Raw genomic sequence first — 72089 nt, 5'->3', positions numbered from 1 at the left:
CAGGGCCAGGTCAGTCTCTGACAATGCAGCCTCCATCATAGTCACAGGGCCAGGTCAGTCTCTGACAATGCAGCCTCCATCACTGTCATAAGGCCAGGTCAGTCTCTGACAATGCAGCCTCCATCATGGTCACAGGGCCAGGTGAGTCTCTGACAATGCAGCCTCTATCACTGTAACAGGGCCAGGTCAGTCTCTGACAATGCAGCCTCCATCATAGTCACAGGGCCAGGTCAGTCTCTGACAATGCAGCCTCCATCATAGTCACAGGGCCAGGTCAGTCTCTGACAATGCAGCCTCCATCATGGTCACAGGGCCAGGTGAGTCTCTGACAATGCAGCCTCCATCACTGTGACAGGGCCAGGTCAGTCTCTGACAATGCAGCCTCCATCATGGTCACAGGGCCAGGTCAGTCTCTGACAATGCAGCCTCCATCATGGTCACAGGGCTAGCTCAGCCTCTGACAGTGCAGCCTCCATCACTGTGACAGGGCCAGGTCAGTCTCTGACAATGCAGCCTCCATCATGGTCACAGGGCCAGGTCAGTCTCTGACAATGCAGCCTCCATCATGGTCACAGGGCCAGGTCAGTCTCTGACAATGCAGCCTCCATCATGGTCACAGGGCTAGCTCAGCCTCTGACAGTGCAGCCTCCATCACTGTGACAGGGCCAGGTCAGTCTCTGACAATGCAGCCTCCATCACTGTGACAGAGTCAGGTCAGTCTCTGACAATGCAGCCTCCATCATGGTCACAGGGCCAGGTGAGTCTCTGACAATGCAGCCTCCATCATGGTCACAGGGCCAGGTCAGTCTCTGACAATGCAGCCTCCATCATGGTCACAGGGCCAGGTCAGTCTCTGACAATGCAGCCTCCATCATGGTCACAGGGCCAGGTCAGTCTCTGACAATGCAGCCTCCATCATGGTCACAGGGCCAGGTCAGTCTCTGACAATGCAGCCTCCATCACTGTCATAAGGCCAGGGTCAGTCTCTGACAATGCAGCCTCCATCCTCTACATAGCACAGGACCAGTTCACCCTTCATCCTTTACGCGTGACAGGGCAAAGCCCCGTCAACAATGGCGCCTCCATCCCTCACAAAGGACACGCCATCCCTTCTCTCATGACAATGCAGTCTCTCCTGTAATAATATGGCCTCCCTCTCTTTCAGGCTACCTGACCCATGACAGTACAGCCATGCAGCATGGAGCCCACGAGCTGCCCCAGCCCCCACTACAGATAGGAATGGTGCAGAGGCTGTCACATTAGAAATCACTGCATCCTCCCAGTAACCCCTTGTCACTACACTACCCCCTGCCGGCCGTCCTGTGTATACATCGTCACACTCCGCAGCTCCCATACCGTTCAGCAGTCAGTGTCAGCACTCTTCAATGGTGACAGCTGAGATATCCGGGGGTTCACCGGGGCAGCCTTGTCTTCGTATGTCAGGCCCGGGCCCAGGCCTCTCCTAGCTGACAGCCGAGGTGCCGGAGCGCATCCTCCTCCTGCAGCTGCTTAGCCGGTATCCGCCTCTGTCTGCTCCCCAATGAAAATGGCGTTCTCTCCTCCCCACCCACAATGCACCGCGGCCAGCCATGATGTAATGTGTCAGTTCTTAAAGTGACAGTGCAGGGGGAGGGCGAGGGCTGTCACTGTGCAGGGGATTAGGACGGCCTGCTGCCTGCAACTGAATGATAACATGTGTGTACCTCCTCACATCATGGTGGCCAGAACAGTCCTACACGTCCCTCAATAGTGGCACCTCACTAAGAACTCCAGGTGGAGATTTATCATAACTGGTCCGCATGAAATATGGCGCTGTTACCCATAGCAACCAACCAGCTTCCTTCTTCATTGGGGTAATTATGCATAGCAACTACCCAGATTCCTTATTAAGTGGGGTAATTACCCATAGCAACCAGCCAGATTCCTTATGTAGAATAGATAGTTACCCATAGTAGCCAATCACATTCCTTCTTTTGTGGAATAGTTGCTGATAGCAACCAACCAGATTCTTTCTTAAAGAGAAACTCTCACCACCTTTTTGTGTCTTACAATAGTCTTAGCACCACTGATCCTGGTACAGTTGGGATTTTTCCTCTAGCCCCCGCCGCTCCTGAAAAATGAGTGCTGTTAGTTTCAGCACAACTATGCTGTTTTTTGACACAAGAGCAGCAGGACCACTCTAACCATAGTGCGAACAGTGCATCTGCACCAGGCACCATCTGCACCATCTTAACCAGTCTAGATCTACTGGAATAGACCTCACATGGGTGTATTTCATTTTTTATTTGTGTAATGGCCCCATAAGAATTGCACAGTTTTGCACTGTTGTATTTTATGTCATTTGTGTGCGTTTCCATAAGCATCATGTGATCATGTGTATCTGTTTGAATTTCAGTGAAAAACCTGCGATTGGTTGTTATGGATACCTGGAGTAAAGCTGTGTGTATGTGACCTTGTGTAACAGTGTGATCAACAGCACCCTGCCCCTTTTAAAGTTGACCTACAGCAGTGAAGAAAAATGGCTGGGTTGTTCTGGACACCTGGAGTAAAGCTCTGATGTGTGATGGTGTGTTTTGAGCTGTGTACCTAATCCTCCTATGTGTGATACTGTGTGCTGAGCTGTGTATCTAATTCCCCGATGTGTGACGGTGTATGCTGACCTGTGTATCTAATCCTCTGATTTGTGATACTGTGTGCTGAGCTGTGTATCTAATCCTGTAATGCGTGATACTGACTGTTGAGCTGTGTATCTAATCCCCTAATGAGTGATGGTGTATGCTGAGCTGTGTATCTAATCATCTGATGTGTGATACTGTGTGCTGAACTGTGTATCTAATCATCTGATGTGTGATACTGTGTGTTGAGCTGTGTATCTAATCATCTGATGTGTGATACTGTGTGTTGAGCTGTGTATCTAATCATCTGATGTGTGATACTGTGTGTTGAGCTGTGTATCTAATCATCTGATGTGTGATACTGTGTGCTGAGCTGTGTATCTAATCATCTGATGTGTGATACTGTGTGCTGAGCTGTGTATCTAACCCTCTGATGCGTGTATGCCAGTTTGGATATCAGTGTTGGATTGTGCATGTGGAGTGACTGTGTGTATGGCAGTTGGAATATGAGTGAAAGACTTGCAGGTTTGTATTGGCTAATGCAGGTCATTGTTTTGGGAATATCAATAAATAACAAGGAAAAAGGGAAAAGGAATACTCAGTCCACTTTGCCGATAATGTCCTTGGTCAAACGTTCCACTCCAAAATTACATTGGCTCTGCTCGGATGTTAGACTCTTTCGGCTCAGAGTAGAGTGATGAATCCATGTATAAAAGGTAATCCAGTATGGCCGATGTTGAAAAATTTAGCCCCTATGATGAAGGAAGATTTTACGAAATGTGTCAGCCTGACGCAGTAATCTGGTATGATGTGTGTATATACCAGTTTTATGTACATCTACCAATAAAGGTGAAGTTTTAAATTTTTCAACATCAGCCGTGCTGGATTACTTTTTATACATGGATTAATTGTTTTGGGAATACTGTATCTCAGGAATGGTACGTCTGAGAGACTTGAGGCCCGGTCTAAAACCTTACCAGACACCTAATGTATCTGTGTGCCTATATTTGGTAAAGATCAGGCCAGTCGTTTGGTCGCACATAGAGGACAGACAGACAAACACACAGATAGAAACTCATTTTTATACATCTAAGAGACTAGTGACAGAGGGAACACATGGCTTGATGGTGGGGAAGGTTATATTACAAAGTTTATTAATGATACAAATACTGCCAGAAATAAAAAGTTCTCTGAAAGTTTAGTTACACTTTAAACTTTAATTTTCCCTTATTTCAAACTTTTCTCCTTTCTTTTTATTCTTACATTTTATTGGGCAGTGTACACCACAGTACCTTTAAAATTTGGAGGAATATATATTGGAGGCACAGTGGAGTAGTCATACACCCTTTTCTCCACATTATGTGCGAGTCACGTTACAAAAAGGGGACATGGTCAGCACATTGTATGCCCATGTCTGAAAAAGGGGGAGGGGGTGAACCATCCCCAAAGAAGATGTGGTCTCACCAAAACCATGCCAGAAAACTGTTGCAAGTGATAATAAATATGTCGGGCCGAGGTGCCACCATCCTGCCCTGCTCCGCTCACCTTAAAGGGATTCTATTATTAGAATCCTTTTTTTAATTAAGTACACGTCGAAATATCCTCAAGAAAGGCTATTATTCTCTTACCTTTCTTTTTCTGATCCGCGCCGCCGTTCCAGAGGAATTTCTTGTTTCTTCCATATGTAAATGAGCTTTTAGACAGCACAGAGGGTGTCCCTGTGCTGTCCGAAAATTCTCCATCGACGCCTCTATCTTCTTCTCTGGACCACCTCTTTGCCAGGTGATCAGCTGCATCTTCAGCCAAATGTGCCTCCTGCGCATGTCTGTCGGCCATTTTCCTGTGGCTGAACGGGCGCTCATGTAAAAGGCCGATGACCCAGCGAAGAGGCGGTCCAGAGAAGAAGATAGAGGCGTCACTGGAGAGTTTTCAGACAGCACAGGGGGCGTGCCCTGTGCTGTCTGAAAGCTCATTTACATATGAAAGAAACAAGAAATTCCTCAGGAACAGCGGCGCAGATCAGAAAAAGAAAGGTAAGAGAAGAATAGCCTTTCTTAAGGCTGTTCCAACATGTACGTAGTTAAAAAATGAAATTAAATGTGATTGGTTGCTACGCCGGCTCAGCTTCTCTTATTTGAAATGTGTCCCCCACCCCGAAGCATAGATTCCAATCTGCTTCCCTGTAAACCTAAAATATCAAAAATATTTCAGTGATAGGAATGGGTATGTTTAGTCGGCTGCATCTGCGATCACCATAGACCTAGTGTAAAATTCCACAACCATATGACCATTATGAAATCACTCATCAATGTATCAGCTGCTGTCTTGCACAGTTTAGCTAACCGCAAGGGAAAGTGCAGCTGGCGCCATTAGTTTATATCTGAGAAAAATGGGAATCTTCATACTTAGTGTATAAAGTGTATATACAAAAAGAGAAGGTTGGGACTGGGAGAAAATAATGGGAAATACTTACACTGGGTCACCGTCACCAGTGGGGTGCCACAGGGGTCAGTATTGGGTCCTCTCTTTTTCAATGTTTCTAAATGACCTTGTGGACGGTTTACAGAGCAGGGTATCCATATTTTCAGATGACACTAAACTCTGAAAAATAATCAAAACTGAAGAGGAGGATAGAAGAATATTACAAGGGGATCTAGGCAAGCTGGAAACATGGGCCGAGACTCGGCAAATGATTTTAAATGTAGACCAATGTATATCTATAGGAAAGCTGCCGGCGGCTTTCCTATATATATAATTGACATGCTGCAATTTTCAAAACTGCAATGGTTTTGGAAATCGCAGCGTGTTCGCACTGCAATTTTTCCGCAAAGTGGGCATGGGATTCACATGAATCACATCCACTTTGCAAGTACTGTAAAACGCCGCGATTTTTCTGGCTAGTGGAGCCCCAGCCTTAAATGGAAAAATATTACAGGTTACAGGTTTTAGATTTTTGATGAAGACAAGTTGATCCAGGGTTCTCTATTGGTTTGAAGTCTAGAAGTAATTTTACCCAATATTGGGCAATTGGCATCAGCCTCATGGTTTTTTTTGCCTTCCTCTGGATCAAAACTTTAGAGTTATAGGTTGAATTTGATGGATCTGTGTCTTTATCCGACCTCACCTACTCTGGTTCTATGTTATCACTTCTAGGACTTCTCCTCCATAGGGTGGCCATGCCAAGTATTGATGTGATTTGATAGATGAAATTTCTCTTTTGTACATTCACTTTACTTTGTTAATTGACCAAAATAAACTATTTAAGAAGACCTTTCACCTCCTGGGGCACGTGCGGTTTTATAGAAAGCTGACAGTGCGCTCAGTAGCGTAACTAGGAATGGCGGGGCTCTGTGGCGAACTTTCGACATGTGGCCCCACCCTTCCTGACCGACACAAAGACCTCGACCGACCGACTCCCCCCCCCCTTCCCGCCGCATTCTTGCGCGCTCTATTATGCTCCATAGTGGCCCCAGTACACAGTATTATACCCATAGTGGTCCATGTACACAGTATTATGCCCCATAGTGGCGCCTGCACACAGTATTATACCCAATAATGAACACCCATGAACAATTATTATACTCTGGGGGGTTTTCAGGCCTCAGAGTATAATAATCAGAGACCTGGGGGGACACCAACATAAAAAAACACTATTACTTACCTATCCCCAGCTCTGCTGCTGTCTTCGTTGGTTCGGGCCATCTTTAATGAGGTACTCACATCACATGACCTGGTATGCAGGCCCCGGTCAAGTGACATCAGGAACGTCACACAACTAGGCCCGAAGCCTGCCAGGAGCGTGGAAAGGTAAGTAACACGTTTATTATGTTCCTTTACCTTTCCAATCATTATACTCGGGGGTCTGAAAATACTAATATAATAGTATAATAATAGTGTTTGTGGGGTCCGTGGCGTCACTTACCGATCTCGGGCCTGCCAGGATCAGTAAGTAAATAGGGCCCGTTAACAGCCTATTAAGAAAAGAAAAAAAACGCAGGGGTAGCGGCTGTCATCGGGCCCTTAATGTCCCGGGCCCTGTGGCAGCCGCTACCCCTGCTACCCCGGTAGTTACGCCACCGAGTGCACTGAATTCAGCACACTATCAGCTTTCACGATCTGTGCCCCCGGTGAAGAGCTATCGGTGCCAGTACCATAGCTCTTCACCATCAGAAGAGCGTTTCTGACAGTCAGCCAGGAACGCCCTTCCTCACAGTAGCGTCTATTGCGCTGTACTATGAGAGCAGTGAGGAACGCCTCCCTCCCCTCCTGATAGTACTCATTCATAGACGAGTACTGGGGGGGGGGCATTCCTCACCGCTCAGCATCATCGCTGAGCGGTAAGCAACGCCCCCTCTCACAGTACAGCGTAATAGACGCTACTGTGAGGAAGGGCGTTCCTGACTGTCAGAAATGCCCTTCTGACAGTGAAGAGCTATGGTACCGGAACCGATAGCTCTTCACTGGGAGCACAGGACGTGAAAGCTGATGCAATTAATTCAGCGCACTGTTGGAGCACAACAATTATAGAGCACAATTTACGATTTTTCTTTCAGGGTGCTTCAACACTGAAGAGGGTAGTAAATAAATGAAAATAAAAAAAATTGCTGATGCCTATTATACCCTAATTACTTTATTGAATATTTTTTCAAATTAACAGAGAAGTACATGGGCTTGCAAATCACAATAACACAAGAAGAGAAATACTGTGGATAGAAATATAGACTATGTACAGGCTGTCAGGTGCATGGAAGAACTGTAGGAAAAATGACTCAGCTAGGCCGCAAGGTGCAGAGCCTACACGGGCAGGAATATGAACAATGCCAGTACCGGCAACAAGAAAGGGAGAACAGTAAAACAATGAACTACAGAAAAGGGAGACAATGGGACACAACAATCAAACAATTAAAGAGGAAAGAACAGGTAAGGGAGATGTCATGGTGTCTTCCAGGTAAAGACAATAGACAGGGTTGGAGAACTAGGCAGACTCCTGACACAGTACTGAGGGAGTTCTCCACAATCAGGTCTCCATTCTCTGGATATGGAGACGCTCCTACAGAAACTTCACAAGGGTAGGAGTAGCAGTACTGCACCATTGTCTGGGGATAACTGTTCTGGCAACCCATGCGGAAGTGCTCCTGGAGGCCTTTCTTCATGACAAAATCTTGCTGGGAATACCTGAAAGGTGAGCCAGCAGAGGGGAAGGGGTGAGGGAGTAGCCAGTGACTTTAGCATATAGCTCAAACACTAAGTCCCAAAAGGGAATGAGCGCCTCGTATTCTCACCAGATATACAGAGGGTGCCCCTTTCTGAACCACAGCACCAATACCGATCAGAAACAACAGGGTAGAACCTGTGGAGAAGTTCCGGACACCAGTGCCATTGAGTCAGAATCATTGGGTTGGAGCACTTTCACAGATTTACAAAATGTTACCCTATTTATACATTTGGTACATACAGCTTTTCTTGGAGCATATGCCTAATGTACACACAGAACACAGTGTATCTGTTTTCTTTTGGGAAAGCTTTGACATGAATTCAGCTCTGGTTGGAAAACAAATAGCCTAAGCATGTATAGAAACACATATAGAACATTCTCTTGAATTGTACCTAATATAGTTCGGTTCTAATAACCCATCGTGCTCAGAATAACCTTACACTACCAGTCATCCAAAAACACAAATATCCTGTGGAACAGTTTTAGTGTTTGGGTACAGACCTGCTATATCGCTGATGACTATGGGATATCATATTAATGTGTTTACTAAATGGAGTAAATGTACAGTGCATTAAGAAATGCTTCACTTTATCCATATCTTGTTACATTATAGCCTTATTCTAAAATGGCTTTTATGGTAGATTGGCTAGACAAAAGCTACTCACAAGAAGCCTTGGCCTTTACAAAAAAAGATACTTGGATACTCTGAACAGGAAAACAAGATTCTTTAGTTTCTTGAACTGAATGGAACTTATCAGTTATAGTTAATACCAAGCATTCCTCAACACCTGGCCAATACAATCTCTACAGTGACGCAGGGTGGACATGGTGGCATTGGCAAGATCAAGTTGTGTGCTTTAGGGATTATTAGCCACAGGACTCCTCCATACAAAGGCAACTGGGAGAATAGTCAGAATCAACGGAAAAATAAACTAAGTGCAAGTAATCCTTCACAAAAACCTGCGGACCTCAGATTGGGTTAAAGATTCCCCTTCTAACAGGACAATGACCTAAACACACAGGAAGACCTTGCAGGATTGGCTTCAGGACAAGTCTGTGAATATAAATCGAAGATGTCCAAATAAAAGTCAAATGTAAAAGCTCACCATATCCCGAAGCAAGGTGCACGATCTATTTCTCCCGGACTTGAGGAAGAAGAGGAAACATAGAAACTATTTTGAAGGTAAGATCCGCAGCTCTTGTTCGTTGATAAAAAATAGCTTTTATTACTTCATTTAAAAATTGTTAAAGACACCATAACGTACAAGTGAAAAAAGATTAGAAAAAACATGAAAGTGAATAAAAACCGCAATAGCTACATATTAGGCTAACTGACGCGTTTCGAGACACAAAAACGGTCTCTTATTCATAGTCTATGACAAGACTATGAATAAGAGACCGTTTTTGTGTCTCGAAACGCGTCAGTTAGCCTAATATGTAGCTATTGCGGTTTTTATTCACTTTCATGTTTTTTCTAATCTTTTTTCACTTGTACGTTATGGTGTCTTTACCAATTTTTAAATGAAGTAATAAAAGCTATTTTTTATCAACGAACAAGAGCTGCGGATCTTACCTTCAAAATAGTTTCTATAAATCGAAGATCTCTGGAGACACCTGAAAATAACTGTGCATCATCTCTCCACCACCTCCCTCTGCAGAACTATCAGTCACAGTTAATGGCTCACACTTTTCCCAGTCTCTCAAGTTCGCTGCCCCAGGATAACATTTGATTCTACCATGTGTTTCAAGCCACACATCTAAGCCCTTACACTTCCTGCAGCCTTCACCTCTAAAACATTTATCAAATCTGCTCTTTCCATAACCCCAAGGCAACAAAATTTCTACTCAATGTCCTCATCATCTCCTACCTAGACTACTTTGTCATCCTTCTCTGTGACTTCCTACCTAACACACTTGCTCTCCTCCATTTCACCCTCAACTCTGTTGCCAGGTTAACCCCCTATGCCAAACCCTTCACTAGCTGATTTCAGTTACAAATATTAAAACTGACATACAGGGTTGTCCATAGCCTGTCTTCTCCACAGCATGTGCACTGCTCAATTCAATTCAATAGGAGCAATGGAAATAGCTGAGCGCTGTACTTTGGCTATATCTGGTGCTACCACTAAAATGAATGGAGCAGTGAGCGTGCTGCCCTACCACTTCTCCATTCAGAACATAGGACAAAAGTCCTCAATTCTCCTGATCAGTTAAGGTATTGAGTGCAATCCGCTCTAAGTATCACCGTATTAAAATCCAAATGAATAAAGTTGTTGTTTTTTTTTTAAGCCAGGCTTACGCTGGGTTCACACTAGCGCCCGGACTCCGTTTTCAGGTTTCCATCTTCTGCATGCAGAAGGCGGAAAGCTGTCAGACCGGGTCCGGCCATGTGCAAAGAACTGCATGTCCGACTCTGTGTCCGGTTTAAAAAACACGGTTTTGCGGCAGAGCACATAAAACACTCACTGGCATTCACAGCTCTGTTTTGTGCAGGAAACGGAAACCTGTATGAACGGAGATCGGGCGCAGATGTGAACGAGCCCTTAGAAAGACACACAAACACTCAGCTATGGTGTATATAGTGGGTTCTGCTGGTCTTACACGGCCGTAATGTGAGTCCGCAAATGGTCTGCAATTGAGGGTTTTCAATTATGGACCATTTGCGGACACATTATATTCAATGCGGCCTCTTACACCACCGGATAGTTTATCTGTGGTGTGGCCGGGCCGTAACCGTGGTCCTCAATTTATAGAACATGTGCATAATGGCCGTGAATTGCGGCACTGCACAAACTCGCTCTTAGAACTCTATGGGCGAGTGCAGCAGGACACGGACATCTGCGGAGTCTATGTTGCCAATCAGCAACTAGTGTTGCTGATAAGCAACTTGCGGACCGTACATTCAATACGGTCATGTAAGACCAGCCTAATGGTGGGAAAAAGGTAGGTTAAATACGTTGTATAGACAAAGAACAGGTTGGACTAGTATAATTAGCATAATATTATTGGTGGCAAAGTTGTAAAATAGTTCTGGCGCATGCCTATTGGATAAGAAACTGGAAAGAAGTCACATCCCATTAAAGGCTGAAGGGGAATGTGTGCTCTCTAAACAAAGAGGAGTTGTAAAATGGCTGAAGGCATGGGAGCACATGATCCTGGAGTCCAAAACGAAGGTTACACAAGCTTACATCCTCCACAGTATGATAGGGAATAACTCGCCTATGTGGGAAAACCCCTTCAAGGGTATACAAAGGTAAAATCCCTTTAGGTCTGGGCCATATGTTGCAATCTACTTTTGACCCCAGGGTTTACTTCTGCATCTCAGCCAGAATCCAATCTTTGCATTGCAAAAGTTAAAAACTGCACCACACCCACAGCAAGAAACTGAGGCTATTTTCACATCTGCACCCGGTTACCACCCAGGAATTCCGTTCCCCATTCTGCTTTACAAAATACAGAGAAAAAATTCCTGCAAGCAGAACTTTTCTCTATGTGTTTTCCTGCCTTTTTTCAGGTGCAAACCTGGCAGGCCCCATTATAGTCTATGGGATCCACTAGTTTCTAAGGATAACCAATTTTTTAAGCAGATTAGGTTTCCGTTTGGGGGGTCCCCAAGCTAGGTGTGAACCTAAAGTCACCTGCAGCAGGTTCAATACCTGTAACACAAAACATATTTTCCAGATTGTGGCGATGGGATTTGTTTAAATCCCATCCACTTCACTGCTACTGGAATTCGCAGCAAGTTAGCTGCAACAGCTACATTGGCGGCTACCCACCTGCAAATTTACAATGCGTGGCTCCGATTTAAAACCCGAGCTCACTTGATGCAGATAATATGTTAGAAATGTGCAGGCCTCTCAATTATATAATAAATATAGTTTCTTTGCTGAAACTGAAATACTCCTTTAAGTTAAAATATTAGAATTACATGAACAAATCTACCGATTTTCTAATGCTGCCTGGTCTTATGAACAATAATCAACGTTAGGCACAGACATACAGTATTAAAAACTGAAATTTCATATCCCATATCCTGTTCCCATCTCCAGGAAGTGCTCAGTTGCTGGAAGGATATGCCAAGTGCATTAATTAACACATTCATCAAAGCTTCTGGAAAGTCCTGTTTAATTAAGATGATAGCAGTGGCAGCCTAGTGATAAGGATACCCGCTTCACACTCTACATTCAATCTTTGCCAGCACTGAATGAGAATTTGGGCTTTTTTTTTTTTTTACTTTTAGTGGTAGAAGGATACTGCACACAGTAGAGGTCATTCCCCAGAAAGCTTCATTTATAGGACGGGTTTTTAATTTTCATTGTTCTGCCCATCACAGGAACAAAACAATATAAAAACGACAGTGATGCCAGATCTGTGACACATGATAGCTATGAAGGGTGCCTGAGGAATGGATGTGTGCATAGATGTGAACACAATCTTACATGTATGTTTTCCTACATGTATTATATACCACTAGGAAGCTGACAGTGCTCTGAATTCAGCACTCTGTTAGCTTTCCCAATGCGCGCCCTGGTGTAGGAGATATTGGTGTTGTTAATATCAGCACCAACATCTTTCCACTGTCAGAAGGGCGGGACTTGCCACCTAACATCATCTCTAGGCGGTTAGGAAGGTGCCCCCAACAGTACTCTTCCATAGTATTACACTGCCCTTCTGACAGTGGAGAGATGGTGCTGAAGTTAACAGCACCAATATCTACAGCACTAGGATGCACATCGGGAAACCCTTCTGATAGTGAAGGGATATCCAATTGTATTAAAAAAAAAAAAAAAAAACAAGCGGTGCCACAGGACATTGAAATTTCCTCTTTAACCATTGAATATTTACATTTACACTTTCAGACCAATATTGAGAGACAAATGTTATTGTTTGTATAATAAAAAGTTGCACAAGTTTACAATATACTTTCTGTATCAATTTCAGTTTTCTGCTTGCTGTCATTCCTTCTGCTTACTTCCAATGAACACAAATCAATCCATTGTCATGTGATGTACACACAGGTGCACATCTCTTTATAGTCACAGCACAGTAATCAGACATCTGCGTAGTATCAAGTTGTGCACCTGAAACTGGACAACCCCTTTAACCCCTTCCCGACATGTGCCGTAATAGTACGGCGCATGTCGGGTCTGCAACTATGGCGACCGCCCAGGAGCCGGGCGGCCGCCATAGCCGCCGGGTGTCTACTGCTTTAAGCAGTAGACAACCGGCTCTAATGCCTCCGATCAGTCCCCGGACCGATCGGAGGCATTAACCCCTCCGGCGCCGCGGTCAAAGGCGCAGGAGGCGCCATTTTCCCGGCGGCGCATGGGCGCCGCCATTTTGCCCGGGATCGCCGGCTCCTGGAGCATGCTCCAGGGCCGACGTCATGTTGTCATGACAGCCAGGAGCCTGTACAAGGCTCCCAGGCTTGTCTGCAAATTCTCTCTTTTGCAGGCTGGTCTATGCAGCCTTCAAAAGAGAGGATGACTTTTTGCAATGCATTAGCATTGTAATGCATTGCATTAGTGATCAGACCCCCTGGGGTTCAACACCCCTAGGGGGTCTAATAAATGCAAAAAAAAAATTTAAAAAAAAAGTAAAAAAAAATATAAAAAAAATATAAAAAGTATTAAAAGTTCAAATGACCTCCCTTTCCCTAGAACACATATAAAAGTAGTTAAAAACTGTGAAACATGTACATGTTAGGTATCCCCGCGTCCGAAAACGCCCGCTCTACAAATCTATAAAAATATTTTTCCTGTTCGGTAAACGCCATAGCGGGAAAAATAGTCAAAAGTGCCAAACCGCCGTTTTTTCACTGTTTTGATTCTGATAAAAATTTTAATAAAAAGTGATCAAAGCAATAACATTTCCCGAAAATGGTAGCACTAAAAAGTACACCCGGCCCCGCAAAAAAAAGACGCCCTATGCATCCCCGTACACTTACGTATAAAAAAGTTACGGCCGTCGGAATATGGAGACACAGTTTTGGATTTTTTTTAAGGGGTCAAAATGTAAATAAAACCATATAAATTTGGTATCCCTGGAACCGTACCGAAACACAGAATATAGGGGACATGTCATTTTGGCTACACAGTGAATGCCGTAAAACCAAAGCCCGTAAGAAAGTCGCAGAAATGCATTTTTTCTTCAAATCCACCCCATTCTGAATTTTTTTCCTGCTTCCCAGTACATTATATAGAATAATTAATGGTTGAATCATGAAGAAAAATTTGTCCCGCAAAAATTAAGACCTCATATGGCTCTGGGAGCGGAGAAATAAAAAAGGTTTAGAAGGAGGGGATTCAAAAACGAAAAACGAAAATCAAAAAATGCCATCGGCGGGAAGGGGTTAAATAAAAAAAATTAAAAATACCAAGATAGTAGCCATAAATATGTCTGATACAATACAGTGGCCACTATAGTCACACTTTGAAGCCTGTTTATTAATTTTGGTAAATCTGTTCAGTAAAGAGGTACTCCCACCATTGGCATTTATGACATCTCATAGATTATAAGGGTTTGCAGGCAGCATTCTCCATCCCACTGTACCAGTTGGTCACTATTATTCTGAGTTCAGACAGGGTTTTTTGGTGAGGATTTTGAGGCGGAACCCGCCTCAAAATCCTGATCAAAAAAACGCCTCTCATTGAAATTAATGGGTTCCTTTTTTTGCAAGCGGTTTGTTGCCACTCCCGGAAAAAAGATGCAACAAACTCTTTCTTCAGGTGGATGCAGCAGCCGGACATCCGCCTGAAGACACTCCCTGAATAGGCCTATTCATTTGGGCCTAATCCGGAGCAGAGTCCCGCGACTGGATGCTGGTGGACTACCCGTTTTTTGTCTGGAATCTGAGGCGGCCTCTGTAGTGTTGTAGTGAGGATGGAGGTCTTCTGGAATAAGTCCACTATGAGATGGTTACTCTTGTAGATCAGAACACTTTATTCCATGCTCCATCATGGCTCCCTGTCTAACAACTCCTCCCCCTAAGCTCAGCTCCTCCTCCCTTACTACCTCACTGTTGCTAGGCAGACAAAGCAGAATAAGTAAGCAGAACAGAACATACAGAACTTACTTATAACAACATCACATCTCTCCCCTTCTTATAAAAAAAAATAAAATAAAATGCAAACATTATGAATGGACAATAAATAAAAGGTCCGAACTGAAAAGAAAATTTTACTGCAGAACATAGTCCCTGAGGTGCGTTGGTGGCCTTCGACTTATCCTTGTCGGGTAGCGTTGAGACATCTCGTTATTAGAAACAGTCTGTGAATTTTCGGAGGTGTCTCTTGTTGGTGTTGCTGAACCAGTTGTACCTGGTGAAACTTCCTCATCATCTGTCTCCTCTGCACTTGCTCCTGGATTGTAGTCACGAAGCTTTTTAAAATGGGAGATATTTCGTGTCACTTGATGACCCTGGCGTTGAGCAGTAACCATGGTACCTTTGACGTGTGTGACTTGAAAGGGTTCTGGATGATAAGGGGATGATAACTTGTCACTGGGTCTCAGCCTTTTAACAAGGACCCAGTCTCCCACATCCAGCTGTTTGAAGCGACAACTTCTCTTATCTGCATATCTTTTCATCCTGCCTTTGGCAAGGGAATCATTGAGGACCAATGGAGTCTGGACGTGAACTACTGGGATGTTTGGAAGCTTAATGCGCAAAGGCCTGCCGAAAAGTGCAGTCGCTGGCGGAGTTCCTGTAGTAGAGTGTGGGGTGGCTCTGTACTGTCTAAGGAACCTGTACAATTCTTGCTGCAAATCCTTGTGTTCCATGGTAGCAATCCGAAGAGTTTTGTTGATTGATTGCATGAAGCGCTCCACTTCACCATTGGCTTGAGGCCAGTAAGGAGTTATTTTTCTGTGGTTAAAACCAAGATAAGTTGCAAAAGACTGAAAATCTGCACTATTGAAAGGTGGCCCATTGTCAGTCTTCACTGTTTCAGGTATGCCATATGCAGAAAAGATTTTGTCCAGTTTTGGTATGACAGCTCTTGCAGAGGTGGTGGAAACGGGTTCAATGACTGGAAACCTAGAAAAATCATCTATGACAACCAGTAAATAGGAATGATCTGGCAAAGTGCAGAAATCAACACTCACAGCAGTCCATGGATTGTCTGGCAGAGGTGTCATTTGTACTGGTGCTCGGCTATGGTCCACCGTAGTTGCTTGGCAAGGTATACATGTGGCAATAAGTGCTTCCACTTGTTTATCTAGTCCAGGAAACCATACTTTCTCCCTAAGTAATTGCTTTGTTTTAACTATACCTTGATGAGCCTCATGGGCCAGATCGATCACTCTACTCTGAAGTTTCTGAGGAATGACCAGGCGGTTGTCACGTAGTAGTATGTTTGAGTCAGATACAGAAAGAGAGTGTCTTGCATTAAAGAAGGCCTGCAAATATGCTGTTTGGCCCTGCGGTTGAAGACGAGTCTCAGCTAGAAAAGAGTTCCAGTTCTTAGACCGAACAGTGTCAATTACCAACTGAAGTTGGGGATCAGAATCCACCGCATGTTTAATTTCTTCGAGGGTCATTGCTCTTGGCACAGAGTGTGTAACAATGAAATTTACATGCTCCTCAGCTAAGACAGTGGCAGGCAAGTCATCTTTGGTAGACTGTGGTGAAGGGTGTCTTGAAAAATAGTCTGCAGGGTTCCCAGCTCCTGCCTCATATCTCAAGTGAAAGCGATAGTTCTGCAGGCGGAGTAGCCAGCGTTCAAGTCGTGGGGGTGGCTTTGATGAATGTTTATTGAAGATTGGAATGAGTGGTTTATGATCACTGACCACTGTGAATGGACGACCAAAGAGGTAAAGATGAAAATGAAGGCATCCCCATACAACTGCGAGAGCTTCCCTCTCAGTTTGAGAATAGCGCTGTTCCGTTTCTGTTAAAGCCTTGCTTGCATAGGAGACTGTAGAGATACTGCCAGTTTTAGACACCTGAGTTAAAATTGCACCAAGGCCTACAGGACTGGCATCCACAGTGAGCTCAGTAGACTTTAGTGGGTCAAAATAGGCCATGACCGTGTCACTAGAAAGACTGGACTTAAGTGTATCAAAAGCTGATTGATGTTCAACTGTCCATGACCAAGGAGTATCCTTTTTAGTGAGTTGTCGTAGGGGTTCAGAAACAGTAGCCAGATCAGGTATGAATCGTCCACAGTATGTGACCAGACCAAGAAAACTTCGAACATCTGAGACATTTTGTGGCTGGCTAGCAGAGGTTATGGCAGCTACTTTCTCAGGGTCTGCAGAAACACCATTTTCAGAAAAAATGTAGCCAAAAAAATTCAATGACGTCTTGTTGAACTCGCATTTTGATGGATTAACAGTTAAATTGCAGGTTTGCAGTCTCTGAAAAACTTGTTCTAGGTGATTGTCATGTTCCTCTTGGGTTGTGCCAAAGATAAGGATGTCATCACTAACATTGAGGACTCCAGGTATTCCTGAAAGAACCTGCCTGATAACATTCTGAAAGATTTCTGCAGCCGATGAAATGCCAAAATTCAGCCTCTTGAACCTCCTTAGACCGACATGAGTGCTAAAAGTTGTGATATATCTGGAGTCTGGATGCAATTCAAGCTGATGATAACCAGATTTTAGATCAATTTTTGAGAATACTTTTGCACCATTTAGATCTGTGAGAATATCATCAATGGTAGGCGTAATGTGCCTTTCTCTTTGAATGGCTCGATTGGCATGTCGCATATCCACACATAACCTGATTTTACCAGGCTGCTTAGGTTTAGGCGCAACAACAATTGGTGAGACCCAGGGAGTTGGGCCCTCCACACGTTCAATAACATCATCTGTCTCAAGGTCTTGTAGCTCTTTCTCCACTAGCTTGCGGACATGGAATGGGATGCGCCTGTGAGGTTGAACTGACGGCTGGACTGACTGGTCAATGTGTAATTTCACTTGAAAGTCTTTCAGCTTTCCTAGGCCTTGAAAGAGTTGAGGATATTTCTGCATAACATTTTGGACAGAAGAGTGTGTTACGCTGTTTGCCAGTTTCACTAGGCCCAGAGATACCGCACTATTGCAGCTGAGAAGAGTGTCTGCAGAACACTCCACTACATAGAAAGTGTCCGTGATGGATTTCCCATCAGCCGTTAGTAATGCCTGAAATTTGCCACATAGGGGTAATGCAGTAGCTGAACCATAAGGATATATCTGCAGGTTAGTACATTGCAAAGCAGGTTTGTTCTTTAGCTGGCTATAAGTGGCATGACTAATAACATTGACAGACGCCCCTGTATCTACCAGTGTCTCCACCGGATTGCCATGTATTAAGATGACTTGTTTGGGATTAGACATTGCATGCACATTGTGAGACCCCTCAGTCACTGAGAATAAGTAGGTGCTGCAGGGCTCATCAGCAGGGGACACTGACTGCACTGCCTGGACTTTCTGTGGCATCACTTGTTTAGCAGAGAGAGAAGATTGTGATTTTGATCTGCAGACTTTTGCAAAGTGATTTTGTTTCCCACAGTTATGACAAGTTACTCCCTTTGCTGGGCATGGTTTCTGATGAGGATAAGGACCTCCACAGTTATAGCAGGCTGCAGCCTGTGTGTGAGGCACATGTGGCTTCTGAGTGAGCTTTGCTACAGAAGATGGCTGCTCTAGTATACAGTCTGTGTTCTCTATAAGTTTAGCTTGATTCTCTGCTGCATCATGAATACGTGCAACGTCCAGTAGCTTTGCTAAAGTCATGGTGGGATCTCTGAGTGCTTGTCTCCTTAACTTAGAGGACACACAACCTTGTATGATTTGCATCAGAATTTCCTTGTCTATATCTGCAAATTCACAGTAAGCTGCAAGTTGTCTTAAGCGGACATGATATTCATCAATGGTTTCTGTTGCTGACTGTTTTGACTGTCTAAACTTGAAAATTTCAAAAGCTGCATTTATGTATGGAGAGAAATGCTTAATTAGTGCTGCTTTGCATAACTCATAGTCACTGTCCTCCCCTGTATTGGGCAGAGTTGTGAAGATATCATAGACTTGCTCCCCTGCATAGTGCAATAACATGGCTTTCTTTCTTGCATTGTCAGTAATGTTCATTGCTTGCAGGAATATCTCAAAGCGTTTCAGCCATTTATTCCAGCATGCTGCTAAGTTTGCTTGGGGCTGGTGCACATCAAATACAGCAAAGGAGGGTAAGCAGGCCATGGCTGGTGCTAGGATTGCAGTCTTGTAAACAGTTTCCTGTAGCAGTGAAATACCTTTAGCTGATTATTTTTAATCCTCGTCGCCAATTGTAGTGTTGTAGTGAGGATGGAGGTCTTCTGGAATAAGTCCACTATGAGATGGTTACTCTTGTAGATCAGAACACTTTATTCCATGCTCCATCATGGCTCCCTGTCTAACAACTCCTCCCCCTAAGCTCAGCTCCTCCTCCCTTACTACCTCACTGTTGCTAGGCAGACAAAGCAGAATAAGTAAGCAGAACAGAACATACAGAACTTACTTATAACAACATCACAGCCTCCACGTCAAATTCCGGACCAAAAAACCCCGTCTGAACTCAGCCTTAGAGATAGGTGAATCAGTTCGTAACATAACTTTTTTTTTACAAAACTGAACAAATGGAGATTAGTTTGGACGAACTAAAATGGACACACCTCAAAATATAGCAAAGGCTATCCTTAGCATCCTACTAATATCCTATTAATATTATAAATGTGAAAGTTTGTGAGTTTGGATGTTTGTGGGTTTGTGTGTTTGGATGTTTGTTCCTCAATCACGCAAAACCCGCTCGACCGATTTTGGTGAAATTTTCCACAAACATAGTCACTACACTCGATTGCGCAATAGGCTACGTTTCGTCACAATAGCGCACATACGTTTGTGCCAGGACCCCCACAAAACCCAAACTCACACCACCATCTCTGCAATCTCACACACTTTGGACCATAGCAAGCCACAAAATTCCTATTGCCCTCTGCAGCCTCGCCCCTGACCCCACACAATCTCATATACATATACTTTACCACTTTGCCCCTCCCCTTAACGATACTCCAGGAGGCGCTCTTTAACGCTCCGGAGCAGCCATGTTTGGCAACCCCCACCGCTCTGACAATCCGCGACACCACCCACCCATGTCAATACCCCTAGGAAGTCTAATAAATGCAAAAAAAAAAGTTTAAAAAAAAAGTAAAAAAAATATAAAAACAAATAAAAAGGATTAAAAATTCAAATCACCCCCCTTTCCCTAGAACACATATAAAAGTAGTTAAAAACTGTGAAACACATACATGTTAGGTATCCCCGCGTCCGAAATCGCCCGCTCTACAAAGCTAGACAAATATTTTTCCTGTTCGGTAAACGCTGTAGCGGGAAAAATGGTCAAAAGTGCCAAACCGCCGTTTTTTCACTCTTTTGATTCTGATAAAAATTTGAATAAAAAGTGATCAAAGCAATAACATTTCCCGAAAATGGTAGAACTAAAAAGTACACCCGACCCCGCAAAAAAAGACGCCCTATACATCCCCGTACACGGACGTATAAAAAAGTTACGGCTGTCGGAATATGACGACTTTTCAAAAAAAAATGTTTTAACACAGTTTTGGATTTTTTAAAGGAGTCAAAATGTAAATAAAACCATATAAATTTGGTATCCCCGGAATCATAACGAAACACAGAATACAGGGGACATGTCATTTTGGTTGCACAGTGAACGCCGTAAAACCAAAGCCCCTAAGAAAGTCGCAGAAATGCATTTTTTTGTCAAATCCACCCCATTCAGAATTTTTTCCCTGCTTCCCAGTACATTATATAGAATAATTAATGGCGGCATCATGAAGTAAAATTTGTCCCAAGAAAAATTAAAGACCTCATATGGCTCTGGGAGCGGAGAAATAAAAAAGTTATGGAGTTTAGAAGGAGGGGAGTCAAAAATGAAAAACCAAAATCAACAAATGCCATCGACGGGAAGGGGTTAACTTCAAATACTTCTGTCCCAAAGTCACTATGTAAAGTTTCTCACAACACCGCAAAGCAGCTCAAATACAAAATAACTTCAACACAAAAGTCTCACGTATTCTCTGAATTACAGCAAAAACAAGATACAAACTTACATTTCATATCCCATACCTTATACACACTACGAAAACCTTACCCGCGCCTGTATATACCCACTGCTACAATCACCGCAGACGAAGTCGCAGGTACCAGCTAGTTATACTGTAAATGTGAAAGTTTGGATGTTTGTTACTCAATCACGCAAAAACAGCTGAACGGATTTGGATGAAATTCGTCACATAGATAGTTTGTAACCTCAATTAACACATCGGCTACTTTTTATCCCAGTAAATGTCATGGCTTCAGGACTTAATTTTATCTTCATATACTATATTAAACTGCCCTTGCCAGCAGCAGTGTCTCAGCTAATTACAATTTGCTGTTAAAGCCTGGTCTGTTATCTCTCTATGTAAACACCCCAAGTCCATTGTGAACAAGTATTTGCATATTATATGATCTGCTCCAGTGCCAACACACTGAGCTGGGAAAACCACTTTAATCCAAATTGTCAGTTTGCTACTTTTAAACATGCCAGGAAAAAGAAAATGTAATTTGCTGCAAAATTCTAAAACAACGAGAGCTACGAAGGTAGCCGGAAGTCAACAGAGTTTTCCTCAAGCGGAGCTGATGAGGATTGAGCAAGCTAGGTGTCAAGCGGCTCTTAGAGCAGCGGGATGATCATCACCAACAACATGCTCATTATATGGCATCCCAGCGACCTGCTGAGATGCCAGAACAATCCCGGGCGTGGTGCAAGGAAGAAGTTCTGCAGTAGGACAGCTTGAAAGCTGCCCAAACGCTGGAGCAGGTGAACCACTGACGGCAGCAATTTGCTGAATATAGGCGGATCAACACCAACAACACTCAGAAGTCGTGGACAGAGGCTAGTAGGTCATAAATATCTGATCAATGGAGAGCCAACAGATGGCCTCTGCACAGATCAGCTGCAGGGAGCAGGCTCCAATGCCCATTCTATACTCAGCACAGAGCCAGAAGCAGATAGTATAGTGGTCACATTCTAGTACTGTAGCACAGCTCCCATTGAAGGATCGGCCTAAGTCTAGACCATGAATGAAAAATTCCTGGGCAACTATCAATATTACATGGTGCCCAATCAAAATAACTGTCCAGTCAAGACCTCCAAAATTATATGTAAATCAGTATGTACAGAAAGTGGTTACATGTGATTTATTTTCATCAGACCTTGCACTTTGGCTGCTATTTCGGTTCTTCTCCATTATGGTGGTGAGCTGTGACTACAGCATAGTTACTGTGCATACAGAGTATGAAGTAGTCTGAGACATACCTCCTGTCTTGTCATTGGTTCAGGCTGCTGATTTCCTCTACCTCCTTTCTGCAGCTCTGCCTCCTCAGATTGGCTGCTGAGCATAAATACAAGTCTATGATAGCCTCAGCAGGAAGTCAGAGCTGATTTACAACACAGCAAGGTTAGATCAATCAATTACAGATTACCAATCCACCAGAGAGAAAAAAGATCATCTGGTGGGATGAGCCTGGGGGATTGCTCTAGCCCAAAGGGTTGCCATGGACTGATTTTTATCCACTAGAAGTAAACAATGTATTACAGCAATCAAAGATCCAGGAAACCATGGGAATTGATGCAGAAAATATATTGGAAAATTGTATAAATTGTAATTTTAGCATCCCCTTTAAATAAACTAACACTTGACCATGGTCAAAACCATAATGTGTTCAGCTTTTAGACTAGAAAAATTTAGATGAAATTCAGTTGTGTTTTAAAGCTTATCTCTGGTTGCAAAAATCACTTTAAATTTCTTGTACAAAACACAGTGGAGGGAATTGAGTGCCAGAGCTGGGTTAGCAGCCTCCCCGCTGTTCAGAATTATTCAGGAGGAGGAAATGACTAATTAGTTACAGCGGAGCAAACATGACAGGCAGCAAATGCAGAGTAAAAATAACAGATTAGGAACAGTTTAGTGACAGCAGTGGAAGACGCCGATAGACAGTGCAAGCTTTAAAGCAAGCAATGAGCAGCCATTATCATCGCTGCCCAGGAGTCCACTGAGACCACAGCTTTATCCAGTTGATGAGTGCTCAGGGACGCTTCCTTAGGTCCATACTATATCTCCATGTGCGTCTGACATTACATAGAGGCACACAGAAGTTCTCTAAAAATCCATACAAAAAACATGGCATGCTTTATTACATGCATTACTATGCAAATATTCCAGCCCAGAAGCATTATTTCTAGGGTGAATCAATGAGGTGCCATACAACAACATGTAATACAAGCCTACAGGGTGATTTACTGCCATACAGTGTGCATACAAGTGGTAATGTCATGTACATTGACCTTCAATCTAAATAAACTTGCTAAAGCAGTAGTTTGTCCTCCAGAGCTGCTCTTCTTTACAGCTGTAAAGTAGCTCAGTACTAGCAGTCATTTTCAATGGTACCAAACACCGTTAAAGGGGTTTTCTCATTACAAATTTCCCTTATCCATACAAGAAGGGTTCAATGTCAGATTACTGAGGGTCCGACCACAGGGATCCCTATTGTTCAGAACAGTGGACAGAAGGACCCTCTATATCCACTTCATGTATGAAGCAAGCGTGCACTTTCCCTACTGGGGCTCTATTCACATTTATGGGGCTTTTGGACATTTGCCATCCCAGAAGCTCTATAACAGTGAATGAAGCCCCAGTTGGGTAAGTGCATTGGTGCTTCATTCACATGGACTAAGCAAAGGAACTTTCAAACCCCCATTCTCTTAAATGCTGGGGGTCCTAGCAGTCAGACCACCAGAAATCTGACACTTACCCCCTATCCTACTCCAAGAAACCTAGTAAAAACTAGATAAGGCATATTTTTGGGGAAGGGCTTATTTATGGGAAAAAGTGGTATATATTTCACATTACTTTTGTAGCCATACTTGACTTTGGTTCAAAAAAACCTGCAGCAAAACTACAACAAAAAAAGCTGTGTTTCCGCAATGTGGGTCCTCAGCCTTAAGGGGCTAAAAGACAGAGGTTGGAATTATTCTCAATTCCAGCTGTTCCAGTGGGACTTCGGTTATCAGTTACAGGACGTTTCCCCCAACAATTGCATGGGTTAAGCTCCTGTGCCCATGTGTTCACCTTGATGTAAATGTACAGTATTTTGCAGGAGCTCCTTTCAACTTAAGATGTATATGTATGTTAATTGTAAGGAAGGGGCGAGAATGTCTCAGATAATAGTGTAGTAATCTGTACCAGCATTAAAAAATATTTTTCAAACAATAAGGTAACAACAACAGACATAGGTTCATGTATTTTTGTAATTTACTATATATTTTTTTTTATAAAAATATTTTTCCAATGTAGTCTATTTCCATCCAATCTTCTTCAACGTTCTCTGTAATGTAACTTGTCCCATAAGAAATGTGATCATAAAATTCCTCTTGTACCATTCTCTGAAATAAACAAGGAAAATAATAGAAGTTTTCATTTAGTTATATAATATACTGTTTTCTGACAATAAAGCACTGCAGGATATTAAATCAGCCTCAACATGCAGGTTTCATTTGTTCTATATAAATTATGTAATAGCTGCCGCACTGCCAAGCGCCTTCACAACGGTAATGTCTTCAATAAAATCCCTATAAATACATTGCCTTTTTATAGCAACCTAAATATATATTACCTATAGATGCATAACACAATGACAACCTGTTTTATTTGTAAATGCTGCTGGTAGTCACATACAAGAAGCAATCATAGTAAGGAAACGCAAACTAATAAAAAGAATAAAGTATATAGCTTGTGTATGTCTTGCACGTGGTTGGGAACCATTGAGAATGCTCTACATTTCTGCATGAATTTGACTTAAAAGTACATCAGATTTGCACACAAGTCCTATAAGTAGATAAAGAGAACCATATTAGACCATCACTTATTTACAGAGAAAATGATCCGATGTTACATATCTGTGAGTGACCAAAGTATGTGCACCTTTTTTTTCATCTGGCTAACTGCAGAGGGACGACAATGTTCCTTTTCGAGAGCAGCAGCTTTCTCTTTGCTATGCACACCATAATGGACTCGTAAACATAAACATGAGAAATGCTTTTAGTTGCTCAGATGAAATATTTGGACCCTTTGTGACATGACAGACTACTATAGGCCTAGGCCTTGATGTGATCTTTGTTGGCTGATGACTCCTGAGAAGGGAAATAACAGTATTGAATCTCTTCCATATCCTGAGGAGCATTACCAACTCTTCTTGTGAAGGCCTCATTAATCTCCTTTGTGCTGTGATACAAATGTGATACAACACAAAGGTGTTGTGAAGAACAGACTTTGATAAATTCCATCATTACCATATGGAGATAGGGCTTCCATTATATAGGTCCTATTATTTCCCTACTTGTTTATTAATCCTGTTCTTTTTTGCCAAACTGATAACCCTCAACAAATAGCAGGAATTGACTTTATAGATCTTCTGTTCAGTTTTTTACCCCTTTCTCTTTGTTCATATAAATCCTCTGTTCAGTTTTTTTTTTCTTTATTTATACAGATTCTACTTTCTTTTTCTCCCCCCTTAATTTCTCCTTACGCTGGGTTCATACTAGCACCCGGAGTCCGTTCTCAGCTTTCCATCTGCTGCATGCAGAAGACGGAAAGCTGTCAGACCGGGTTCGGCCATGAGCGCCGGTGAGCGTTTTATGCTCTCCGCCGCGAAACCGGTTTTTTAAAACCAGACACAGAATACTGCATGTCCGACTCTGTGTCCGATCTAAAAAAAACGGTTTCGTGGCGGAGAGCATAAAACGCTCACCGGCGCTCACGGCCGGACATCTTTCAAACCCATTCAACTGAATGGGTATGAAAGAGTCCTGCAGCTTTCCGTCTCCTGCTCAGTTTTGTGCAGGAAACGGAAACCTGCAGAACGGAGACCGGGCGCAGATGTGAACGAGCCCTTAGTTCCGACCCCCTGTGACTTCAGGGGGCAGGTTACCACCCGTTCTTTGCCTATAAGTATCTGCATAGCTTGTACGTGTGCTATACATCAATTTTATACACTGTTTTGCCCAAAACGCATAGTAGGTTATGCTTCCATAAAGACATTCATACTGGGCCAGCGCTGGTTCCTCCGTTTTTTTTGGGGGGGGGATTTATCCTATCATTGGATTTGAGAGATCCCTGTCCTTTACATAAAACAGGTTGACCACTCGCACGTGATTTCACTTAATGGGATGATAAACACTTGACCTAAATTAACCTTCCAGTTATCTGCTAATTCTAAATGTTCACATACTTTTGAAACTCACAAATATGGGTACTGTAGGGGCAACAAGGTGACTCAGTGGTTAGCCCTGTAGCCTTGCAGCGCTGGAGTTCTGGGTTTGAATCCTGCCAAGGACAAAACATCTGCAAGGAGTTTGAATGTTCTCTCCGTGTTTGTGTGGATTTCCTCCATACTACAAAGACATACTGATAAAGAAAAAAAATGTAAATTATGAGCTGTATATGAGGCTCACAATCTACATAAAAAATATGGGGTACTATGTTCTCCTCTATAAAAAATATTGTTACTCAATTGTTTGTTTTGGTTCTTTTTATTTAGTTTTAAGACGTGTGAAAATCTGATGTAATTTTAGGTCAATTTTTTGAAGAAATATAGAAAGTTCTGAGGGGTTCATATACTTTCAAGCACCACTTTATACAGTCTGTCTCCTAACTCTCAGTGCAGAGTCTCAGCTCTTACAAGCAGATGGCTGAGGGGAGGGGACAGTCTGAAGATGCATTTCACAGAAATACACTGGAGATTTAGCACACAGCAGTTACACACATTGCAGTGTGAGTGCATGTGGCTTTGAGCGCTATAACAATTTTGGGTAAAAAATAATAAATTAAAAAGCAATAAATTAATGAAACACTTTGGGGATAAAAATGTTCACTGTACCCCTGGATAAATTCCTTCAGTGGTGCAGTGGTTTCCAAAATGGTGTCACGTGTCAGGGGATTCCTCTTTACTGGTATTTCAGGGGGTCTGCAAAAATTGCATGTTTGTTCCAAAAACAAAATAGCGTTCCTTGTCTTCTGTGCCTGTGTAGCCAAATGGCAGTTTATACCCACATATGACACATGGTCTTACTTCCTGTTTGTATGAACAGGATCCACCTAGGCACGTGGCTCAGGCAGATGGGTTCCCTGATCAGACTTATTCCAGATTTTCCCTTAAATTGAGGCTGATAAGTTAGCCCCAGTGACAGCACAAATGCAGCTAAATTACAGAGCTGATCTGGGTCCTCTAGGACTCAGCAGCTCATACAGTTCCTGGCCCCCGGCAGATCTCATGAGCAACTGTCCAGAAGAGGAGCTGCATCATGGCTATGTGTGTACAGAAACTGAGAAGGCAGGTATGATAATAAACCATCCATGCATTTTCCATGGGACATATGTCCAGGCAGGCAAGAACACGTTAAAAACGAAAACCTGTGATTTGTCTCATATGTCTTTCCTTGGTCACCTAGTGTTCTACTTTTTTCCTGTTCATCCACAGTGCGCTCCTCATTTTAATGTAGTGCTGGGACCCATTAGCTGCTATCTTAGTAGTTGTAGTAGTAGTGGTCCCACATGTTGTGGAAAGAGTGGGGCAAAACACAGTATTGTTAAGTTAGGAGTAGTCTGGAATGCAGTAGCACTAGCACACAGAAAATAAGAGGAAAGAATGGTGGTGAGATTTAGTAACCTCTAACAGATAGTTTGGAATTGAGTGATCCAGTTGGGTGAGCTTGCCACATGTGGATGGAAACCGTTTAATGAAAAATAATGACGCCATTATGTACATAATGTTTTGTATACCTTCATCTCAACCATCAGATGAACATCCCATCATTTATTGTAAACTGTCTACTGCAGGCCTATAAGGCATAAAAGTACCTGTTATATTGTGCATGTCTCACAAAGTTCTTGCTTAGAAAAGCTTTGTAAAAATCTGCCATCACTTCTGCATCCAATGTTCTTTTCCGGCCTGTGAAGGGCAGAGAAGATTTTTGGCAAGGACTGTGGATTCTGTATAGTATGCATTAATCATTATGAAGAGACAACAATTTGAGAATAGTTATCATAATTTATCAACCCCACAGAAATAACACATTACTGTTGCCTTGAATTAGTAATTTCCACATTGTGGCTCCAAGTCTGTTGTCTCAGTATGCTAGTTGTAATTTTGCAATAGTTGTGGAGTCACCAGTTGGAAATATAACATGCCATATTATGATATTTGTCATATTTATTGAGTGTTCATTGCATAAAGGGAATAAAAGCCACATATTAATACACTGATAGTATAGCATTGGGATGTAGCAGGCACAGGAGTATCTGTAACATCAATTCTGGGTACTGTGATGCCATTCTTGGAAAGAACAGCATCATGGCCTCCTGACGATCATGATCGACTCAGGACCTAGCACACTCTTACAGTAATACAAAATATACTGCAATAAAGAAGTATTAGGTATTGCCACATGCTTTGAACTATCAAAATAGAATGTTATTTCTTTTGATATGATATATATGATAAATATTGCATACTAAAAAATACATAAAATATCCCAACATTAATTAATAGTGGGTTTTTTTGTCTTTTTATTTTATTTATAATATTTTATAAAAATAAGTTTTATGTAGTAAAAGAGGTAAAATATAACACATCCGAAACAAATATGGTATTACTGACCCACCTAAAATATTACTATGTCATTTAAAAGCTGAGTAAATGTCACAGAAACAGAAAAAAGTGTGACAAAATAGAAATTTTTTCATGCAGTAGCCCCAAAAATGGTAAAGCTAAACAAAACTTTATTTATACCCCAAAATATTTCCATCTAAAAAAAAATTAAAGAACTTGTCATGAAAAGAATTCACTTAATATGGCTATGCCGACAGAAAAATAAGAAGTTATCAATCCTGGAATTCTGGGATATAAAAAGAGATGAGCGAACACTATTCAAAACAGCTGTTTCGAATAGCACGCTCCCATACAAATGAATAAAAGCGGCCGGCACGCAGACTTTGCCGGTGGCCGGCCGCTTAACACCCAGCGTGCTGGCCGCTCCATTTATTTCTATGGGAGCGTGCTATTCGCAACAGCTGTTTCAAATAGTGTTCAGTCATCTCTATTACTGAGCCTTATCGCCCAAACAAGGTTGCATCCTTAGGGTGCATTCACACTACGTTTCCTGAAGCTTATTCTGAACGTAAAACACGTTCAGAATAAGCGGCGTATAAAGCAGCTCCATTCATTTCTATGGGAGCCGGCATACGAGCGCTCCCCATAGAAATGAATGGGCTGCTTCTTTCACTGCGAGCAGTCCCATTGAAGTGAATGGGAAGTGCCGGCGTATACGGCAAGCTCTGCTCATGCCGAGCCGTACACGCCGGCACTTCCCATTCACTTCAGTGGGACTGCTCGCAGTGAAAGAAGCAGCCCATTCATTTCTATGGGGAGCGCTCGTATGCGTGTTTTACGTTCAGAATAAGCTTCAGGAAACGTAGTGTGAATGCACCCTTAAAAGGTTAATTCTACTGCAAGACAATTGTAAAAAACCTGAAATTAGCCATTGTGGTATTTCTACATCAGTCCCATTTGTAAAGATGGTAACAGCACAGAAGGGGATAAGGAGGATAAGATAATTAAAGGGGTTTCCTCACATGGCTCAACCCCTTTAAAAATAAAGGGATCGAACAAAAAACAATCAATCCATCCCGTTGGCTCCATATATCCCCTAAAGGCATCCCATATTTAAGGATCTGTCAGGCCCAGAGATATGTAAGTATGTAAGAGAACTGAGACTTTTAGACACATGGGATCAGATTCCATTACTCATAGAGCAATGAGACGTAATAAGGGATAGCATACCCTCCCAGAAATCTCACCTTCTTCATCTCTCTGTCCCAAACCTAAGGCGTTAAGTTTTGAGATGATAAATTCTTCTTTTTCCTAAAAAGAAAAATATATTCAATAATATAATATTTATGTGATAGCTATATAGCCCTGGTATTCTTTTGGGATATCAAACAGTAGAAGTAACATTGACTTTAAAGGAGTTCTACAGTTTTTATTAACTAAAACTAAGAATGCGCCATCCTGATTAACTTTCACCAATTCTTAGAATAAGGGGCTGCAGTCTGTTAGGCTGTTTTTCTATGCTGCATTAATTCTGTTCCTAACACTGAAATTATGTCTGAGTTGCAGTACCTGCACAGCACTGGGTTGAGGGTAGTAATATACAGAGAAAACCTTTCAAGGGGCCGATGTGCTGTACTAGTGCAGAAGTCCCATATTCCCTGCAATCAGACCCTCAGAATCAGTGAACTATGACATATCTTAGTGACATGCCATAAATGTAGCCATGGTATGATAACCATTTTGAAGAAATAATTCCAATCAGAAGTATTCATCACCTATCCACTGAATAAGTGATAAACCTCATTATGTTGAGTGTCTGATCACTGGGGGCCCCATAGATCGACACCACAGACTAATAATCATACTTTTTCCATCAGTATCCTACACTTTGAACAGAGTGTTAGTGTACATACTCAATGGGCACTCTCTTCAAACTCCTTCTAGTTCTGGTTTTGTGGTCATGAAGAAATAGAAAACAGGGTTGCCCTTTCTAGTGATCAATAAGGGTCCCAGATCTACTGATCTAGCATATATCATCTTTCCAGTAGATAGGTGCTCTACTGGAGACCCTGGTCATTATGGATCTCTGCATATGTACAGTTCTGGTCCAAAAAATATAGTGTGTTTAGGCTGTATTTCCCAGACTGCACGGTGTACAGAGGCCTAGACTCACCTTCTAATAGTCACTTATGATGCTGTGTGTCACTGCATCATGACAAGATTATTGCTCCATCATGATTACTGTAATGGACAGTAGTCCTGCAGTCAGGTAGTTCCAGGTCTCTGGAACTGTTCCTGTGCATGGGCCCTAAAGGGCAGGCTTTGCAAGATATTTGTAATGATCAGAATGGTTTCCCCTATTTACAAGCCCATTTATGATAAATGTTAACCGTTATAAGAAATCTGTATGTAAGACATGGCTGCAAAATCCACAGCAATTGACATGCCCCAGATTAAAAATGCAAACTTCAGGTCAATTTCTATTTGTACTACATATGGATGTTTTCTGCAACATGTAGATTAGATTGTTAAAATCTCATTCACTCTGTACTATAATATCCTGCGGATTTCCCACCCACAAAATCCAGAAAGAAAATACGTATTCATTCAGCGCAACCATACACTTAAAGATCTTGTGCCTGTCAGTTCAGGCTCGCTATATTCAGGTTGGTAAAATACCACCAATAAAAAAAAACACATTTTTTCCATAAAACCAAGCACCTGTTTAGAGGATTGTCACTGGTTAAGCAGTTTTAGGGGTAAAACTATGGTATTAACTGAAAAATTGTTCATCTATTTAGCAATCTATGTGGGTGAGGTTTTCAGTATCCACAACATAAGAACATACTCTGTATATGACTGGTTATTACCTTAATGAAAGTCACATTTTGAACAGCCCAAAATCTTTGATTCCAGTCTTGTGTTTCCTGACGTAATTCCCTGAGTTTTTTTTCCAAAGGAGACTCATCTGCTGGAACAAAGTATTTTATAGGTCGAAGATTGGAGTATCTATCAGGAGGACCAATCCAGTCATATTTCGAGTCCACAGGTGGGCAGAAGCTAATAACCTAAAAATAGAAAAAAAATACATTGCAACTCTTTGTACAGTAGATGTAAGAATCTGCCAAGTACTAGTGCACAATGAAGACTAAAACATATTAGTAAGATATTTTGGACATGGATCTTAAAAGTTCACTGCTGTTACATGTACATTTTGCACATTTTTTACAACTTGATAGTTCAGACTGACACTGTTTAAAGATGTTTATACAAGTCTATAGCAAAAGTGCCACCTGCTGGAGAAGATGTTACACCAACGTGAAAAAAACATCTCATGAAGTACTGTATGATTTCATCAATTACATCAAAAATGTGTTTGGAATATAATTCTTGGGTATCAGGGCGCCCGTGTTGAGCACCCCCTTATGTTCTAGAGCAGATAGCCATTGCAGCTCCCATTCTATTCTGGAGAACCTGACATGAATACATCTAAGGGGGAGTTCACACTACTGTTAGTAGTGTCCGTTGCTAGCATCTGTTGCAAAATATTCACAATGGACACTAACATAACTAACATAACCGTCATAAAACCATTAAAAATCCCATTGATTTCTGTTATCCGTTAGTGACTGTTTTTTTTCGCCAACATAAAACATTGGGGTGCAAGACTTTTATGTCCATTCAAAATAGATATAGCTAAATACAATGGAAAAGCAGGGAGCTGCAGCACGATGGGTCTCTAGTCACCCCATGAGGCTGCTGTCGGCTGCATAGGCACAGGTGTGATGACATCACTACATTGCACATCATTCAGGGGAACAGGTGAGTTGTTGTTTTTTTTTGTAAAATGGCATAAGGGGGTGTTATACGATGTGGCTATATTCTGTTTGGGGACATTATAGCATGTTGGGGCACTATGGGGGCATTATACTGTACCCTTACAGGGTTAGAGTCCTATATTCTAATCCATCAAATCTGCATGGGGTTTGTATGCTCGTGTGTGGGTTTCCACACTCCAAAGACATACTGACAGAGAATATAGGATGTGAGTCCTATATGGGACAGTGCCTGTAAATGAGCATTATAATGTGTGGGGACCCTATACAAGCGCCATCACTGTATGTTTACACCCAGAAGAGTACTAGTACTGTATGTGGCCACAAAGAGACTGGGTTAGATTACATGGGGGTCAAAGAGGGCATAGTGGGAGTCAGCGACGTAGCTTGACATGTAAATCTATTTGTGTCCATTGAAAGTTGGGCTATATAAGTGCCATGACATCACCGCCTGTTTAGGCTGACGCTTCTGAGGACACAGCTCCCCACATGTCTGTACACTGCAGTACCAGCCTCATGGCCGCACAGCCTTCTGGGAGCTAAGCGCAATATTAAAGCCTATGAATGACGCATGCACAAGTAGTGACGTCACCTTAGCAGATGCTGCTCTTGGGTCAGAGTCTCCAGAGTGTCGTGTACGGGACAACAGCAGCTGTACTGTCTGAGGGCGAAGACGGGTCATTCGGACACAAGACGCCGCCATTACCCCCTTCAAAGATGGCGGCGCCGGTTGTCCCTCACGCAACTTTACGGCAGAGAATCACTTCCGCTGTCGCCATGGCAATGAGGGAGTGCTTAGACCGCTTTTTCCAGCTAGACGACTGGGCCATGGTGACCCGTCACTGACCCGGAGCCCACTGTGTGGGATCTCCGGGGGCCCGAAAAGGGGCGTGGCAGTGTTTGCAGCTTGGAAGAGGTGTGGTGAGTCGGCCCCCTCCATCCCCAAGGCCTGGGGAGACAGGTTAGTCGGCTGCCATGTTGTCATCAACCTGTCATTGCCTTGTAGTGCTGAGAGACCTGCAGTTACTGGGCAGACATGAGGAGAGATTAATCATGTGATTCTTGTAATCTCCCAGATTGATGGTATGTCTCATAGAGCACACAGTGAATGGGCTAGTAATCCATAAGCAGTCCTTTACCTGTATAACCATCCACACCTCTGTAACTCTCCATCATGGCCTCACAATGCTGAAGGATCTGTCCATCAGATACCTGGTGATCAGCATTATGAGGGGCAGTTTTGGTTCTATAAGATGAATATCCATATCACATGATAATGACTGATATTTGTAATGTGCTTTTCTCATCCAAAAGTACAGGGAGCGTTGTGGAGTTAGTGGCTGCCGTACAGCCGCTCATACCCAGCACAAGTAGCTGACTATGGGGGCCATATGACGGTTTTTATTTTACGCTAAGGCCCCACATGATGAATCGCAACTGGAAAAAAAATGCAGCAGGTAAAAAACACAGCTTGCATTTTTCTCTGTTTTTCTCCAGTGTTTTGAATTATTGCAACATGTGGCCTTACCCTTAGGCTGTGGCCACACATTGCCAAAGCCAAGAATGGCTACTAAAGGTATGGAAAATATCATCAAAGAAAATCTTCTAGGAAGTTCTTATGCATCTGCCTTCTGCTCAATCCACTCCTGGGTTTGGCTCAAAAAACTGCAGCAAAATCTTCAACTCAAAAAGCTGAGTCTCTGCAGTGTGGGGCCTTAGGCCGGGTTCACACGGGGTTTTTCGGTCCAGATTTTGACGCGGAATCCGCGTCAAAATCCGGCTTAAAAAACCTGCCTTTCATTGAATTCAATGGGTTCCTTTTTCCACGAGCGGTTTGTTCCCACTCACGGAAAAAAGAAGCGACATGCCCTTGCTTCAGGCGGATTCCGCGGCTGATTCAGCAGCGGACGTCCGCCTTGCAACACTCCCTTCTGACTAGGCCCATTCATTTGGGCCTAATCCGGAGCGGAAAGCCGCGACTGGATGTCGGTGCAGTGTATGCACTGCATCGGCATCCAGTCATGGGTAGCCGTTTTTTGGACCAGATTTTAACGCGGCCTGAGCGTCAAAATCCGGTCCAAAAAACTCCTGTGTGTACCCGGCCTTAGTTTTCAAAAATCTGCACATTACAAGTACTGCCCATTACAGCCAGAAAATGCCCTCCTAGTTACTACGATCCCCATTGACATCCAGTACAATTTTCAAAGTATGTTGAGCTAAGGCCCCATGTAATGGAATTGCAACGAAAAGAGAAACTATATTTTACAATGCCAGCAAAGTGTATACGATTTCATTAATGTGATCCACACATTGTGGGGAAAAAAAAAACCCCCACCCAGATGCTGGGAAGTGCAGTTTTTACTGTGGATCTCCTACTCTCCCCTACCTTATCTTTATCTCAGGCACATTGCCTTTACTTTTTTTCTCTCCTGAAGAATCTGTTTATTACAGAGGAAACACGTTGAAAGACCTATGCGGGGTCTTAGAGAATCATACAGCTAACTTAGATTCTTTCTAAAATCTGAGAGGCTCTACACCCTGGGCGGCTTCCTTTGTGCCGATTTGCATTAAAACCAGCAAACAGCATGCATTTTGATTGAAGCTCCCCAGGGAGATCTCTATTGAGGGGTTTATATTCCCCACTCTTGTCATCTCAAGCTATAGAGCCTGTCCTGAACACTGAGCTATAACATATTATGCCTTAGGGGGCGTTCACACTACTGTTGGTGACTGTTGCTAGTGTCCATTACAAGACACTATCAGAACCATCAGAAATCCATTAAAAGTTCTATTAATTTCAATGGGATTTTATCTGGTGTCTTTTACACCAATATCTGTCATGTGTCCATTATTTTTCGCGGATACAAAAATCCAGGATTCAGGACTCTTGTATCTGCGTAAAATAACAGTTTTATGACGTACCATTAGCGTCTGTTATTTTCTAACATGGTCTATGTGCAATGGACAGTAACAGATGGGCGTCCGTTATACTGTCCTTTTTTTTTTTTCTGCACATACTCATGCTCATAAATCAAAAACCAAAAAAACAGAGTATAAAAATGGACACTAACTGATGCTGATATGTCATTAAATGAATCAGTTAAAAAACTGGACACATTAAGGTCAGTTAATGTCTGTTATGATAAGTGTCCGTTTTGTTTTTTTTTGTTTGTTTTTTGTTTTTTTTTTTGAATGGATACTATCAGAACAGACATCCAACAGTAAGTGAACCCAGCCTTACACTAAAAGCCAGTGCGTTTAGATGATTGAGGAAGGCTCTACTACAGGTATATCATTGTGACATACCGTTAATATACGCTTTTATTTCTCTACCAGAATGTCACTCGTGACAGGGTCTGTGTCTGGTATTGAAGTTCAGGCTCTTTTAAGTGAATGGGGCAGTGTGTCAGGTCTACATACTGCTTTGGCTCCTGGAATTTGACTGGTCCTGTCTCACGTTATCATTCCCCTCTCACACAACCTTGTGGAGATCCCTCCCTACAACTAGAGAACACTTGAGAGACTATTATTAGTGGTACAATAGATGGCTGAGGCAGTGAATTCCGGACTGTCTAAAAAGGCTCTTCCCCCAACTGCAACGTAATTACATTTACTCCTATAAGTAATAAAACTCTTCAAACTCCGCCTAGACTGACGCCCCACCCAGATCATATAAGACAAGTTCATCCTCTCCCTAGAATTAGGAAATAATTGCTTCTATGCTCCCAGGCTCTACCGGAACGCAAGGAGGAAGCAGACCCTTAAGGGTGTATGAATTCCCCTGAGGGAGGTCCTGATCAGACAGCGAGTCCACTAAGCTGTCATATAGTCCTTCTATAACACCGTCTGGAGGAGAACTCCTAGGTCACTGTTCACGGGTAGGTTAGGAAGCATCTACCAGGTTGCTTTTCTTGTGAACTTGACAGCTTGTTAATGTCTTTCAGGACATTCCTGCGTTACTAATGTCATGCTACCTGTGTGCAGAGCAGATCTTTATCCTAATCCTTATTACACTGTATATAAGCAGATGTGCGCCTTCAGGTTTGTAGGAGTGTGGAACCTATAACTATTTGGTGAACCTATATATTATGGAATAGATGGCTGTTAGCAATGGTCTGATGAGAGAGACAGTGGGGAAGTCAGACTTTGAATCGGTGGACCCCATTACAGTCAGTGGGGTCTGCCATTGTCCATGTGTAACTGCTGTTGTAGCAGTTCAACTCTCCTGACGGACCCGAACAACAAAGAGCTCAGTGACCCTTGTCTTGATCTAACTAGATGCAGAGAAATATAGATGTTTTATATACAAGAAGTTATAAAACATTTAAATTCAGAAGACTAAAACAAAATAGTAAGAAAGGGAATCCTGTTACAATATGTTCCTAAGTAGGTGTCACCTGTAGTTTATGCACCAACCTTGGAATGGACCACATGTGGACGATGCCCTCTGTTTATGGAGGTGGCAACAAGTTTATTTGGAATGAATCTGGGAAATATTGACTATGGAGCTTGTGGAAAAAAAACAGAAAAGCACATCGCTCTCCATTTACTTCTATGGTAGTCACAGAAAAAGCCAAGAAGATACTGCATCTATTAGATAGCTAGTCATATTCTGTGTACACACTACACCCTGCTGAAATAATATTTACTTTTTATACTTTATTTTCTAGGTACTTTTTGCAGAGGTTGTTTGTATTAGACATGACAGGGCTGTGCTAAGGTTCCCAAGTGCCGGGCCTACTAAAGATTGACTAAGGGCAGCTACGTATACTGCCTGCCCCAGGACTTCAGTTGCAGCCATATATCCTCAGTAAGGAGTATATATATTCCTGTCCTGGCTTGCTGGGGGAACAGCTGTTCTTGGCTGATGCTGTGCGTGCTCTATGGTACAGGACAGAGGTTTACGTATTAAAATATTCCTAGCCGCAGTCATCGCCTGCAGATTAAGAGCTTGTCGCTGCAGCGAGATTCCAAGCAAGCACACACTTCTCTGCATTATAACACTGTATCGCCAGCAGATCAGCCGCTACAGCTATTTCAGGTTGACTCGCATGTGACTTTCAATTTTCTTGTTTCAAGCAAGAAATACATTGGGATCTCTCTAAATTTAGCATGCAGTTTATTTACTGTGCTTGCATATTTCTATATTTGTTTTAAATCGATATCTTTTTATTTTAATTAAAAATCCCTCACCCTAGCCACACCGATGAATAACCTTGAGCCCCCCCAACCTACCCAGGGGTTCTTGTTTTATTTTAATTTGTAACTGTTCTTATATGCAACATAAAATTTATAGTCACATGAAAAATACCATTGTCCTATAAATAGCTCATATGAGACAGTAACCAGGCAGGTGCTTTGAAAGAATAGGTGCCCATAGCTGCTCATAGCTTAGAGTACAGCCATTTCTTTATCCCATAGGATGAAAAGATTTAAAGTGATCACAAAGTAAGTTGATCCATGATCCAAGTCTCTAAGGCTCTGTTCACATCTGCATCATGGTTCTCTGTCATACATCACTTGATGGAAACTAGTCACTATTGGTAAATCCTAATGCTATATACTATGAAAATATATAAAGGGGTTGTCCAAGATCCCAATGGTTTGCATTCTGATTACCTATCCACAGCATAAGTAATCACCATCTGATCACTGGGGTCCGGCACCTCAGACCCTGCACTGATTAGCTGAGACAAAAGCCTCTGGGGTACTGTAAGGGCAGGTTCACACCTGCATCCAATCTCCGCTTTGCAGGTTTCCGTCTTCTGCTGAGAGAAACGGGACAGGAGACGGAAACCTGGCGGTCAGTTTTCAAACCCATTCACTTGAATGGGTTTGCAAAGTGACTGCCCCCCGGGGAAACCGTTTTTTGTATAACCAGACACAAAGTTGGACATGCAGGACTTTGTGTCTGGTTAATAAAAACAGACTCGCTGCGGAGAGGCATAAGATGCTCACGGGCTTTCACTTTGCAAACCCATTCAAGTGAATGGGTTTGAAAACTAACTACCGGGTTTCCGTCTCCTGTCCAGTTTCTCTTGGCAGAAGATGGAAACCCGAAAGCGGAGGCCAGACGCAGGTGTGAACCCACCCTAAGCTGTATACGTGGTAAATGGCTGGAAACAGGGAGGTAGAAGTTGAAATGTCTAGAGCCTATATTCTTTGTAGCAGAGGTGCTGGGAACTGTAGTACAGCTGCCATTCACTTGAACTGGAATAGATGTGTTCCTGGCCATGTACCATGTATACCTCTTCCATCCCCATGAGGGTGACTGGATCATCTGATCAGTGTGAGATCCAGGTGTTGGACCTCCATGGACCAGATATGGATGACCAAAGGGTCTTGGATATCACCTTTAACTAAAAATCAACAATTTTTGGACTCCATGCTGTGTGGTGAATAGGATCGTTTTTAAAATCCGATCTTCAATTATTTAAAAAAAAAAAAAAAATCCCATTGACTTGCATTAGGATTGGGATCAGGTTCGAATGGAAAATGATCGGAAATCGGATTTTAAAAATGATCCTGAAATTTCAAGATCGGCTCAACCCTAGTTGACAACCTTTTTTGTATGGTGTGCCACTTTACAAAATAAAAAAAGACAAAGTAGTCAGTGTGCCATGCAATAATTGTAAGGATGTCGACCTCTACATGACAGTCCTATAACACAAATCATATCAGAAACCAATGAATTGGTGATACGATCAGCTTTGGTATGAACAGAGGATTCAGAGTAGACTCAGACATTTATACAGCCCAATCATTTTTGTTAAATAAATAAATTCATACAAACCTGTCCAGCCTTGTAGAAATGAACAAACACCCAACTAATGTGTTCTGCTGCCATATTATATTTTTACACTTGCTTCAAGGTATAAGAACAATTGCTTGCTCATGCCCCGACGCTAGAAGGTCACACCTGATGCATCCTCATTCAGTACCTCCTCTCCTGGAGCAGCACAGCTGAGTGAGCCCTGTGCCAGGTAGATATTACTCACTTATAAAGCGCCATCATATTCCTCTGCGCTCTTACAGACATTGTGGTCACTGTCCCATATAGAGCTCACAATCTACATTTCCTATCAGTATGTCTTTGGAGTGTGGAAGGAAACCGGAGTACTCAGAGGAAACGCACCCAAACACACCCAACAACTCCTTGCAGATGTTGAACCTAGGACTCCAGTGGTGCAAGGCTGCAGGGTTAACCACTGAGCCACTGTGCTATCCATGATTGCGCCAACAAGGGTTGTTGACCTCTGTTTTGTTTCTTTGGTTGATGTCTTCTCTAGCCTGCAGTGATCTTGGTACCCTTTAATGTACAAACTTATATACCACGGCTGAAGTTAATAACCTCTTCTGAGTAATGTCCTTTGTATAAAGTGTAGTGCGGTTACAGACGTTACAATAGCTTTCATACAGGTGTTTCCCATAAAAATGGTTGCCACCTTTCAAGCCTGGTCAGCTTTAACAAGTTATTACCAGCATGGTCTGGAATTGGTCTTTAAGATAAGAAATTCAAGATACTTTAGTATGGCCTATGTGATTATCCTGTTACTGAAAACTCTTCTTCTTTCTTCCAGTTCAGATTATAAGCGGAGGATTATCTGAGTATGGATATGGGTAACCAACATGCATCGATCACAGCCCTTCAGGAGATTCAACGGAGAGTCAAAGACCTTGAACAGAGCGTGACTAGCTTCAGTGGCTTACAGAGTGATCCGGACTACAAAAAGTTAGAGAAAGCTCTGACCAAACAGCTCTTTGAGATTGAATCTATAGACACAGAAGGAAAGGGAAATATTCAGCAAGCCCGGAAGAGAGCAACCGAGGAGGTGGAGAGGCTTCTAAAGGAATTGGAGAAGACTGCAAACCATCCTTGTAGACTGGAGATTGAGCAGATTTTCAAGGAGGTGCAGAATCTTGTAGCTCAGCAAATAGGTCCTTTATATGGAGGGAGAGGATGTATCACAGAGGAGTTTGAAGAAGGCATTCAGAACATTCTTATGAGACTTACCCAAGTCAAGACTGAGGGAAAAGCCTCTTTAAGGAAAGCCAGATATCGCACTTTAACTAAAGTCCTTGCTATTCAGGAAATACTTGAAAACTGTTTGAAGCAGCAGGTACTGGCACTTCCCCTGTCCACAGATGCTCATCCATCCATATCTAAGATTAATTCTATTATGTGTGAAGTCAACAAGGCCCGTGGCAGTCTGATCGCTCTTCTTGCTGGTGTAAATGATTGTGAAACTTACAGACACTTATCTTGTATACTCTCTGGGTTCATTGCAGAACTAGATGCTTTAGATGTTTCCGGCCATGTAGAAGTGAGGACATACAGAAAAGAGGTAGTTGAAGAAATAAATAGCCTATTTAAGTTTCTGGACATTGAAGAGGAAGCCCACTTCACCAGCGCTTATGACCTGGCTAAGAATCAGTCCATAGTCCAAATAGAAACCATTCGCAAAAGACTGGATGACATAAAAGCTAGGCTATTGGAAAGACAAAACAATGTATCCGAAATCCACTTGGGGACCAAATCTGAACTTCAGAGTCTTATTGCCCAATTGGACGAAGTGAGCGTAGGGAAGAATCCTTGCATTCGAGAAGCAAGGAGGAGAGCAGTGGTGGAGGTACAGACTGTCATCACTTACATCGACCTCAAGGAGGCTCTTGAAAGGAGGCACAACACTGGCGATTCAGTCAATCCAGATCACCCTTCGCACATTGCCGTATGGAAAGTTCTTGGCAGCCTGTCTGAACTGCAGAGAGAGGTCCTGTCCTTTGACGGCAGCAGAGCAGATAAAAACTACATGCGACTGGAAGAGCTCCTCACCAAGCAACTACTCGCTCTGGATGCCATTGATTCACAAGGTGATGAACGTTCTAAAATCGCAAGGAAACAAGCAGTAAAGTTCGCCAATAATATCCTGAGCTATCTGGACATGAAAACAGATGAATGGGAATATTAGGACTGGCTTTAGCTAAGCCTGCACAAAATTTATGATTGTAGGAAGAATAAAATTGTGTGGTCATTATCAAATTTATATGAAATGTACACCAAAGCTAGGTGTAAAACCAGATTTCCTTTGTAAAACAGTGGTCCAGATTTCCTATTGTGGTTACGACTAGACCCTTTCATGAATGTGTTGCATCTAGTTTGAGCAAACAATTTTCGAACTTTCTAAGTAGAATATTTCTGATAAAAAAGATGGTGGATTAAATGAATTAAGATGCACCAGAAATGCCCCAAAATTGAAACAGAATTTTACGCAAAGTAAACCAACTATAAGATGGTATAAACTTAGACAAGACAGTCTAAAGAGATCCCAGATTTAATACCAGCATCAGCCACTGTGATAAATCTGACATAAAACGTTTGAAACTACCCAAGTTTACACTCTCCAACTGTTAGTAAATCTGGACCATTTGTTTTTTCCTGTCTTTATGATTTTTTTTTTGTCCAAAGAAGCATTCCTACACATAAATGATTAACATGCTCAATAGTAACTCATCCAAAAAGCTGGTGACCTAGAAGCCCATGTACTGGCACATGGGGACAACCTTATGGAACATAGGGCATAGTAATTATTGGGCTCCAGCCAATAAGCCATCGATTTCTAGAAGTCATCTGATCAGTTGCTGTCATTTGCAGCATGTGTGTTTTTTGCTTGCACATTTTTGATTCAACGTGTGTCTTGTCCATCTATATTATTCTGATGGAGGAGAAGAGACACAAGTCTCTTTTTTGGAAATTCCTTTTCTTTTTTTTTTTTTTGTTACAACGATCCCTTTACAAGTGACCACATTACATTCAACTGTGATCTTTAAGGAACCTGGCAGCTAGTGTTCTGTTGCACAGCACCTCCGTAGGGAAAATGAAGCATTACATTCTCTTTTTTAAGGCTATACATTTTGTAACCTATTCACACATGAATTATATTTTAAAGGTATTTTCTGAAATCAAGATATTGATGGCCAATTGTTCAGATTGGCTATCAGGGAGTTTGATTCTTGGACTAGTCAGGGGTGGATTATGGGTACCATGGGCCCCCAGCTCTTCGACAAGTGGGGGGCCTTGCCGCTTCATGCCAAAGATCCTGAGTCAGAATAATGTCCCATAGCAGCTATTCTTGCAACATATTGTCTCATAGTGGCCTCCGACAGTATAATGTCCCATAGAAGTCCCTACGTGCAGTATAACAGCCGATGGTAGCCTCTCCACACAGTATAATGTTCCTATTAACAGTATAATGTGCCAGAGTGGGCTCTATGTCAGTAAAATTTAAAAAAGAACAAACATAATAAGGATGACTGAGCCAGGTTCGTTACACATTTTTCCAAAAATGTTGGAGATTTTGGGTTCTTCACCCACAAAGAACTATTATACACTGGAGTCTGTTCAGACTGCAGAGTATAATTAGAGGTAGCCCAGGGGAGGTGAGTAAACTTAACCGACGTCATTGGTTACTACCTATTGTGCCCTCAATATAATCCAGTTGTGGCCTCGTTATTTTTATTTCTAACAATCTAACCAGCAGCAACCACAATACCCCTTAACAGTGTGGAAAGGAGTCTAACTGCAGCATATGCGATGTGCTTATGGTTCTCTAAAGTGTGAAACACATGGGGTTTTTTTTGCCTTTTTTTTAAATATATATATAACCCACCTCACTGGTCCATAGGATGTCTGGTATAGCAGTTTAGCATCATTCACTTGAGTGTCTCTGACCCTTTTTCTAATGCAGGTCAACCCCTTTAATTTTGGGTGGGCGTTTATTCCACCCCTTAAAGAGGACCTTTCACCTCCTGGGTACACGCAGTATAATACACTGCTAGAAAGCCGACAGTTCGCTGAATTCAGTGCACTATTGGCCTTCACGTTCTGTGCCCCCACTGAAGAGCTATCAGCGCCGATACCTTAGCTCTTCACTGTCAGAAGGGCCTTTCTGACAGTCAGTCAGGAACGCCCTTCCTCACAGTAGCATCTATTGCGCTGTGCTGTGAGAGGGGCATTCCTTACTGCCCAGGGATGATGCTGAGCGGTAAGGAACGCCCACCCACTATCAGGAGTAGGGAAGGCGGTCCTCACCACTCAGCATCATTGCTGGATGGTAAGGAATGCCCCCTCTCTCACAGTACAGCACAATAGATGCTACTGTAAGGAAGGGCGTTCCTGACTGACTGTCAGAAAGGTCCTCCTGACAGTGAAGAGCTACCGTACCGGCACCGATAGCTCCTCAGCGGGGGCACAGAACAGGAAAGCCGACAGTGCGCTGAATTCAAAAATTCCTAAAAGGGACCAGATTCCTGTTTATATAAATTCTACACATCCACCAGCATATATGACCACAGTAAAAACATATCATGATATCAATGATTTAATAGGTAGGAAATTATCAGTAAGGGAAACCATTCCCATTTATATTGCATGACGTATTCCGAAGTGTAAAGGCAATACCTGCCAGTCAGTGAGGACTCTTCATATGAGGGCCTTGTTCTGGCAATGCTATTTTACTTGTAAAGCATGTTACATTGCACTGCACCCCAAGGAGGCGCCAAACATTAAAAACAGCAACATATTTGACTATGGTGAAAAAAGTGTTAATTAATGTTCTCTCTCATTATTACAGCTGTTGACTTATTGTATGGCTTGCAGCATTAATGTGCAAATCCATCTATTAGTGATTGTAAGGTTTTTTTTTTTTCTGCTGCTAATCTGGAACCAGCAGCTATACTGGCATATCTGTCATTAAAAGAAGCATTGCTTTGATTCCTTTTTGGGCTTTCTTGTTATACAAGTTCAATAAAGTTTAGGTATTTCTGCTCTTCCTGCAGCATTGTCCGTTTTCTGGAGTTTTACCATGTCAATCATTAATGTCTGGTGGGACTATGACTGTTGGGACCTCTGCCAATTACTTAAAAGAAGTGGCTCCTATGCTAAAAAAAAAAAAAAGTCTGGTGCCCCTTTAGACTTTGTTGTGGTCTGGCTTTTATAGGTAAAGAGGACCTTTTATGTCCTCAGGCACATGCGGTTTCATATACCGCTAGAAAGCTGACAGTGAGCGGAATTCAGCGCACTGTCGGCATTCCTGTTCTGTGCCCCCGGGCTGGAGATATTGGTGCTGTTACCGATCTCTGTCCACTATCAGAAGGGTGTTCCTGTCAGTCTAGTTGGGCTGTGAGGAATGCCCCCACCTGACAGTACTTCTCTATAGCCTTGTACTATCAGAGGGGGCGTTCCTTACCGCCCAGCAATGACACTAAGCTGTGAGGAACGTTCCCCCTGACTGTACTCGTCCATCAACTAGTACTGAGGAAGGAGGTGTTTCTTGCAGCCCAGCTAAACTGTAAGGAACACCCTTCTGACAGTGGATAGAGATGGGTAACGGCACCTCGGGGCACATAACGGGAAAGCTGACAGTGCACTGAATTCAGCGCACTGTTGGCTTTCTAGCAGTATATAAAACCATATGTGCCCGAGGACATGAAAGTATTTATTCAAGTAAAGGGGAGATAACGTTGACCGTATTGTTTTTTGTAGTATATTGTATGTGATCCTAAAACAGAGTCTTTCAGAAAAAGTGTACAAAACTGTAGTGAAAGGGGTTGGCTAGGAATTAATATATGACCTAGTCTTGGGATAGGCTAGAAATACTGTATATTATCAGTGGGGGGCTGACAACTGGTCTGCACATGGATCATCTGTTTGGGACATTTCCCACACCAGTACTATATACTACATGGAACCGGAAGCTGTTGTTTCTGTGCCCTGTATAGTGGCAGGGATTTTTCACTGGAGCTCAGCTTCCATTGACTTCTAAATCAAAAATTCCTCACTGTAACGTCCCACCAACCATGCTGTTTAACTAATTAAACTTTGAACGTTGGCTTCTAGACTAGGGATAAATATTTGCCCTCTTTAGGCATTAATCTTTGCAGTTCTCTAGATGCCCACTTCAAATGGAACTATGCCACTTTGATCCCACAGCTCCTCAAAGACCTTACCTGGTACTGCCCTACCTCTCCTGGATAGGTAGAGTCCATTCAGTTAAGATATTTACCTTACCTCACATTCTATATTACTTCTGCACCTCTCCAACCCCAGTGACCTCCTCCACCCTGGATACTTTTCAGAGGGAGATTTTTAATTTTATCTGGGCTTATAAGAATCTACGTGCCTGCACGTTATGCAGTATGCTCGTGTAAATGGCCACAGACATGCGCAGTTGGCTCTGCTTGAAGCCCCATGACCGAGCTGACTGCACATGTCTGGGATTTAGAAGACCAATGCCAGAAGTGGATGCGGTAGATAGGTGTTTCAGAAGATGAGGTGGCGCTGGAGATTTTTCAAGCAGCACAGGAGACACCCCCAGTGCTGCAAGAAAAATCATTTACATACAGAAGAAAACCAGGAATAGCTAACAAACGGCGGCACGGAGAAGACATCTAAAGGTAGGAGAAGAATAGCTCATTCTGAACGTAAAACTTGTTCACAATGAGCGTGTAAAAACCAGATCCCATTGATTTCTAAGGGTGCTGGCATACGTGCACTACCCATTGAAATCAATGGGAGGGGTTTTTCCCTATTGCTTTCAATGTGATACGCGCGTATAAGCAATAGGGAAAAAACCCTCCCATTGATTTCAATGGGTAGTGCACGTATGCCGGCATCCATAGAAATTAATGGGATCTGGTTTTTACGCGCTCATTCTGAACGAGTTGTACGTTCAGAATGAGCAGAGCGTAACTCCGTGTGCAGGCTCCAAAGGGATTCTAATGATAAAATCCCTTTAAGCAATTATTTACAAAATATGCATGTCAGGAATGATGATAGATCTACTTTAAGCTAAGGCTCCATGATGCAGAAAAGTAGCTTTATTTTGTTGCCAAATTTGCTGTGATTGGTGGAGCAAATACCCTTTAGGTATGAAGTGTATTTGTTAGGTAGTGACATACATAACATTCCCCATGGTATAATAAGTATATAAGGGTACTCCTTAAAAAAGGTTTTCCAATCCCTAATGTGTTTTTGATACTGATGACCCATCTGCACGATACTCGGATCCCACATAGACTCATTGATCTGGGTGCCCCTGGGCACTGGAAGCTCTAGCAGTGGACAGAAGCTGAGGGATGTCTACCCTGTGGGTAATGTACCACCATTGCACCACCGCTATATAGAACAGACTGACTTCTACTCCCACCCACTCCTACAGCTTCCAGTGCCCAGATCAGCAGATTTGTGTAGGTATTGAGGCTTTAACAGACCGTGGCACATGAAGGTCCTGTAAGCCAAATGTGGCTCATAAGCCACAGGTTAGGGATCCCTGCCTCATAGACTATATACATATGTTAAACTTAGTTATACCAGAAGAGCAGCATGGTGTATCATGTCGGCAACTATCCAGTTCCTTTATGCTGTAGTCTTTAGAGAGTTTCAGTAATAAATAGCACCTGATAAATTAGGACTATACTGGGAGTAGGTGGGGATATTGCAGAAGTACAGTACATGCCATACTGTAAACAATAGGAACAACATGGGTTCTAAATTATAAGGTTTGCTGGTTCCCCTGACAACCGCACAGAGCCACTGACTTGTTTTTGTGTCATTGTTCATGAGCTCTGGATACTGGGAATGAAATAACAAAGATGGAATCCAGCAAAGAGAACAGAATACAGCTTTACTTTTGAAGCCATGGGCAGTGAGACAGGGATCAATAATCTGCAAAATTTAGAAAGTGATGGTGGTACATCAGTATAGAAGAGGCTGATGTTTGCAGAAGATCCAATGGTAGTGAGACTTGTTGCTAGGTGGCAACATCCCCTCATTTCTGATTGCCTTTGCATAGGTCATTTGTTTCGAAGTATAATGGTAGGACTTTCAACAGTTTTGTAAAGAATGACAGAAATCATGGGTCTGTGGGAAACCTCAGCTTAGGCCTCACTCAGCTTTGTCAAATGTGCTAAACTTTTCTTAAAGTTCCTTGTTTAATTACAGAATTCTGACCAGATTCGTTTCATATTGTGTAGTAGAAACTCTGTTTTTCTGAATCGATAAATTAAATTATTCCAGCAGCCTGAAGCCGCCAATAGGGGGAGCTAACTACAACTATGGGTTTGAAAATTTACTGCCATTTCATTTAAATTTATTTTTTTTTTTTTTTATAAATGAATTCTTCTGATGAATCTGGGAAACTTTTAAATATATGTTACCAGAGAAAAAATCTTCCTTCTCCCATATCAACTACTGTATACTGCTTGCAAGACCTGTGCAAAGTACTATGTTGTTGAATACTGTCAATTACCTCACACACTACGTAGGGATTTTCTGTGGACTCATGAAGCAGGTGTTCTATGGCTAGCAACCTGTTGTCATCAAAATAGCAGCTAGAAAGCAAAAAAACCCATATACAGTATATGGATCAGGCACATGGGCCTTCTGTTGTTGTCCAGCCCTGATGTATAATTAACATTGCAATAGTAGGTAGCAAAAATGTCTTAAGGCAACACGAGTTATATATTAAACATTGCAGACAGCAATCTAGCCCTTATTAATGTTTTATAATACATGACTTTGCCTAGATTTACAATTAAAAGAGAACCTTTTATGTCCTCTAAAATATTCCATGTTATATACCACTGCAAAGCTGAATACAATGCACTAGCAGTTTGGCAGGTATGTGTCCCGGTGTCAGAGATATTGGTGCCATTAGTTTCGGCTACTGATATTACTGCATAGTCAGAGGTGACGGCCTCAAAGTTTAGAGTCATCACTCGGCAGTGATAAATGCCCCTCTTTACCGTACAAGTCTATAGAAGAGTACTGTCACAGGGGCGCGTCCCGTCCCTCTGACAACGAAATCATATCAATAGCTGAAACTAACAGCACTGATAGCTTGTCTACAAATTTCCTTCTAAGCTCCTGAGACAACTCTTTCCTTCGCTTCCAATGGTCCATGTTGAGTGTGGTACACACCATGTCACCAAACAGCCCATAGAGTATCTGTAGCCCTATATACAGGCCCACTGACTCATTACAAGATTGTAGACACCTGTGATGCTAATTGGTGGACACACCAAGATTTACCATGTCCCTTTGGTCACATTATTTTCAGGGGAACCATCATTTCTGTCCAGGCCTGTTTCATGAGTTTTATTCTTTAAAAAATTCTCTTGAACCATAGTTGAAAAGCAATGTCTGTTTTTCATTAGTTCATTTTCATACTTTTGTCAAATTCAAGTTATTTCTGTGACCATTGTGGGTCTTTCTTTCATTAAACAAGAGGTTTACCAACACTTTTGTCCACGTGTGTATTCACCTGCTCGATTCACAGCCAAATCGGTCTTCATTGAAGAAAGGCTGCAGTTCATAGAGATCTACAGTATAAAGACAAAAGAAGGAAGATGAGTGTGAAGCAGAAAGATAGACAGATGATAATAGATAGATAGATAGGTTTCTATTAGCCCTGAAACCATTATATACTATATAAAATTTGATGAGTTACATTTCTTTCAAATTCAACACAATACAATACAACATGATTGATAATCAGTTAGTTACATGAACTACTATAACAGTACTACATTAGTTACCGGAGCTTTGCAAGTCCCCATAGGAATATACTGCCCCCATAGAAATAGTGACTCTACCCCCATAATAATACAGTGACCCCATAGACATACATAGTGGCTCTGCCCTTATATGCAGTCTGCTGCTCCCACACAGGGCCGCCGATAGGCCAGTACTACTGCTACTGGCGTCAGGGACCCGGCCAAATTTAAAAATGGGGGGGGGGGGCGGGCCCCCTGGCGCCGGCAGCAGTCATTGTAGATGACGCAGATCTGAGATGAACACATACGCGGCTGAAGCGAGGAGCTGACACAGGTCATCTCCTCGCTTCGCCGCTGCGTCTCTCTCTCGCTGACACATGAGGCTGAAGCGAGGAGCTGACCTGTGTCAGCTCCTCGCTTCGCCGCTGCGGCCTCTCTCGCTGACACATATGCGGCTGGCTCAGCCGCATATGTGTCAGCGAGAGAGGCGGCAGCGGCGAAGCGAGGAGCTGACACAGGTCCGCTCGCTTCAGCCGCTGAAGCGAGGAGCTGACCTGTGTCAGCTCCTCACTTCGCCGTTGCCGCCGGCTACCCGGCAGTGTAGACGCGATGTGATGATGTCACATCGCGTCTACAACTGTGTGCCAGTAAGAGAGAGAGGCGCGCAGAGAGCAGCGGGGGAACGAGGAAAAGGTAAGTGCAATGTGGATTATGTGGAACGTGAAACTGGAGGCAGATGAAGGAGAGGACGGCATGACACTGGGGGCAGAGATGGAGGGACATGAATCTGGGGGCAGAGATGGAGAGGACGGCATGGCACTGGGGGCAGAGATGAGGGGACATGAATCTGGGGGCAGAGATGTGGGGACATGAATCTGTGGGCAGAAATGGAGGGGACATGGATCTGGGGGCAGAGATGGAGGGGACATGAATCTGGGGGCAGAGATGGAGGGACATGAATCTGTGGGCAGAAATGGAGGAGACATGAATCTGGGGGCAGAGATGGGGGGACATGAATCTGGGGGCAGAAATGGAGGGGACATGAATCTGGGGGGCAGAGATGGGGGGACATGAATCTGGGGGCAGATGAAGGGTGTATATGAAGCTGGGGGAGAGACGGAGGGGGGACATATAATTTACGGGTGACTGTAGGAGGATTATACAGTGTGCAGGCACATGAAAATTAATGAGTGGGCGGAGTCAACATAACAGTGGGTGGGGCTAAATTTCACATTTTATCCCTTTTAGTTCTTCAACAGTTGGGAGGTATGGGTACAGGGGGCAATGGAAAGATGTTGGAGGGTGGACGGGGGGGATTGTTGGGACATCAGGTGTGCGGCACTGCGGAGAGGGAACTGGGGCAATAATATATAAGCTTTTAGCTGGAGAATAATAATGATGTAGGCTATGTTACTAGCATAGCAGCCTGTTTGGGGGTGGGACTTTCACTGTAAAGGAGTATTCACATTGCGTTTTTGGCCTCCCTTGCCGGGATACGTTGGTAACCAGTCACAATCAGCTCCCCACTTATCCCTGCACGGAGAACTGCAGGCCCCCCTTTTTTTTTAATGGCCAGTTCTGAATAAGCCCTGAGGATTTATTAGGAGGGCTCTTATAAATGGTGTTGGCTCTCTATAGGCGCTGTCACACGTAGCAGATTTTACCTACAAATAGAATCTGATTAAGCCTTGTAATGCTGCTAAATAAAGGGAGATGTAATACAGAATTGGTATGTCGCAAAATAAGGTCGTTTTGAAATGGCGGGGGGGGGGGGGGGGAGGCCCAGACACTTAGGCTGTATGGGGCCCCAAAATTCCTGATGGCGGCCCTGCTCCCACAGACATATATAGGGGCTCTGCCCTTATATACAGTCTGCTAACTACCTTCCCCCAGTAATAACATTATGTTTGGTCCAGCAATGCTTAAAAAAACGTATCCTCCTTTGCATACAAACCTACCACCAACAATCCAGCAGAATAGAAGAAACACATTGCACTTCAGAGTCATCTCATTAATTAGTGTGTCATCCTGATCTCTTTTTTAATGTAGATTATGAGCTCTATATAGAGCTCACAATGTACATTTTTCCCTATCAGTATGTCTTTTGAGTATAGGAGGAAATCCACACAAACATGGGGAAAACATACAAACTTCTTGCAGAAGTTTTGTCCTTAGCAGGATTCAAACCCAGGACTTCAGCACTGCAAAGCTACAGTGCTAACCACTGAGCCACCATGTTGCCCCTTGTCTTCCTGATCTCTGATATCTCGAGGAGGTCTCAAAGGCAACCATGTCCTGCAGGATGCAGATGGAGGCCTCAGGGGCTGTCTGCAGGTCTTGTGTTAGAGACCACTGCCCTAAGTTGTATAAAATGGAAGTCCCCCACTTGCATTTTTGTTTTTTGTCTAGTGACTTATTTATTCACAGCCCTTATACATTCAGATACATTCTGACATGTAACATGACTTATAATTTGCTCTAAATGATGTTGTTGTTTCTATGGTATTGACTGACTCGATTGGTGGTTGGAAAAGTTTTAGTGACCATTTTAGTATCTTTGAGATATGTACAATATACTTTGTTAAGTTCATGGCTCTTTTTTCTTTATATATTTTTGAACTTTTACAAAACACATATACAATGTAATAAAAAAATGATCTGATTACACAGGTCAACAAAAAAAAATTTTTTTACTGGTGTCCAAAATATTTTAATGAATTGGGGGTATTTTTGGGGTGCTGATTCTGAATATGCTATCAGTTTTGCCAGATTGGCTCAAGTTTTTGAGATTTTTGGTATCTTATTTATAGCACTAGTTGGTAAATGCGTCGCATCATCTCATTAATTTCTTTGGATTAGTACTTGAACTGAGCAGTTCTCAATATAGTTTTTTGTTAATTAGTGTTCTAAAAGTTTGTTCATAGCTTGATTTTTGCACTAACTTTATGTTGTTGTCTGTTTTCCAATGAAAAGCATGAACTCATCAAGAAGAAGTTGTCTTAACGATCCAGACTCATTCTGTTACATTTGTGGTGAATATACACTGCAAAAACATAGAAGAAACATAACAGACTTCATAAAAAAAGTGTATTTGGCCTATTTTGGGGTTATGCTTGGGGACCAAGACAAGTCTTGGGCACCACACATAGTGTGCAAAGCATGTATCGAATTATTACGAAAATGGAGCAAAGGACAAAGAAAAAGCTTCAAATTTGGTGTTCCAATGGTGTGGAGAGAGCAAAAAAATCATCATGATGACTGTTATTTCTGTGCAGTGCAAGTGCAAGGATTCAATAAGCATAAGAAACGAAAATGGGAGTATCCTAACATGGAATCTCAAATCTCAAAAACTTGAGCCAATCTGGCAAAACTGATGACATATTCAGAATCAGCACCCCAAAGTTACCCTAAATTCGTTGAAATATCTTTGGCCCCAAAAATGCTGTTGACCTGTGTTATGTATATAATATATATATATATATATATATATATATATATATATATATATATATATAGCAATGCTTACTTAGGATTAGGCCAGCTGGAGTCAGTGAAGCACATTTGTTTACAACCCTTAGTAGTAGTTTTTACTGTCCGTCAATACGGATCAGCAATCCACAAAAAACATGTCCGTATATCATCTACAATCATGGTTCCCCAAAATGATTTGTATAGACAACTACATTTGTCTTTGCCACAAATGTGGACAAATATAGGACATGCTTCATAATTTGCAAAAACCTTCTATGGCCTGGACACATGTCCACAAAAATTATGAACATGTATATCAGGGGTAGGGAACGTACGGCTCTCCAGCTGTTGCAAAACTACAACTCCCAGCATGCATACTTGCTCTGCTGTTCTTGGAACTCCCATGTAAGTGAATGGAGCATGTTGGGCGTTGTAGTTTCACAGCAGCTGGAGAGCCAAAGGTTCCCTACCCCTGATGTATATGGTTCTGCACTTATATCCGCAATTGCGGATAAAATTACAGTCATGTGGCCTTAAATTTTGTCATACTCTCTCACAAGCATATACATTTCTGTGAGCTGTTCTATACTATAAATAGATTATGTAAGGTTTTGGTTCATCATGAATGACCTCTACTTTAAAGAATTAATCACCATTTCTTGCTTCTTCCACCAGATGGCAGTATGACCCTATATGTCCTTAATTTGCTACTAGCACTTGTTTTGCACAGTCTGATACATCATGTTCCAGAGCAGTAAAACACTATTTGTGCATCCTAGACTAGGACTGGGGAGCAAGTGAGAAGCTCATGAATCATATAGAGGCTGCAGCTGTCGCGGTATATGTGGGAATCCAGGCATGAGCTTGGAGGAACAGCTTTGTTACAATCAGTTCATGGCTTTGCATCAAGGACATTGCTTTAGTCTCAGCAAATCACATTGTCTATGTACGTAGCATCTTAGTGTTAAAAGGGTTGTCTCTTTACCATTACAATTTCTGTGTTTTACAAGAAGGGGACTACATTTTTCTGTTAGGCCTTAGCTACTGTAATCTTCTACAATAAGGCTTCTGTTCAATATTCTCAGCCAAATGCAGACAATTTCCCCTACATCATTGTAACTGCATTTGTCCTCTGGTCACCTTGTGCGCTGCTTACTGGAGCACAGGATGCAAGGAGGTAAAACCAAAACCATCCTTGGTTTCTATAAATGCACATTCCCTCTCTCCATTATTCCTAAGTAGCCGGGGTGTTCTGGTATGAATTAAAGGGGTTGTCCAGGAATTGAAGCAACCTGTGGCAAGACCCGGGGAGGTGTAAAATTAGTGGTGTAGGCCACTGATTGGTCTCTGCAGTCACATGAGCTGCAGGAGTTCCTGCAAAGAGCCTGTATGGACACCAGAGGCAGACAAAGGAGTCCTGGGGACAGGTGAATATGCTTTCTTTTTGTATTTTACACCTTAGGGTAAGTTCACACAGGGTTTTTTTTTTCCAGAACCTGAGGCGGAGGCTGCCTCAGGTTCCGGACCATAAAACAGCCGCGCTCTCTGCTCCGGATTAGACCCAATGAATGGGCCTAATCGGGAGGAGGGAGTGTCTTCAGGCCGAATCGCGAGGAGAATCAGCCTGAAGAATAAACATCATGCTTCTTTTTCCCAGGAGCCAGAATAAACGGCTCCCGGAAAAAAGAACTGACCGGCTCCCATTGATTTCAATGGGAGTCGTCTTTTTGGTCAGGATTTTGACGTTACCCTTACACCCCTTTAAGAGCCATGCTGTGTGCCCTGAGCCAATCAGATGTCTCACAAAAAGGAATAGGCAAATGCTGAGCGGCACATCGTGTGATACATCTTACCCAGTGTATTTTTCAATAAAAAGCCAGAATGGCCTCTCAGCTTGTGATGTTGTGAGGTGTCACAACAACCAATGTGGCTTTAAGTAAAAACCCAATGCGGGTGGAAACGTGATCATCCTATGTCAGCCTAAGCAGACATCAGAAAATGCAATGGGCCCGGGTGGGGTACCCGGGAAGTGAATGGGCAAGGCGCGCACTTCAATAGGCAGGGTTCACAGTCACATGAAGTAGGAATCTTTTTATCGGCTTTAAAATCACAACGCGTTTCGTGATTGATATCCCTTTATCAAATGCATAAAATAACGATATCTATTAGATCCAAGAAGGATGTGTCTGTGCAGATGTCTGTCCACTGCTGCTCCTTATTCACTTCCCTATAATGCTATATCACTGAAACACAAAGGAGGCGTTCACACTACCATTATTGATGTCTATTGCTAACATCCATCCAAAAATTATAACAACCGCCACTAACAGATCTGTAGATCTTTTTTCCATTAGTATCTGTTTTCACCCAATTGGTCACAGGTCCGTTATTTTGGCTGAGATAATAAAGGGGAGTCCAGGACTTTTGGCTCTGTTCAAAATAACGGACTTATGACGGATGTGAAGTGTATGTTATTTTTTTTAACATTAATGTCTATGGTTAATAGACATAGAGAAACAAATAGACATATGACAGCTGGTAACTGATGGTGGTCAGTTCTATCGTCCTTTATTTCTGTGCATGCTCTGAAAGCAGAACAAAAAAAATGGACAGTATAATAATGGACTCTAAAATGGACATTAAAAGGATCAGTAAAAAAAACTGACACATTAACATCAGTTAGTGTCCATTATGATTGGTGAGAAAAGTAATCTAAAGTCTACAGGAAAGTTTGGGGCTGTGCCCTACAGTTTTATATGTTCTTATTTAGGTTCCCAGCATGCTCATCCTCTAGTTGGGGGTTTCCCCCTTGATTCGTATTCTACTGTATGGTCCTGTGAGGCTGTCTTCCTTCGGAACCTAGGGCCTGCGGCCCTGTCACTCTGCATTTGGAGTTCGTTCTTTGTTTTGTTTTTTCTTTCATTGTTCTTGTTTTGCTTAACTTCTTGAAAATAAAAACCTGATTACACCTAAAGTTTACACGAAGGCCACTTTCCTATAATAAAAAATATAACAAATATATGACGCTGAATTCAGCGCACTGTCGGCTTTCCCGATCTGTGCCCCAGGTAAAGAGCTTTCGGGCCCGGTACCATAGCTCTTTGCAGTCAGAAGGGCATTCCTGACAGTCAGTCAGGTACGTCCTTCTCCACAGCAGCGCCTATCGTGCTGTACAGTGTGAGCGTTCCTCCCCGCTCACACTGTACAGCGCGATAGGTGCTGCTGTAGAGAAAGACGTACCTGATTGACTGTCAGGAACGCCCTTCTGACTGTAAAGAGCTACGGTACCGGAATTGTGATAAATGTGGTGCATTATAACACAGCCTAATATTGGTCTGCACTGTCTAAACGCTCCTCTATTTCTATATAGTCTAAATATGAGCTGTATATACTAAAACATTTTTTTTGTTCAAGACCAATTACAAAGACATTATTTTAGAGGCAATAAGCCGTAGCAATGTATAACAAATTATGTTTATGTATGGACAACAAATTATAAATCTATGGCCAACAGACTTCAGGTTAAATCTTGGGAATGGCATTCCAGTAATATAGATGTTTTCACCCTTAAATTAGTTTAGATTTGCCTAAAGGCTTCAATTTCTCATTAAACCTTTGAGAGGCTTCAATTCACAACACAACCACTAGGTGGCCATAAATAGTTCCATATAGGACAGGCATATCATTAAAGAACATTATAAAATCATGTTGTTTTGAAAAGCTTATCATTCCGTGAAACACATACATGTTCAGCCAAGGGCAAAAGGTAGTCAAGGACACGTTGTAGTTTTTGATTTTGCTAATATTCCTTTAAATGTTAATATAAGTCCTGTTATTTGCTTCAGCATATCTGTTTATGATTGTAAGATACATCTACATAATTTGGAGACATCCGTTTCTATGGTGATTTATTATTAGATCTGTACATCTGGATGTAAATTTCTCGAATAAATAATTTTGTATCAGGTAGTTCTATCCCTGAGGTGGCTGCTGCGATCCCCATAAGCTTATATGATCAGCTTGCTTGACATTCAGTGGTTGACACTCTCAGCTGCCAGGCATTGAACACATAGGACCAGTCGCCATCATTTGTTATGATATGATACAGGCTTGAATGATGAAGCAGAAATTACATTTCCTCTATTTGTTAGTTATATTTATTGGAAAGCAGGCTAATAAGCAATAAGTCGACATTACAATGGTTCCCATCAGTGGTGTCTCTAAATATATGACTGCTCTAGGGACTGCGGTGAGAGCAGCCCCTGCACTAAACTACTTCTCAAGATGACCAGAACAGATATAGTCTGCAGCAAGTACTAAGGGAAATTCACTATGCAAAGATCCCATAATACTAGATGTATACTAGATGTATGCATCCATATTCACGGAACACCCTTTATTTCTTACTGGAGGCAGAGTTTTATCATATAAGTCTATGACTGTATGAAGTTAGATTTGACATTCTATGTGTGAAGAAGGAGCCCCAACCCCTATAAAAACATGTTAATAAATATCAACAAACACTTTGCAGAAAAGCTGTTTTTTGTTGCAGATTTTGTTGCTGTTTTTTGAGCCAAAGTCAACAGTGGCCTTGAAAAGGAATAGGAAATATACTTTTCCCCTCCGTTAAATTGGTTGTCTAGGGTAAAATACAAATTAACCCTTAAACTAAAACCCCTCCCTCTTGCCTAACTTCTAATTTACTAGTACTAGTATATGGGGCGGTCATGTATCTGCGCCCGGGACACTTTCTTATACTCCAGTGACATTCCGTTTCACCGCTTGACGGGTTTAGGGGGGAGAGTACTGGTAACGTTCTGTATTGGAAGCGGTGAAACGGAACGTTACCAGTACTCTCTCCCCTAACCCCGTCAATACTGACGTGCCTTCAGTCCGTGAACGGCTCCTCCCACCTTCCTCTCTTCAAGCACTTGCTGGAGGCTGGAGACGCTGCGTCTGCAATACATGTGCAGTGGAGATAGTGTACTATCTCTACTGCGCAGGCCTCACAGGTACTTCCGATCTATGCGCAGCGACTCCATCCTGTGCACAGTGAAGGAGAAAGGAGGAGCTGCTTCCCAGTGTAGAAGATAGGTAAGTATGATGCGATGGAAGGGGGGGCCTTATTAGTGGGTGAGGAAATCCAAAATAGAAGTTGATTCCAGCCAGGTTTCGTGGAAAATTGAAAGATTCTTCTTTATTATTTAAAATAACATAACATGTATGACAGCACACATCTCAACAGGAGCATGGGCGTCAGACTATTAATAATATACATTATTAGTGGGTGGGATAGCTTAGCTAGGGAGACAGGGTGGGGGGAAGCGATGCTAGTAGTGGGCAGGATAGCTTAGCTAGGGAGACAGGGAGGGCAGTGTAGTGGAATGAGAGAAGAGGGGGGCAGCAGTAACAGGGTGGTAGAGTGGAAGGTACACAGGAAAATGCATAGCATGAAGCTAACCCCACATAAACAAATGCAGAAGATGCCAGGAGCCCCCAGAGACACTCAGAAATTACTCAAAACACTGCTAAAAGTATATGGGTGAACGTTTAACTCATTATTAGCACTAACAGACTTTAAAAAAAAAAATAATTGCTCTTTAAAGCCACTTTAAGTCCACTCCCGGCTTTGACTCAAATTTGACTTACTTAAAATAAAAATCTGTGTATTTTTCATGACTCATGCTAAGTTTTGCCATGGACACAAACATTTCTGTGGTCATCTGTACAACTACTACTCACCTTCTCAGACTTCTGAATGACAACTCATCCTATTAATGCAGTTATGACTTTTCTGCTGAAATACTGTTTGCAGTTGCCATTCAAGGCTTTAGGTAAGACATTGACAGTCCAAAATAGAAACTGTGATGTTGGCTCTATTGGTTGTCACCCAGCTTTCTCAGAAAAAGATATCAGTAAGATGCTGTTAAATCTATTTAACTATTTTACATAAGAGGGCATCTCGGAGATTAATATTCAGCGATTTAATGTTACTTTAATAGGGGACATCACCCTTAAATCCCTATGTAAAGTAGTCTACTCAAAAAGATGTTTGCAGTCTCTTGTGCTGAAGTAGATGAATCTCATATCATATGATCTCATGGTAGTGCCATCTATTTCTGAGTAATCACTTGGGAATAGTGCTTGTCATTACAGCAGCAGCAAATCTGCTCCTTTTAGACGATGTGAAGGGTAATTGCCTCTTGTCTCCTACAATGTGCAGATATTTTCCAGTAAAGGGCACAACATTTAGCTGATCCATTAGGGCCTCATCTTTTCTTCCCACAATATTTTCCAGGACTGGGAATTATTGTCACCTAAAACACTTAAGTAACAGAGAATTTACCAGACCTCTGGCAGCTTGTGAAAAAGGATATTTCAGCAGCTGCAACATTGCTTGAGGAGCGTAGTTGTCAATGACCCTGGTGCAGCATCTTGCAGATGCATATGGGTGAATGCCAGGACCACACACTTAGTCCTGCAGAGTGCTAAGCGATATCTCAAGGGGAGAAATGAATTCACTCTCTTTAATCTCATCCATTATATCCATTACTGTAGTTGAAACAGTCTGCATGTGATAGCTGGCTACAACCACAGTATTACATCTGTATGTCTGTATATGATCAAACAACAGACTACATGGAGTTGGTTTTCTCAATGAATCCAATGTGCAAAGACAATGTCCACTACTTGTAAGTGCATGTTCAGACTAACATGCTATGGAAAAAGTGCTTGCAAATTGTACATCCAATAGTGACCCATTATCACGAATCCCTCTTAGACTTGAGTCTGTGAAAGCGGCTCGGAAATTTACACGTTCTATTACCCAATGGATCAGTCACAAGGAAGGTTAAAAAAATAAACAAAAAAACCCAAAAAAACCTTATTATTATTATAAGTCGTTGAAGTGTTAGAACGGCTAATGTGTAAGTAAGCACTAACACTCTAAAAAATGAAAACTGGCATAATTATATGCAGCTACTCCTAGACCTCACAGTGAAATATTACAGGAAAAACTGCAATCCTGGTGTCATATGAAAGCTGAGCATGACAGCAATACAACTTTTTTAAGCATTATAATGCCCAAGATATACCTATTTGAAGTGACCCCCCCCTCAGTTTCTCTGCATTGTACAAGAGCACAGCTGTACTCCAGCGAGAAGTGATGTACAGATTTCTGCTGACAATAGAGAAAGAGGGAAAAGAACAAAGTGCAGCATTTTACAGAAAGGTTCCAAAATTAATTTATAATGTATAGTACAACATTTATTAATGTCACAAATGCTGCCACAAAAATAAAAAGTTGTTTGAAAGTTTAGGTAGGCTTTAAGTAGCAGACAATAGCAGCAGGGGTGAACCTAGCCTCTCTGCTGCCTGAGGCAGACTATAGAAAGGCGCCCCCCCAAAAAAAAAAAAAAACAATCAAACAAAAAAAAACAATTAAATAAATAACATTTTGAGTTTACATCCTAGTAGCTTCACATGCTCCTATCCTCCCACAATAAATGTTCTATATATCATGCCAGAAATTGAGAGTAGGTCAGTGCTACGAAGGGAAGACCATAACTTACTAAATAACTTTACAGTGAAGCTGTCAGTAACGTTGTACTACATATAGGCTCATTTTCAGACAAAAAAAATAAGACCGTACATGGACCCATTATGGAAAAAGGTCCTTTCACATATTCACTGTCTTTCAAGGATGGAGAGACACCGAGAAAAAAAACTGTCAATCCCAATGACTTCCCAGTAGCTCCTGCCACCCCCCACTCCTATCTAACACTTCAATGCAATCCGGTTACTCACAGTCATATTGATGGTGAGTTACTTCAGTGGCTTCATTTGAATTTGGCTACGATTAAGCCTTGAAACATAGCTACAGTAGTGCAGGGATTCCTATGTAGCATTAAGGGTATGCTCACACGGAGAAATCAGACGCTGAATTTGTCAGGCAGATCATTTCTGCTGCAGGAATTTGAAGCAGTGCTGTTGGTGCCGTTTCTGAAATTCTGCTTCAAAAACCAGTTCCACAATCTGTCTACCATTAAGAATCTACCTGAAGTACAAGCAGGATGCTTCCTTTTTTGCTAGATGGAAAAAAAATCAGCCACCAGAACATTTCTGCTTCTTTCTTCCATTGAAATGAACGCAAGGTAGGTTTCAGATAGAATATGGAGCTGATTTTGAGGCAGAATACGTTCCAAATGTCTCCATATGAACATACCCTAGTTCAGACGGAGGTTTTTTTTTTTATCATTAACAACAACATACATTTTTTGTGAATAAAGGGTTGTCCTACTCTATTACAAAGATGCCACTTTTCTGTAAATAGTGTGTGTGTGGGGGGGGGGGTAGTCACATTCCACATGGGTTCAGTGGCCACTGCTTGTTCCTTTCCATTACCCATTTCTCCAGATGTTAGCACATGATCATTCTGTTTCAGTAGACCGCAGTAGACCCCAGTAGCCAATTACTGACCATAGAGGTCACCACCACTATATTGCTAAGGCCAGTCATTGGCTGCAGTGATCTCCTGACACAAACAGAATAGTCATGTGAAAACATCTGGAGGGATGGGGAATAGAAAGGAACAAGCAAATATTTCCTACTACTATTTGCAGCAAAGGGACCATATATAGGAAGTTCTTAGACAATACCCTTCTGTTAAATAGACTCCTCACAGGGGCCACGCGTTGGTTAGCACTGTAGCCTTGCAGCGCTGGAGTCCTGGTGTTCAAATCCCGCCAAGGGCAAAACACCATCTGCAAGGAGTTTGTATGTTCTCCCTGTGTTTGCATGGATTTCCATCCCATATTCCAAAGACATACTGATAGGGGAAAAATGTACATTGTGAGCTCTATGTGGGGTTCACAATCTACATTAAAAAAAAATACACTCTTCACTTTGGCTCAAAAAAAAGCTGCATTTCCACAATGCTGTAGTTTGCTGCAGTGAAAATGCCACAGCAAAAACCATAACATTTTATAGAAAAATACCCAAGGTGTGATTTCCAAAACCAATGTGGATTTGGAAATTGCAGCATGTCAATTATACCTATGCAAACAGTTTCTCTATAGGTATAATTGTTGCAGAAAGTCTGCAGAGGAAAACTCTGTGGGCTTTCTGTAAAAAGTGCAGTAGGAAAAACTATGATGCATTTCCGCCACAGTTTTTCCTGCAACACTTTTTCACTGCGGCCCATTACGTAGGACCGTAGCCTTAAAGAGTTTATGCCATGAGAAATACTTATCCTCTATTCTTACGATAGAGGATAAATACCTGATACAGTAGATGGGGGTCTGACCGCTGACACCCCCACCAATTCTAAGGACTGGTTAGGGGTTATGGTAATATCTGATAGATGGGGGTCTGACCACTGAGACCCCCACCAATTCTATGGACTGGTTAGGGGTTATGGTAATACCTGATAGATGGGGGTCTGACCGCTGAGACCCCCACCAATACTAAGGACTGGTTAGGGGTTATGGTAATACCTGATAGATGGGGGTCTGACTGCTGAGACCCCTACCAATTCTAAGGACTGGTTAACGGTTATGGCAATCATTAACCCCATTATGAATCCAGCCTGACTGCAGCCAGCCTGAATATAGGTTCATCACTTGGTGGATATACAAAGCCACGTTACTCAGTTATCTGTGGCGTCCTCATTGAAGAGAATAGGAACGTGGGTGACACTCCTATATTCAGGCTGGCTGTAGCCAGGCTGAGCTCCTAGCAGAAGGAAAAAGACCCCTGTCCTCAGGATCAATGAGAGATGAGAGTCTAAACTGTCAGACCCTGACCAATCAGGTATTATCCTCTTTCCTAAAAATAGAGGATAAATACATATCATACCATTGCTTGCATTCATAGTTACATAGTATTGATGCTAACTTGAGTAAGCTGGTGAACCAGTGGGCACAGGAAGGACTCCAGGCTTCAGGACTTGACCAGATGACCAGTAGTTGGGGTGAGAGGAGGGAGACTTCAGGACCAGTCTGGGCAGACAGGGGGAGTTTTGCCCACTGTAACTTGCATCAGGTCTCTCCATTGCTGAGATGACCTGGCTGATGGAGGCAACTAAGTGAAGCACAGAGTGGGCGGAGCCACGAGAGCAGGGATGTCACTGGAGGAGGCGGAGCTAATGGATGTCCTAGTGTGAGCTGCAGATAGTGAGTGTGCAGCGCCCAGGCAATCTGTACTCACTGTAATGGAAATTAGCTCTACCCTCGGCTTATATAATATTAAAAGTGAGCAGACAGTGTAAGACTGAGGTACCTTGGGCCCGCCAGCTAAAATGGCCTACCTTCCAACAACCCCTAGGAAATAAACTATTGTACACTTCAAATTTCAGAATATAATTCTTCCTTAAACATAGTCAACCTATAGGTACAATGTAGAATAGAAAATCATTCAGCATCAGCCTGGGATATGTCATCAATATAAAAACAGTGGGGATCCAACACCCGGGACCCATGCTGATCATCTGCTTGAAGTGACTGTGGCACTCGCAACGCTGAGGATAGATCACAAATACAAATCTACTGGAATACCCCTTTAAAGCAGTGATCCACTTTTTAAAAATTGATGGCCTAACATTAACATTTTAGATCAGTGGAGATAAAACTATTGGGACCTCCGAAAATCAGCTGTTTCCCAGCAAGTTTACATGCTGGGCACGGGCTACTCACTCCCTATTCTTGATAATACTGGTTGTGGGTATTATACCTGTATCCCTTTCAAGTCTATTGAACACCACTGCAGCCCCCATAACTGCTGCTATCAAGAATATGTCTTAGGGATGGGGTAGGGGGCCACAGTCACAGATTGCACTGGGGCCCACAACACTTTAGCTACGCCACTGGACTGAAACATTTTACAGCTAAAACCACTCCTATAAATTCTAGATGACCCTTTCCTAACATTTCACACCTAACTGGTATAGTTTATTCCTTCACCCGGATCATTGAATTTCTGCACGACTGTACTTATTCTACAATACCAGCTGAGATTTTGGTGAACTATGGACACCACTACAAACCTAGCCATAGAGTCACATCTCCTGCCCATCTACAGATGATAGAGCACTAGAAGAACCAGCCATGACATCCTCCATTCCTCTGGACATTAGACTATCAGTCATGATGCCCAACATCACATATAGCAGAGCTGGTACATGTAGTGCTGGCAGGCAGGTGACACCTGAGGATTCTGTGACCTCTGACATCATGTCACCTGCACACGACCAACTGTCATTTAGTATTCACTGGAGATGGCGGTGACTAGACTGTACCACTGGATATCAGCGGTACTGTGGAGATTGACTTTCATTGGACAAAGAGGAAGAAGCGATAGGAAGAGAGAGGAGGAGAAGAAGGAAAATGAGAAGAGAAAGCGAGAAGAGGATGGAGAGAACAGATTTATGAGGATGAAGGAGATGAGAACACCACCAGTCTCAGGACAGAGCATATTTCATCATGGAGTATCTGTCCGGTGGCAGCCTGCAGGATTTACTGAGACGGTGCGGCAGTCTGAACATCAAAACTACAAGGTACGTGAATGACGTGGGAAAAGATTGATAGTGGACTGAAGGGTGGAAAATATATGGTGACATGTCAGGTCAGATCTAGAAGAGACTGGAGGGAATACAGACGACCATATACAGCGCCTCCTGCTGCTGGTGACGCTTTGATAATAGCAGAATATTAGGGGATTACTAGAGAATGATTTTGTGTCATTGATACTACACTCTGTCCTCTTTCTCAGATTCTACACAGCAGAGATGGTATGGTGCCTCCAGTTCCTCCATGGACAAAACATCATCCACAGGTAAGCAGATGTCATTTGTAATGGTGGAATGATGTACCCAGTTTTCCCAGAATCCTGAATGATGCTTGGTTTTGCTGAGGTATATGCCATGTGTTTTATATCACTACAACCTTGGACAGATTTCCCATTTTCTTTCATTTACACATTTGTGTCTTCTTTCATTGCAGAGATATGAAGCCAGCCAACATCATACTGGACGGGAATGGTCACATCTGCATCATAGACCTGGGGCTTGCTCGAGATGATGTCACCTCCTCCAATAAGATCCGTGGAGCGGCAGGCACATTCCCCGAAAATAAGGCAGTGTCTTATATTAAATTGTCACTCTAAATATAGGACCTGTCTTATTTTCGGGGGGTGCCTTATTACAACCGGCAGTCATGCCGACACTTCCTTAGTGGAGCGTCAGCATGACTGCCGGATGTAGGTAGTGTAGTGTAGGGGAGGGGGGAAGTTATCATACTTACCTTTTCCTTCTTCCTAGCAGCGCTGGTGCTGCTGTTCGTCCTGGAAGTGGTGAGCGGGGCTTAGTTAGGCTTCGGGGGGCGTGGCTTAGCTAAGCTTCAGGGTCGAGGCTTAACAGAGCTTTGCAAGCTCCACTTCACTGACACAACAGCCCGGCTCTGTGCTCCGTGTGCACAAGAAAGCCGGCTGCTGCCTCTTCTGTATGGCAGCTGCTGCCTCTGCCTCTGGGATGAGCTGGGAGAGCTCATCCTACAACAGCAGAGGCAGCAGCTGGCTTTGCTGTGCACACGGAGCACAGAGCATGGCTGCTGTGTCAGTGAAGTGGAGCTCGCTAAGCCCCGCCCACGAAAGCTCCGCTAAGCCCCACCCCGAAACCTCCGCTAAGCCCCGCCCCCCGAAACCCCGCACACCACTGCCGGGCATGCCTTTTTTTCGGGGGATGCCTTATATTAGGCAATTCAACAGAAACCCCCGCATGCCTTACTTTCAGGGGGTGTCATACTTTCGGGGAAACACGGTACGTTATCTGGCCCCAGAGATACTTCAAAGAGAGGATTATGACACAGCAGTGGACTGGTGGAGCCTGGGAATTATTGTGCACAGAATGTCATCAGGATGCTTCCCATTTACCACGGTGAAATTATCCATCTACACAGCCAAACCAGAACATTCAACATTGCTGGACACCGATGTACAACACCTGCTCTCAGGACTGCTGCAGAGAAATCCTAAGAAGCGGCTGGGTGCAAATGGTAACATCAGAGACCATCCCTTCTTTAACATCATCTGCTGGGAGGATCTGGAGATGAGGAGAGCACAGCCGCCATTTATACCATCCAAGGCAGTTCTGGAGAACCAACACCTTCTGTGGCCGGTGAAACAGACCCTTCACCATGCGTCCAATTTCTCATACAAGTCACCAAGCTGGACCCGGATCAGCCACGCCTAATGCCCAGAACGTTGTGCCTCCTGACCCATACCTCTGCTGCTGGAAGAGACCTCGGCTGCCTGCAACATCCTCTCTAACCATCTCAATGCTGCAGATCTTCCATCAAGCTGTTGTCCTGGACCTTGACCACATCCTCCTAATATCTGGCTGGCATCAGACATCACTACCTCCTGAAGACTGCCCGCGACCCCAGGAGTGGCCTGTGCATGTGTACATCTCAGCACAGGCCAGGTAAGTTATACCCAGCACTCATACATTACATATAGGTTACACACACACCTAGCTATAAGTATAGACACATAGATACAAGTATAGGAAAATAGATACACTTATAGACATATAGATAGGTAGATGGACAAGTATAGATAGACACAGATACAAGTAGGCAGATAGATAGATAGATAGATAGATAGATAGATAGATAGATAGATAGATGTTAGATTTAGATATCGGCTTTGATCCTGGGACATGATCCGATCGCCATATTTGGGGTCAGGAAGGGATTTTTCCCCTTGACGACAATTGGCTCACTCCTCAAAAAGGTTTTTGCCTTCCTCTTGATCAACTCAGCCTTAAATAGGTTTAGTGTAATAGATCCGAAGGTGATAAGTAATAATTCATCAAACAGAATATAAAAATAGAAAAAAAAAAGAAAAATTAGTTTAAGTTTCATATAATGTAAAGCTTATATACAAATAATAAACTTTTTTCACAGCAGACTGGCTTTTGATCCTGGGACTTGCTATGATCGCCATATTTGGGGTCAGGAAGGAATTTCCCCCCTTACATGAGGACAATTGGCTCTATCCTCAAGGGGGGTTTTCGCCTTCCTCTGGATCAACACAGTCTATAGATAGGTTTAGTTTAACATATTATACAGATAAATATAAATATTATAGAGATTATAGTATTTTAAAATAGATCTATTTAAGAAAAGCTTATTTTTTTCTCATTAGGAAGGTAAGATACTGGCTTTTGATCCTGGGACTTGCTCTGATCGCCATATTTGGGGTCAGGAAGGAATTTCCCCCCTTACATGAGGACAATTGGCTCTTTCCTCAAGGGGGGTTTTCGCCTTCCTCTGGATCAACACAGTCTATAAATAGGTTTAGTTTGACACAATTTATATTATACATAGTAATATAATACACATATATAAAAGAAAAAAAAGAAAAACTAATATTTAAAAAAAAATTATCAGCTAGATTAGATACTGACTTTTGCTAGGAACACCCATAAATAATACAGATATATTAAAAAATAGGTTTAGTTTTGCACATTTAATACTGTACACATAAATATAGTAATTTAGTATAACTTTAAAAAAGAAAAAAAAAAAATAATTATATAAAAATATACCTGATAGGTTAGATACTGACATTAGCGATGTACTTTCATATATAGAAATGTTATATACTTCTAATATAATATTAATACATGTAAAAATAGGTTTAGAGTCATAAAATAAAGTCTATATATTAGAAACAGATCTATAAATATAGTTTTAGAACAGATTTATATTAATATAGAATAAAATAACCGGGTACATTAGGTAAATTCCCTGTTTGCCCCAGTATTAGCTAGAAATAAAATGTTAATTTCCCCTTTATATCTTTGTGTCCATGTCTTTATTCCTATGGGATGTCCATGTGGTGGTCTAATAAATGAGTACATTTCCTCAATGTGGTCTGAAATCAAGGAGGTAAAGATGAAATCCAGAGAAAAGTGACTGTGATGGTGACACCACCTGCACGACTGCTCACCTAACACATTAATAAGGGGATGTTCACACTACGGTTGTGAATGCTCATTACTGACATTCCTCATAGGATGAAAGTAACAGACTCTAAGGGTGCATTCAGACTACGTAACGCCGGGCGTGTATGAGAGCCGTACACGCCGGCGTTACAGCAGGGCTGCCGAACACTTCCCATTCACTTCAATGGGAGCGCTCGTAACAGCGGCGTTTACGAGCGCTCCCATTGAAGTGAATGGGAAGTGTTCGGCAGTCTGCCGTAATGCCGGCGTGTACGGCTCTCATACACGCCCGGCGTTACGTAGTCTGAATGCACCCTAAGGGTGGATTCACGGTCTCTGCTTTCAGGATTCCGCCTTCTGCTGACAAGAGACGGAAACCCGACAAACAGTGTCCAGCCGTGAGCGCCTGTGAGCTTTCAATAGAAACCGCCGTGAATAAGCCGGAGGAGGGGGGGGGGCTTGCAAGCAGCGGTGGGCATGCAGAAGCTATAACGCTAAGGGGTGCACGACACGCCGACCGTGCACAATCAATCTAATTTACATATCGATTACCAAGGTAATTAACAAAAATGGGGGGGGGGATTTTTACTCACTCAGCACCTGAATAGCCATAGGCATATCTTTAGCTCATAACCCATTATACCAATTTATTTTCAAGACTGACCCTTCCTTCACATCAGTTGATGTGACAGTAAAAGCCAGTGCTGGCTTTACAGATCAATTACTGTTTCAGAGATGGTGGTACTTATCATCAGAGTCCTAAATAGCAATTATTTCATACAGTATGGAATTACGGCAGCGAGGACACTTCAGAAACTGAGGGCTTTATAATTATTCATACTTTTAAGCTGCAGCAATGTAACGCATTAGCTGTTCCTTGCGGTATAAGTATGCTTGAAATCTAGAAAACAGGGAAGCTAGATCACACAGCAGGTAGACCCACATAAAAAAGCACCGGAGCCTTTAAAGAAATATTGTATTAACAAGAAGCAATCCCCATCCAAAGGATAGCCGGTATCCTGCTTATTGGACTCCCACTTACAGTCATAATGACTCAAAATGATAAGATGGCCCCATCAACTGGGATACATCAAAAACCCCAGTCTGTCAACAGATTATTGCAGAGAACCCACAGTATGGAAGCAGTTATAGGAAAGTATTCAGGGTACAATATGTGGCCTGCACAGTTATAGGAAGACAACATGTGGCTGGCACGGTAAGGTTGTGTTCACAGGGAGGAATTTGCTGTGGATTTAGGGATGGATTTTGCCCCCGAGTCTGGGGCAGATTCCTCCTGGAATCCATCTCCAATCGTTTTCAATGGAAGCCAGAGATCGTAGCAGGACACCGAAAAAAGAAGCGCCCTGTTCGATCTTGCCACAGATACTGCAGCTGATTCTGCCACAGAGTCTGCAGCTTGAGATTCCCTGCAGATTAGGCCCATTTACTGGGCTGGTATAGGCTATTAGGCCAAAATTGTGTCCTGTTGGCATTCACTGGGCTAGTATACATTAGATAATTTTTTGCATTAGATACTGCACTGTACGGTTCACAGCAAACAAGTATACCATGCAGGGTTTCTCTTTTTAACACTGGCCCAGTGGCCAATGTATTCTACTGTATGGCATATATGTTTGATAGAAGAAAGTGAACGGAGCCTTAGTTAGGTACTGTATTAAACTTAAAGTATTATTGAGACACAGTATTATTGTACTATGGTGCAGTACTATTATTCACTACTTGTCTACATCTACAACCTGCAAGATGGCTCAACCAGACCGTGATACCACTATAACCAGAGCTAACTACAGTGGCTTAGTAAAGGCTACTTAGTCACTTTAATCCATATATACTGGAGCCATATACAAGATCTTTAGTAGAACATTTATGAAGGCCTTCTGTGTTGTAGATGTTTCTTGTCAAAACTGGCTGAAAGGGAATTTCAGCTGACTTGACTGTATAAATAAGTTTCTCTGTGTTAAATAATTAAAAACATACCGGGGTGGGACCTGGGTGTCCTCTGTGTCATGAAACCAACCATTGAAAATAAACCAGCTTTTAAGTCTGCCAAGGTCTTTCTTCTGTTTACAGTAAGGCGGCCCTGACTGCGATAAACCTTGCTCCTTCACACGCTGTATTCCCCGCAATGAACGATCGCCTGTGACATTTCACAGTGAATAATTCAGAGGTTTTAAAAATGGATAAAGTGACGTAGTCTGCATATGAGAACATAGGAGATGAAGATAAAACTGCAAATAAGAAGAAAGTATGCAGGGAATAAAAACTGACCTGTGATGACACAGCCTTGAAGGAGGGATGACCCTAGAGTAAAACCTAAATTGTGCTGACCACTAGGTATAGGTGACCTCCAACACTTCAAGCTGTCCTTGACATTCCCTTTTAGATTTATATTGTGCCTGACTCTACCACATTTTAACACACTGAGCATCTCTTGCTCTGGAGGATCTGGCACATCCATCATCCTTTTTTCTGTAGACCCTGTGTAATATAAAATTTTCCCTGCAGTAACGCTAGAGGGAAATAGACAGATTTCTCCTACAGATTATACATCATTACAGGGATCATGGAAGCAACATCCTATGCAAAGGTGGGACTACAGCAAATTCTAACTTTTACCAAGTAGCATTTATTTGCATAGTATTTTCCCAGAATTTTTAGCAGGGTCTCATAAGTCCCTGAACACCACAATGTCATACCTCCTTAATCTGTCATAACTAAATTAGTATCAAACAAATAACAGTACCTTGTAGGGCTTTCTTATTCTGCATTCTGCATTGCAGCTCCATTTAATAAAAAATCAGTGTTTTCTTAGCATGTAAGTTAGTTGAAAAGTGGTTTTGAAGCATTTCTTCTTTTTCATATGTTTCTTTTTTTTTATTGAATGCGTTTTTTTTGTATGCGTTTTTTTATTGAATGCGTTTTTTGTAGGTTTTGTTATTGAATGCGTTTTTTGTATGCGTTTTTTGCATATTTTTTAATGCGTTTATTGAATGTGTTTTGTATGCATTTTTTTTCATGTGTTTTTTGCATGTTTTTTTTTTTGTGTTTTATGTTGGTTCTGCTATGCATTAGACATGATCATTTGAGGTAGTTGGATTGTATATGAAGTGTTATATTGTATACACCTGTACGCCATGTTTATGTCTATCCTTGCATTTTTGGTGTTGCTGGGGTTAACTGTGTTTGATGGGTGGGGCTTTTTGTTCCTATATATGTGTCCTTGCATTTGTTATAGAACATGCTATGAGTAAGGGACTTGCATCAACTTTTGTCCCGAAACGCGTCAGCTTTTCATCATGTTCCTACCTTCTTTAAGGTGATGTAATATCCATCTTTTTTATACATTGAAGTTATGTTTTAGATAATTGGTGGCATGCTGGAATTTTTTTCTTGGATTTTTTCAATTTTCATACTCCTTTACAGTCGGGGGTTTCCGTGCAGCCACATTGGTCTCGAACTGAGAATTCAGGACAAGTAGAGCGATTTTCTTTTTGCCATTTCTTCTTCTGCCTGGTCTTCACTCTTAGCTCTAGATAATCGTCCCTAAAAGCCACCCAGTTCCACCTCCCATTACTTCATTAACGTTTTGCACTTTGTCACAGGCAGGGTTTTCCAGACTGGAGAATGAAGCCTTGACAAGGAAAGCAACGCCCATAAAGCCCTTTTCAGCTATTCTGCACAAGAATAAAACATTGATTTACATGAAAATGGAGCAGCAATGCAGAATAAGTAAAGTCATTTTTGGAAAGTGTCTTACAAGGTACTGTCACTAGTTTGATACTGATTTCCCTGCTGACAGACTCCCTTTAATGAGACATATTATCCCATCTAGCCCTTTAACCTATATTTTAACCCTTTTCTTGCAGAGGACGTCAGCTCTACGTCCTCCCAGGATGACACTTCAGTAGCGGAGGACGTAGCTAATATGTCCTCCCTACTAATTCTGATATCTCATGACTGCATGCAGTTATCTGGATCGTTTAAGAATCATTTTAAAGATGAGAATCTCATCTTTAAAGTGATACCTAGCTTTTCATGATGGAACTTATAGTTTTGGAGCAATTCACTGTTGAATACACTATTTAGCATTGAGATCAAACTGCAGATCTCAATTCCCAACAGCATTTCAACAGTGAATCGCTTCAAAACTATAAGTTCTATCATGAAAAGCTTAGTATCATTTTAAAGAAAGATTCTCCTCTTTAAAATGAATTTTAAAGCATCGAGATATCTTAATGCAGCCCAGAGATATAGGGCTCTAAAGTGTCCCCCCTCCTGTCTCGGAAAATATCAGTGAACTGTAGCAAAAGGGGAGGGGGAAGCAGCAGCCCTGCAGTGTGCACAGAGAAGAGAAAGCTTTCTAATATCTGTGAATAACCTCTATGTGACCCCAGGAGGGGGTTTATGAGGGACTTTCATCCTTCTTAACCCCTCTTATGCCAATCAGAGTGCATACTATACTTTTGCACTCTGATTGTCACATACAGGTATAATGTAATTCCCCCCTGAGCTTTACTAGTGAGGTATTCTTATGTAATACCTTCTAAACATAACCAGGAAGTTTATTGGCGCTGTGACTCAGACATTTACCATTGTCAAGGTCGCAGCGCCAAAAAAAGTCGCACCAAACACACAAGTCGTGAATAAAGTTTACATTTCACCCAATCCCTGTCCTGTCCATACCTGAGCTTTCT

At 42.3% G+C, this 72089-nt stretch overlaps 3 protein-coding genes and 1 pseudogene across 3 annotated transcripts in view; 2 read left to right on the top strand and 2 right to left on the bottom strand.

Moving 5' to 3' along the window:
* Positions 1 to 1553, bottom strand: part of KLC1 (kinesin light chain 1) — a 186044-nt gene extending 184491 nt beyond the window's left edge. The window contains exon 1 of the mRNA XM_075282668.1: positions 1357 to 1553. The gene's annotated coding sequence lies outside the window, so the exon portion shown is untranslated. The remainder of the gene's footprint in view (positions 1 to 1356) is intronic.
* A 22594-nt stretch (positions 1554 to 24147) lies between these two features.
* COA8 (cytochrome c oxidase assembly factor 8) lies at positions 24148 to 33116 on the bottom strand. The gene is made up of 5 exons (XM_075282698.1): positions 32944 to 33116; positions 31386 to 31583; positions 29763 to 29826; positions 27765 to 27855; positions 24148 to 24292 (listed from the first exon to the last, which is right to left on the bottom strand). The coding sequence occupies exons 1-5, from the start codon at positions 33052 to 33054 to the stop codon at positions 24205 to 24207; spliced, it is 552 nt and encodes a 183-aa protein (XP_075138799.1). The 5' UTR covers positions 33055 to 33116; the 3' UTR covers positions 24148 to 24204.
* Position 33117: 1 nt separating this feature from the next.
* Positions 33118 to 43279, top strand: BAG5 (BAG cochaperone 5). Its single transcript, XM_075282680.1, has 2 exons — positions 33118 to 33312; positions 39932 to 43279. The coding sequence occupies exon 2, from the start codon at positions 39962 to 39964 to the stop codon at positions 41318 to 41320; it is 1359 nt and encodes a 452-aa protein (XP_075138781.1). The 5' UTR covers positions 33118 to 33312; positions 39932 to 39961; the 3' UTR covers positions 41321 to 43279.
* Positions 43280 to 49335: 6056 nt separating this feature from the next.
* LOC142214708 (small nucleolar RNA SNORA17) lies at positions 49336 to 49444 on the top strand (annotated as a pseudogene).
* Positions 49445 to 72089: the final 22645 nt, after the last annotated feature.

Source organism: Leptodactylus fuscus, chromosome 7 (assembly GCF_031893055.1).
Source record: "Leptodactylus fuscus isolate aLepFus1 chromosome 7, aLepFus1.hap2, whole genome shotgun sequence".
Classification (NCBI taxonomy): Eukaryota; Metazoa; Chordata; class Amphibia; order Anura; family Leptodactylidae; genus Leptodactylus; species Leptodactylus fuscus.
Note: the sequence above shows the minus strand (reverse complement) of the source record. Positions and strands in the feature narration are given on the sequence as shown.

Coding starts and splice junctions, on each gene's coding strand:
- COA8 (XM_075282698.1), bottom strand. CDS start 33,054: ATGGCGGCGTCTTGTGTCCGAATGACCCGTCTTCGCCCTCAGACAGTA. Junction 31,584..32,943: donor CAAGAGCAGCATCTGCTAAG/GTGACGTCACTA, acceptor TTCTATTTTTAG/GTTATTAGCTTCTGCCCACC. Junction 24,293..27,764: donor AGACATGCACAATATAACAG/GTACTTTTATGC, acceptor TGTTTATTTCAG/AGAATGGTACAAGAGGAATT.
- BAG5 (XM_075282680.1), top strand. CDS start 39,962: ATGGATATGGGTAACCAACATGCATCGATCACAGCCCTTCAGGAGATT.